General features: G+C 41.0%; 1 protein-coding gene, 1 long non-coding RNA gene and 1 pseudogene across 5 annotated transcripts in view; all 3 read right to left on the reverse strand.

The window, feature by feature from the left end:
• The window catches only part of LOC146680997 (uncharacterized), a 14,672-nt gene extending 11,299 nt beyond the window's left edge, over positions 1-3,373 (reverse strand). The window contains exon 1 of the long non-coding RNA XR_014918133.1: positions 3,097-3,373. This is a non-coding gene — a long non-coding RNA (uncharacterized LOC146680997). The remainder of the gene's footprint in view (positions 1-3,096) is intronic.
• Positions 3,374-16,450: 13,077 nt separating this feature from the next.
• LOC146680999 (leucine-rich repeat-containing protein 3 pseudogene) lies at positions 16,451-20,218 on the reverse strand (annotated as a pseudogene). Its single transcript, XR_014917942.1, has 2 exons — positions 20,144-20,218; positions 16,451-19,133 (listed from the first exon to the last, which is right to left on the reverse strand). The product of XR_014917942.1 is annotated as a leucine-rich repeat-containing protein 3 pseudogene (transcript).
• A 17,854-nt stretch (positions 20,219-38,072) lies between these two features.
• Positions 38,073-54,014, reverse strand: LOC146681000 (poly(rC)-binding protein 3-like). Of its 3 annotated transcripts, none has more exons than XM_085447742.1 (12): positions 53,849-54,014; positions 53,689-53,712; positions 53,556-53,588; positions 53,349-53,465; positions 49,391-49,522; positions 48,951-49,079; positions 45,855-45,929; positions 43,459-43,500; positions 41,445-41,523; positions 40,893-40,945; positions 40,053-40,222; positions 38,073-39,305 (listed from the first exon to the last, which is right to left on the reverse strand). In XM_085447742.1, exons 1-12 carry the CDS (start codon positions 53,921-53,923, stop codon positions 39,251-39,253), a joined length of 984 nt encoding a protein of 327 aa, XP_085303868.1. In that variant the 5' UTR covers positions 53,924-54,014; the 3' UTR covers positions 38,073-39,250. The 3 variants fall into 3 exon arrangements, with proteins under 3 accessions (XP_085303868.1, XP_085303866.1, XP_085303867.1); XM_085447740.1 differs by having other exon boundaries at positions 40,893-40,951; positions 45,786-45,929; XM_085447741.1 differs by having other exon boundaries at positions 53,517-53,588.
• Between the last annotated feature and the right edge of the window lie 18,075 nt (positions 54,015-72,089).

Consider the following 72,089-nt stretch of genomic DNA (forward strand, 5'->3'; position numbering starts at 1 on the left):
CTTCATTTGAAGGAATTTTATCACTTGCTGTTCAAGCGTTTGCAGCTCCTCTACCGGGGCATCTTCACCGTCTTTACCTCCACCAGCTGTTACTCTGGCGTAGGTTCGGTGTTGCGTCTCCAGTCCACTTATGACTAAATCATCCATTCTTGTGTATTGTTCAAGGTCCTCGATTCGCCGTTCCAAGTTGTCTATTTTCTTGTCCTTGTCCTTTATGAGGTTTTTTAGTTGTTTTATTTCATCCATTAGGTCATGTAGCATACCTTGTTGTTTAGGCACTTTCATCAGACATGAAATTAAGCGATTTCCTAATCTCCTCCAACTCCTCTTCAACTCCTGGGTTTGCTTTTTTAGGCGGCATTTTGAAAATGGTGAGATTGGTATTTCCTTGTGATGGCCCGTTGAAGTCACTGTCGATTTACTTGTTGGTGCCTTGCTAGAGGAGCCTGGGCCCAGTGGCTGCTGGAAGAGCCTGGGCCTGGTGGCTGCTGGAGGATCCTGGGCCTGGTGGCTGCTGGAAGAGCCTGGGCCTAGTGGCTGCTGGAAGAGCCTGGGCCTGGTGGCTGCTGGAGGAGGAGGATCCTGGGCCTAGTGGCTGCTGGAAGAGCCTGGGCCTGGTGGCTGCTGGAAGAGCCTGGGCCTGGTGGCTGCTGGAAGAGCCTGGGCCTGGTGGCTGCTGGAGGATCCTGGGCCTGGTGGCTGCTGGAAGAGCCTGGGCCTAGTGGCTGCTGGAAGAGCCTGGGCCTGGTGGCTGCTGGAGGATCCTGGGCCTGGTGGCTGCTGGAGGATCCTGGGCCTGGTGGAGGAGGAGGATCCTGGGCCTAGTGGCTGCTGGAAGAGCCTGGGCCTAGTGGCTGCTGCAGGAGCCTGGGCCTGGTGGCTGCTGGAGGATCCTGGGCCTAGTGGCTGCTGGAAGAGCCTGGGCCTGGTGGCTGCTGGAAGAGCCTGGGCCTGGTGGCTGCTGGAAGAGCCTGGGCCTGGTGGCTGCTGGAAGAGCCTGGGCCTGGTGGAGCAGGAGGGTCCTGGGCCCAGTGGCTGCTGGAAGAGCCTTGGCCTAGTGGCTGCTGGAGGATCCTGGGCCCAGTGGCTGCTGGAAGAGCCTGGGGCCTAGTGGCTGCTGGAGGATCCTGGGCCTGGTGGCTGCTGGAGGATCCTGGGCCTGGTGGCTGCTGGAGGATCCTGGGCCTGGTGGAGCAGGAGGGTCCTGGGCCCAGTGGCTGCTGGAAAAGCCTGGGCCTAGTGGCTGCATAAATGTGATGATTGGAATCAAAGGAATGACTCGGACTGAATCTGTTCCTGCTTTTCTGTCATGTGGATCCGATCCAGACCTCCAGCGTCTTCCCTCTGCCTCACATTAGTCACCCAGCACAGCAGCTTTCCCATTAAAGCTCACACACTCTGAATGTAAGTGGTGTGTAAACAAAGTGTTGCTCTGACCTTTTCGGTTCACACCACACACCACACCACAGCAAGTGTAGCAACTCTGCTCAAAAGTTGCTCAAAAGCAAAGCAAATTTGTTGTGAGATGCTCAGTACAGTCCTTTTTTTCACAGTGCGTTTTTTGAGGACAAATTTTTTGCAAAAAACGCAGGGCTGGTATTGTCATTGTTTCACAACACGCTTTACTGACTTCGGTCTTGTTGATGTGGTCTTAAAGACAGTCTTGTAAGATTTCTGCTTGTATCTGATTAAAAAAATGTTTGTTTTTTGTTACATTACAGACTTTGAAGGGCATCTTCTCATTCAGTTTTGTAATATTTCATTGTTGTAGCTACTTCCTGCGCAAATCTCTTCTGACTTAATAGCGTGTCAAAATATATTGCACATCTTGCAGGATTACTCTGGGGAGTTTGTTGCTCTCTCAGCTTTCGGTCTGTAATCGTGCCAGGTTCAGGGCCGATGCACTTTAGATTGTACTCAGAACTCAGAAATTCTGCCTTCTGAATAGGAAGATGTAGGTAACACCAGGCTGCAGATGAGCTGCACACAGGGCTGGACTGGGACAAAAAATCGGCCCGGGCATTTTGACTAGAGACCGGCCCAACATTATAGGAATAATCATAAAGCCTTTGAATGAAAACAAACACTGTTGTGACTGTGATGTACACTGTTCTGATGGTATATATGCTTCAATCTATCAATCGTTTGTTGTAAGACTCAGATAATTATTATTTTTAACGCTAGACATTTTTAAATGAGAATATGAAAGAAAAGTATTTCCTTGTTCCCCCCTTTCCCTGTTAATGCCCTACCTGGTCCCCTGGCAACACTTTGCTAGACCCGCCCCTGCACAGTTACCAGCTGTCAGCTACATAAAAAAGGATCCTGGGGTTATTTGTCTCTCAGAAACCGTTCATAACTTCCCTTCAACTCATTCATGTCACCTAAAAGGTAAACCTGTTTCTCCATCACCTGTTCAGCTCTGATGATTCAGTAAGGACATCTCCTGGTTTCATCTTCATGTTTCCCTCTCACCAGATAACCAAACCATATCATGACCAGCAGATTTACAGCTGTGGCTCCAGCAAACATCAGCTGATACTAGAAATTAATATTAAATAAATTCTAACAACAGCTGATCAAGCTTAAACGTGCTGCTGTTGTTTAACGCGACATCCGCTGGTTTCTTCTTTCTGGCGCAAAGTGAGCGATAAACAAACAAGAGAGAAAAGCCGATCAGCTGATCATTGATCAGTTTCATGATTGAAGTAGAAACAGGAGAGGGAGGGTGAGAGGATGAGAGAAGAAGAGGCAGCTGTGCAGCGTAAACACAGAATAACTCCAGCTTTGTGTCTTTTTCATTGTAGCTGAAGTCCGGGACAAACTGCGTTCCTCTTCACCTCAATACGAAACGCGAAATATTTTCTCTGAATACAGACGATTCTGTTTTTTACAGGACGGCTGGCAACTCTAATAATTAACCTTATGAACAAAATAAAGTTCAGCATCATTAACTTCATAGCACCCACCCAGCTGTATAGAAACTCCGTCATGCTAGCTAGCACGCAGTACGAAAGAGTCAGCATAACGAAAATAAACTCCACCTAAACTTGGTTTATATCTGACCCAGAGAGACTGCAGGTCATAACTTCTTACCTGAAGTTCAGTTCACCTGACACTCGGACCCGGCGGCCGCTTCGGGTCTCTCCTCCTCCTGCCTCCCTTTTCCTTCGTCCACCTGCTGGCCTCCACCACTTGCTAATGTTATTGAATCTGTGGAAGCTCCGCGATAGCCACCACACGAAGTAACGAATAACGAGCCTATCTAAATCCCAGTAACGAGTAACGCGTTCCTGGTTTTGGCATAATAACTAGTTACTGTGCTCGTTACCACAATAATAACGTAGTTACTGTAACGCGTTACTTAATAACGCGTTAGTCCCAACACTGGTGATACAGCTGTGTTTAATGGTTCCCTTCACAGATATAATCAAGCTCTTTGTTGTGTGCTCCTCTGGTTTGAGAGCTGTAGCAGCTTCTGAAGAATAACCTCCCTGGCCACTGGTGGTAATGGGCTGCTGAGGGCCTGGCTTCTCCTCTGCAGTAGGGTGACTGCTTTGTCTGTTTTGAATCTTAATGAAAACTGAGGGAGAAGAAAACAAGTGTTTTATCTGTGTTTCAACAAGAGTATCTGCAGCATTCAATCATTCTAAGATTTTGTGATCTTTTATGTTATTATATTGTAATAAAATTAAAGTGTTGGCGATTTTTTAAAACTGATTTAGTCAATTTAGAAATATGTTAAATAGAACATTTAATTGAATTCAACGTGCTGTTTACAGCCACTTTGTAGCTTTAGACCCCCCCATTTGCATTTATTTTTTAGCACATTGATCTTCATTTTCACTTTCCTTTATTTAATTACCTGCTTATGTTTATTTACCACACTTTTGTATTTATTTTCAAAGTATATCTATTCACCTGCTAGTTTATTAGGTGCACCTTGTTAGTATAGGTGGACGGATTGATCCAGATAATGATAGTTTTGATACCAATGCTGGTACTGGTGTCGGATCGATACTGTCGTGATAGTTTGTTCCTATCCTCTACGTTCAGTGTGTTAAAAAAAAAACAACAACAAAAAAAACAAAACAGAAACTGACCCAAAGTGCTCTATGAAAAGGCACATTTACATTCCAGGTCTCAAAATCCAGTTTCAAAATACATGAAAAGCTGAAAGGTGTGTTTTGTTGTGTTAACTAATTATTGTGGAAATTAAAAATCACAGTGATTTCGTGGTTGTTAAAATCAGAATTTGCAAATAAATGATCATTGATTTCATAAATGATTACACACTGCTCCTTCCTACATAAGCTGCCTTATTTTTTAATAATTTAAAAGTATCGGTATTGATCAAATGGACCAATACGGCAAGGCCGTGATCCATTTGGCAAAGTAAATCCATTGGGTATCCTTGTTGGTCTTCAGACAGCAATTCTGACGGCTAAAGAACGAAATGGGACAAGCAAAAATAAATAATTAAAATAAAAGTATCGGTATAAGTATTGATATCAGCACTTGTACTTGCACTTTTTTGGTATTGGATCAATACCAAAATTTGGAGTATCACACACCACTACTTGTTAGTACCAGTTTGGACTTCTTTTTGCCTTTAGAGCTGATTTAATTCTTCACGGCACAGATTCATCAATGTGTTGGAAATGTTCCTCAGAGACTTTGGTCCATGTTGACATGACAGCATCACACAGTTGGTGCAGATTTGTCAGCTGCACATCCACAATAAGAATTTCCAGTTTCACCACATCTCAAAGGTGCTCCATTAGACTGAGATCTTGTGACTGTGGAGGCCATCTGAGTACAGAGAACTCATTGTCATGTTCAAGAAACCAATATGAGACGATCTAAGTTTCGTGAAATGGTGTGTTATCCTGCTGGAAGCAGCCATCAGAAGATGGTACACTGTGGTCATAAAGGGATGGACATGGTCAGTAACAATACTCAGGCCGTGGTGTTTAAATGATGCTCAGCTGGGACTAAAGGGCCCAAAATGTGCCAAGAATTTTGGGCCGTTTTGGGAAGCAACTTGACACCTGTACTTAAATGCCTGAAGAAAGTTTTTGCACACACTACAAATTTTTAACCATTTATCGTATTTTTATGTGTCATTAAAGATGCCAGGAGAGTAACGGTCTCCCCTGTGGATGGGACTAGGATCCACATTCCCTGGTTTAGGAGGGCAGCGCCTTAACTATTAGGTCACTGGTAATGTATGAGCATCAGACACCCAGTCACAGATTTAAAAACTTCAGAAGTTCAAATTCATTCATTCAGAGTTTTTTCTTTATCTTACTCTGCCTCATCGCTCTCTCACCTCACAAAGCACATTTCCACTGTTTCATAGCTTTCAGCCTTCACCCCAAACCGAGCATGTTTGTGCAACACAATGAAAATAAATGATTTTTCCTCCCATTCCCCCTCCATTCCAAATCCAAACATCGAAACACTAAATCTTCTTTTTTCACAACTTTCTGTTGCAATGTGAATGTTTTTTTGGATTTTTTTTGGGTCTTCCTTAATTGCTTCCTAACTAATTAAAAACACTGAAATGTGCCCAGGAAATGCAGTCTGAATGGACGGGAAAACAAACATGTCATTAATCTTTGCTTTAACGCTCCTCTCATTAGCATGCGCTTCCTGTGCTCTATGGAAGAACAGACATCACCGTGACACATTATGCACTCCATGAATAGCCTGACAACAGGAGTTTGTATTCACTGAGGCACATTGTTTGTGTCTGTGCATGTGCTGTTGTAGGTCTACTAGTTTGCCCACACCATTTGTCCATCTTCAGAAACAACATGAACAAAAATAAATGCTGCTGGGAGGCCGAGTAGTATCTCTGCATGTGTGTGTTTTTATATATGTGTGACGAGAATTTCAAATGTTCAAAAGGAAAAAGCCAAAGTGCATACATTAAATGTGCATCAAGTGTAGCTGTTAAGCAGCTACACTAATTAAAGGAAACATTTTTTTTAAGGATGCAATTGAATAACGTGTGGGAGCAGAGCACTCTTGTGGGAAGCACTACGTGAACCCTGGTAAATGTCTTCAATGACAAGATAATTAAATGATGTTTCCTGTGGCTGTTTAAAGGTACTTAATGCAATTTTGGCAACCAGAAGGCAACGTATAAGATCCACCTTCTAGTAATTAAGCCCGCCGCCGCCGCCGCCTTCTTCTTCTTCTTCTTCTTCTTCTTCTTCTTCTTCGCCGCATCCAATATATCCATTCTTCTTCTTCTTCTTCTTCGCCGCATCCAATATATCCATTCTTCTTCTTCTTCTTCTTCGCCGCATCCAATATATCCACTCTCCTTCTTCTTCTTCTTCTTCGCCGCATCCAATATATCCACTCTCCTTCTTCTTCTTCTTCTTCGCCGCATCCAATATATCCACTCTCCTTCTTCTTCTTCTTCTTCGCCGCATCCAATATATCCACTCTCCTTCTTCTTCTTCTTCTTCGCCGCATCCAATATATCCACTCTCCTTCTTCTTCTTCTTCTTCGCCGCATCCAATATATCCACTCTCCTTCTTCTTCTTCGCCGCATCCAATATATCCACTCTCCTTCTTCTTCTTCTTCTTCGCCGCATCCAATATATCCACTCTCCTTCTTCTTCTTCTTCTTCGCCGCATCCAATATATCCACTCTCCTTCTTCTTCTTCTTCTTCGCCGCATCCAATATATCCACTCTCCTTCTTCTTCTTCTTCTTCTTCGCCGCATCCAATATATCCACTCTTCTTCTTCTTCTTCTTCTTCGCCGCATCCAATATATCCACTCTTCTTCTTCTTCGCCGCATCCAATATATCCACTCTTCTTCTTCTTCGCCGCATCCAATATATCCACTCTTCTTCTTCGCCGCATCCAATATATCCACTCTCCTTCTTCGCCGCATCCAATATATCCACTCTCCTTCTTCGCCGCATCCAATATATCCACTCTTCTTCTTCGCCGCATCCAATATATCCACTCTTCTTCTTCGCCGCATCCAATATATCCACTCTTCTTCTTCGCCGCATCCAATATATCCACTCTTCTTCTTCGCCGCATCCAATATATCCACTCTCCTTCTTCTTCTTCTTCTTCTTCGCCGCATCCAATATATCCACTCTTCTTCTTCGCCGCATCCAATATATCCACTCTTCTTCTTCGCCGCATCCAATATATCCACTCTCCTTCTTCTTCTTCTTCTTCTTCTTCTTCTTCTTCTTCTTCTTCTTCTTCTTCTTCTTCTTCGCCGCATCCAATATATCCACTCTCCTTCTTCTTCTTCTTCTTCTTCTTCTTCTTCTTCTTCTTCGCCGCATCCAATATATCCACTCTCCCTCTGTGAATCTCCAAATCATCTCAGCCTTGCCTCTCTAACTTTGTCTCCAACCTGCTCAGTGCTCATGTACTTATTTCTAATCTTGTCCACTCAAAAAATCAAATCCAGCTCCTGTTTTTTTTTTTTTTTGTCAGCGCCACCATTTCCAAACCTCACAGCATAGCGTTCCTTTCACTTTCACTTCTTACCTTGTAAGCTTGCCGCTGACTTTTATATAACTGCCTCCAGACTGTTACATTCAAAATGCACATACAGATATTTGTATATATCGTTTTTATTTATTTTATTTACTTATACAGTATAATACAATCTTTGTGCTCTGTGTAAAACACTACAGTCTTTTCTTGTCTGATTTATATACTGAATGAAAGTATAAGAAATCTGATCAGTCAATCTAATAACAATCTTAAACAGCTTGAAGAAATTCCTGAAGGAATTATCTCAGCCTGTGTTCGAGTCTTTGTGTGTGTTCATCTCCTGTGTCATCCCAGTCAGTGTATGATGACACAGTTGTGGACCTCCCACTACAACCTTTTTTAGTGGCATATCATCTCTCAGCATTAGTGACATGCTTCACCTTGTCCCATTAAAACATGCTGTCTTGGTCCCGGTTTTTGTATTGACATTTTTGGATTTTGGTTTCACTTGTTCGATTGGCTATTCCTTTTATTTAAAAAGTCAGCCTTCTTTATTATTCTCACATTCAACCTGTCTGGCTTTAATTTCACTTTAAAGAATCTTAAAAATGAAAGCAACACAAACTTCAGTTCCTCTACTGGTCATTTGAGGCTACTGTCCAACTTTACAGCAGAAATGAACAGCTTTAAAACTTGATGAAAATTGAGATATGACTGTGGAGTTATGGCTGTGGCCATGATTGGCACATGCACAGGCAGCTTGAGCCAATCAAATCAATTTCAATTCAATTTTATTTATGTAGCACTAAATCACAACACCACTCACCTCAAGGCCCTTTATATTGTATGTTAAAGACCCCCTTTCGGCAAGCACTTGGCGACAGTGGGGAGGAAAAACTCCCTTTTTTAAAGGAAGAAACCTCCAGCAGAACCAGGCTCGGGGAGGGGCGCCCATTTCCTGCAACTGGTTGGGCGTGAGGGGAGGAAGACAGAATCAGAAGAGTATGCTCGACCTTATCCACTACTTCAAGTCAAAACTGGACATGAGTTAGATTATGTGGTTATTAATTTTATCACTAATTTATACCTGTGCATTACATTTATACAGTTTATGAGCTCACCAAAATTAGCTGGTCAATTATCCATATAAGGCAAGTCTTGTTGAAAAAACCCCGAGATGGTATGGGTTAAACTTATCCATGGAGGTACTTCGGATGTCACAAAATTACCTGGATAATTCAGTTTCCTCACTTCATCAGCCCTCAGGTTGTTCTGTTGCCATCTGGCTGCAGTTGTGTTATGGGAGCCTGTGCTACTATCACAGTGGTTTCTGAGTGTCTGTCCCTCTTTCACACTGCCATTAAGGAGATACTGTGCAACTCTCCATATATTTAAACATGTTTTTCACACAGATGAAAGTGAGAGTTTCTCTGTTGTCCTTTACAGTAGTTTGAAAAAATGTTTTCTTGATCAAGTTTGACTGTCAATCCATCAAAATCTAAACGCCTCTCGGTCACACTGACTTTTTGAAGTGCTCATTTACACACAGATGCACACACAAACAGATACTCGTTTGCAGGCTTCACCTTTATCGGTCAGAGCTGATGCGTGACGCCGCACTTTCACGGATCACTGTTCAAGGTTTATCTGCAGGGGTTTGTACTGGGGCGCCCTTGGGCTGCCTATCAAAACGTGTTTGAACGATACTCAATGTTTATTTTACTTGTCGTGAATGAACAATATGATGTTGTGCTTTTTTACTAGAAGGTTTTAAAATTTCTGTACTTTTAGGTGACAGGAGACATGTGGCCTGGTCAAAACACAGAGAGCTGCACTCTAAAAGATCTTTAAACATAGTAAACATACCTTGTGTGCCACAGACTGCTCCCAAACACGAGGGGACAAGTAATACCTCTAAAACACTTAAGTTGGCTTTATTAAACATTAGATCTCTAGCTGGGAAAACATTTTTAATTAATGATTTAATCACTGAGCACAGCCTTGATTTTATGTTTTTAACTGAAACTTGGTTGGACCAAAGTAACAGTGGAGCTGTTCTCATCGAGACGACCCCTCCTAACTACAGTTTTATCAGTGAGGTCAGGGCGAGCAGGAGAGGAGGAGGGGTTGCTGTCTTATTTAATGAATCATTTCAATGTAAGCAGCTATCTCCTGGAAGTTTTCAGTCTTTTGAATATGTGGCTTTACAGCTGAAGGCCCCATCCAAAGTTGTGTTTCTTAATGTTTACAGGCCTCCCAAATACTGCACAGACTTTTTTAATGACCTCAGTGAACTGCTGTCTGTGATCTGTGTTGATTTTGACTGTGTAATTATTGCTGGGGATTTTAACATTCATGTGGACAACCCTCAGGACAAAGGGACTAAAGACCTGAGTAACACTCTGGGCAACTTTGGGCTGACTCAGCATGTAACAGAGGCCACACATAATAGAGGACACACTCTTGACCTACTGATCTCCAAAGGCCTGAGCATTTCAAAGGTTACTGTGTCTGATGTGGGCCTGTCTGATCATTACTGTGTTTTCTTTGAAAGTAAAATCTCAGCCCACACAAATATATCAACAACAGTGATCACAAAACGGTGTATAACTGAACACAGTAGTGCAATTTTTAACCAGGTCTTCCCATTAACACCTGACCTGTCCAGAGGGTCAGTCAATGAGCTCGTCAATAGCTTCAATGCTAACATGTTAAATGTAATGGACACTATTGCTCCCATTAAGGTGAAGGTTATCTCTGGAAGGAAAAAGTCTCCATGGAGAAACTCCACACTGGTGAAAAATGAAAAAAGAGAGTGTAGGAAAGCTGAGCGCAGATGGAGAAAAACAAACCTCCAGGTTCATTATGACATTTATAAAGAGAAACTTCACAATTATAATTTACAACTGAGGAATGCAAGGAGGTCCTACTTCTCTGACATCATCACTAAAAACAGCCATAATGCTCGAGTCTTATTTTCTACAGTTGACAGGCTAACAAACCCCCCTGTGTCAGTGGCAGCTGAACTTCATTCGACCATGGCCTGCAATGACTTTGCCAAATTCTTCACTGAAAAAATCCAAAAAATTAGACAAGCAATTGGTACATCAACAGCAGATCCAGGATATGTACTGTGTCCACCAAAAAACTGTTTAAACACCATGAAACAGTTTCAACCTATTAACAGCAAAGACCTGGAGGACATCTTAGGTCAACTGAACTCCTCCTCCTGCTGTTTAGATGTCCTGCCAACAAGTTTTTTCAAAAAGGTCTCAAAGACTTTAGAGTCAGACCTGTTACAGATCGTCAACTTTTCTTTATTATCAGGTGTGTTTCCAGAATCACTAAAAACTGCTGTAATCAAACCTATACTGAAAAAGGACAATCTTGACAAGACACAAATGAACAACTACAGGCCGATCTCAAATCTCCCGTTTTTAAGTAAGATCATTGAAAAAGCAGTTTCTCAACAGCTCAGTTACTTCTTAAAACAGAATAATTGCTACGATGCCTTCCAGTCAGGTTTTAGACAGAACCACAGCACTGAAACCGCTCTGACCAAAGTGTTTAATGACATATGTCTGAATACAGACAGTGGAAAAATGTCAGTCCTAGTTTTACTGGATCTCAGTGCAGCATTTGATACAGTTGACCACAACATATTACTCAAACGACTGGAGAACTGGACAGGTCTTTCAGGAACTGTACTAAACTGGTTCAAAACATACGTAGAAAACAGGAAATACTTTGTATCAATAGGTAACTTCACATCTGAGCAGACAAGTATCACATGTGGAGTTCCCCAAGGTTCCATCTTGGGACCCCTTCTGTTTAACATCTACATGCTCCCACTGGCACAGATTATAAACAACAACAAAATAAACTATCACAGCTATGCAGATGACACACAAATATATATCACAATGTCACCAGGAGACCGAGGCCCTGTACAGGCTCTTGGTAAATGCATTGAGGAAATCAATGACTGGTTGTGCCACAATTTTCTCCAGCTAAACAAAAACAAAACTGAGGTAATAGTCTTTGGCGCCAAAGAAAAACGATTACAGGTCACCAGAGAACTTCAATCTATACATCTAAAAACCACAAACCAGGCGAGAAATTTGGGTGTAGTGATGGATGCAGACCTAAACTTAGAAAAACACATTAAGACAATAACAAAGTCAGCTTACTATCACCTCAAGAATATATCAAGGATAAAAGATCTGATGTCTCAACAGGACCTGGAAAAACTAGTCCATGCATTCATCTTTAGTAGGCTTGATTACTGTAACAGCATCTTTACAGGTCTACCTAAAAAATCAGTCAGACAACTACAGCTCATTCAGAACTCTGCTGCTCGAGTCCTCACTAAGACCAAAAAAGTGGACCACATCAGTCCAGCTCTGAGGTCTTTACACTGGCTGCCTGTCCGTCAGAGGATAGACTTTAAAGTTCTGATGCTGGCCTATAAAGCTCTGAATGGTTTAGGACCAAAATACATCAATGACCTCCTGACCCAGTATGAACCATCCAGATCCCTCAGGTCATCTGGATCCGGTCTTTTATCAGTTCCCAGAGTCAGAACCAGACACGGAGAAGCTTTATTCAGCTTTTATGCTCCTTATATCTGGAACAAACTCCCAGAAAGCCTCAGATCAGCTGAAACACTCAGTTTATTTAAATCCAGGTTGAAGACTCACCTGTTCTCAGCTGCATTTGAATAAAGCACCAAATCCACACTTTAAGCTTAAATTTCAAAACTTACATTTAACTACTGATTTTATCTACTGTTCTGATTTTATCTGTTTTGATTTTATATACCGTTTTGTTTGTTTGTTTGTTTGTTTGTTAATTAGTTAGTTAGTTTATTTGCTTGTTTTAATCAATTTTAAATCATGCTTTTTATTTGTTCTTGTTTCTAATGTCTCTGTAAAGCACTTTGAATCACCTTGTTGTTGAATTGTGCTATACAAATAAACTTGCCTTGCCTTGCCTTGCCTTGCCTTTTGGTGTGAAGCATCGTTGCACTTGTGTCCAGTCAAAGTTTTGTGATACAGTGAAATCACCAGGGAGCTGCTTTGAGTTTCAGAAGAACTTGCTGAATATGTCAACTAAGAACAACTTTGTTGCTGGTGTTATGACTTTCAATGAGTCCGGCTGGCAGCACAACCTAAAGTGCTCTCCAAGGAAGAATTAAATTCTTTTTAATCTTCCACCTTCCAACATATTTCATTGTAATATATATATATATATATATATATATATATATATATATATATATATATATATATATATATATATATATATATATCTCACTCTCACACACACACACACACACACACACACACACACACACACACACACACACACCTGTTTTTGTTTTTTTTTTACATTGACTGCTTTTTCACAAATTTTCAGTCCACTCCTTCCACCTGACCATTCACCACAGCATGTGTGTGTTAGGTTTGTAAGTACAGCAGGTACATTCAAACTCCATTTCATCTCTCAGCATCAGTGAGACGTTTCACCTTGTCTCACAAAAACACGGTTTCTGTTTGCATTGCCCTTTAGTTTTGCAGTGCTTTGAGTTTCTTCTGCATCATTTCTTATCATGTTTTCCTTGTCAAGTTTTCACATTCTGTATAAGTTATTTGTCTTTGGTTACTTCCCATTTTACTCTGAAGGTTAGTAAGTATATGTATAAATATTAATTGTGTTTCATGTAGGCAGGTTTTATCATTAAAAATGTAACTACATAAAACCAAGAGCTCCATCTAAGACTCTAAAGGCCAGGGAAAGCCTCTTCTCTCTAAAAAGCGCATCTGAAGAAACCACAAGACTGGAACAATGTCTTATGGACAGATGAGACCAAAGTGGAGATGTTTGGTATAATGCACAAAACCAAACACCTCATATCAGCTGTCAGCACTCTGGTGGAGGGGTCTTTGAGCTTGTTTTGGAGAAAGAGGCCCTGGACACCTGGCAGTGATGGATTTGACCATGAACTCCTCTGTATACCAAAGTTGTCCATAGTCAAATGTGTGGATATCTGTTTCACAGCTAAAGCTTGTCTGAAACTGACCCCAAGCACAGCAGCAAATGAGTGAAAAGCAATGAATCAGAGCTGTACATAAATGAAAGCCCACAAACCTCAGTGAACTGAAGAATGAGACAAAATTCCTCCACTTATAAAGTTGCATAAAAACTCATAAAAACTTATTTCACAGGACTGTATGTGCAGGGAGTGTTTGATGCTTGTGAGAATAACAAAAGAGTATTGCACTTTGATTTTCAGGTTGTTAACATTTGAAAGTACAATGAGTGTCTTTGATTTTTTGGTTGTTTTGATGCGAACTGTCTAAATGAACCAGAAGGAAAATAGATTCAAAGCTGTCATTTTCCATTTCCCCTCAAAAATCCCCACACACCTAAAAATCATTGGGAAAAAAAAAGGAGTAAAAATCACTTTGCAGGGGCAGTTTAAACTTAAAATGTAAGTTTGCCTCCTTAAATTTTATACGAACTTCTGCAACGGCACAAAAGGCACTCTTTAATCCCTAAATTTTTCCTTCCAAAATTGCTTAAAAACAGCTAAAATTACTTTGTAAGACATAGTGTCAAAGAAATGGAAGTGTGACAGTCAACTGATGAAGACTTCATTATAAGGGGACTTTTTATTTAGTCTTATTTTCTTATTTTGTGGAGAAAAATCTACATATTTCAGTTCACTGGAGGCTTGTTTAGATTCTACTGATAACAGACTTAAACAGCAAAGCAAAGGGAGAAAAGGTCTAAAAATTCATGAGTGCTGGCAAAGAAGAAACAGCAGAGAGAAGACAAACAGATAATTTTATTGACTTTCTCCTGTCTGAGGTGATGTTTTTAGTATTTAACAAACAAAGAAAGCTATTAATCGACACAGTGCGCCTCTCAGATGTCGACAAAAGCTGTTTTCTGCTGCGGTACTGAGCATTTCTCTCCATTTGACTAAAGCGCTTACACAGCTCTAATGAAGTGCCACTCTTAAAGTTAGCGAGACACACTGACCTCAGCTGTATCCAGATAATTAATAATATTCGCTTCAATATGATGTACACTGCAGCCCTCGGGACTTGTAAAGCAAAGTAATGTGGATCGTAATTAAAGTCCTGACTGTGTGACAGAAGGGATAGGTCGAGGTTTAGAGACTACAAGGTCAGCGATAGATATTAAGCAAAAAAAAAGAAAGTTAAATGCACTTTTCTAGGGGCTGGATATGGTACAAAAGTCTTGAGCCACCCTCGTTTCTTTCTATTTCGCTTCCAAGCAGCCAGATTTTCTTCTTGAGCAATAGTTCTCCAGAATTTCTGAAGGTCTTTGAAACTATTTCTTTGGACATTGGCTGTTTTTTCACTCACTTTCAGTCCAGTCCTTGTGCCTGATCATTTTCAAAGGAATGTTAATGTTTGTTAAGGCAATTAACACTGACGTATGAATCATTTAAGCATCAAAAAAGATTTCACCTTAACACTGAAAAATGGTTTCAGTGGAAAGGTGGCTGGCAAGAAACTCTTCTTAAGGAAAGGAAACAGGGAGAAAAGCCTGATGTATGAAAATTACACAAGAACTAGAGTGAAAATCAGTGATAACGGGGCTGATGGACTGATGAATCTAAATCATCGTCAGTATGTACAGAGAAGTCATAACTGGATAGAAAAACACACAGTGGAGCACTATCAGTCATGGATTGGCCTCCCCAGGGCCCGGACCTCAACATTATTGAAGCAATGTAGGATCATGTTGACAGAGAACAGAACAAAAGGCAGAAACATCCAAGAAGAGCTTTAAATGTCCTTCAAGAAGCCTGGAGAACTATTTCTGAAGACTACTGTAATGAACCACGGCAGACCCGATGACATATTTATGCTTTTAAGCATCTCTTTATGAACACAGTTGCTTATAAACACACGAACAGCCACAGCTCTCCCACTGCCAACCGCACACATCACCAACCACAACAACGACATGATAGGACCCCGTTCAGTGTTTTAACCCAGAGAGGCGTGATTGCAGATGCTCCGCAAGTGCATCTGCCTTCCCTGCCCTGGCACCACCGACCACGCCCCGCTACAATTCCTTAAAGAAATTATAAGAAAGCTGCCTAAGACAGATCAGACTGTGCTAAAGAATAAAAGTGGTCACACCAAATTTTGACTTTCAGGCTCATTAGGATAGTTGATACTCTGTTTTTGTTGGCCAATAAACTGTTACACCCATTTTCCATTTTCCTTCCAAAATATGAAGATGTATTAAGAGGGTGGCTCAAGACTTTTGCAGTTTGATAGAAACCACATGAATCGCATAAACGACTATGTAGCGGATAAATGGATCACTACACTGTGGATACTGAAGCACCCTCCACAATGGCTCGTTAGATTTATGAACTTGAGCCGTTAGTAGGATGAAACTATTTCTGGGTTTTAAGACGTATTAATATTCAGCTCCATCTAGATCTATGCAGCTGAAGATATATGACTTCCATATTTGGAGCCAGGGGTATTTTTCATCGTAAAATCTGTACGAACAGATAACAGGATCTCACTGTGAGGAATGTGTTATGCCTGCAGACTGTTTGAGCAGATTGGCGGAGAGCTTTCAACAACTCCCTTGAAACTGAGTAGGGAATACTTTCAGGTGTGACTACCTACAAATTGCTACCCTGTCAGTGCACAGTGTCTCTCAGTTACGATCTACCCTTTGATTATTACTCGTTACTTAAAATAAATGAATAAATGAATAAATGAATAGAACAATACACACATAACGGGTGAGATCACAGCTATGTCCATATTTTCTGGTTGATTTCTGTCCAACTATTTTTAATGAGCATCAACTTGTACACAAAAAAGGTCATATATTGAAAAATATGGTTTTATGTTAAGTCTAAATAAAATAATTATTCCAGTAAAAACCAGTGTGTGTGTCAACAGGCATGAAATTTGTGTGATGCAATCCAAATTAATAGATGAAAACAAACAAAAACACATGTTTTCAGGTTATTGCCTTATTTGTCACCACTTCTTTTTCTGCGAGTGCTACAAGTCAAGCCGCTCCTAATTGGTGTGAATTCCACAGTCAAGTAGTTGGAAGTGTAAAAACCTGTGGGTGGGGTCCACTTTGGTTAAGCTGCTTTCAGATGTCAGGCGCAGCAGGAAGAGACTGAGGAAATTAAAAAACAACAATCATGCACCCACCGTGCAGGGGAAGTGCAGATTCAATGAGCCTACATGTTGACAACAGATTAAATCATGTCGATATCGAGTTTGTTTAAAGGGGACCTGTTATTCTTTCACTTATATCCAGCAATATACACTGTTACACTTGTAAATGCTCATAATAAACATGGTTAAAATTTCAAGTAAATCACTCAGAACACAATTAAGGAATCCTTATGTACAAAATGCTCAGACTTCAGACTGCTCTAAATACTCAATTTTGGACTGTTTTTTCTACTTGTTACTCTGAAAGATGTCATACAAAGCCAATGTCCCTATTATATAGCACCAAATTATGACAACGCTCGCCTCAAGGCGCTTTATATTGTAAGGTTAAGAACCTATAATAATACAGAGAAAGCCACAACAATCCAGTGACCCATGTGAGCAAGCACTTGGCGATAGCGGGGAGGAAAATCTCCCTTTTAGCCGGAAGAATCCTTGAGCCAAATTAGTTGTGGCCGACTAGACTTTCCAGAATCTGAAATTTGATGAAACATTTCGTGTGTGCAGTTTAGTTAAGCAAAAATAGAGAAAGAGACGATCAGTTCAGTTCTCAAACTGAACTTTGTTTTTGTGGCAGGAATTTATCATATTTCTTCTTCCAAAAGTTACAAACTCATCAACATTTGAAGCAAAACGAGGGCTCAAGTGTGAAATGTAATTCTGGGCTGCCAAGCCACCTTAAATTGACAGTGCAGGGGTGTCACAGGGGTTCCTACAGCCATCAAATCCTCTCTACAACACCTATATCCTTTATGCATTGCATCATTAAGCATACGTCATCTTAACATTAGGAGGGAAACATATATCAGTTTTAACAGAGATTAACAGCTACTACAGCTAATTTCTCTGCTGTTGCCCCTAAAGGTCCCCCTGCTTCTTCTTTTTTTTTAAATGCATTAAACAAAATCAAACTTGGATATTTTTCTGTGAAGCCATGGGAATTATTTGTCGAGGAGCTCATTTCTGTTTCACACTCAAGTGGCTCTCAGGTTCTCCTCAGCTGGTAGCTGAACTTCTATAACTTGGTGTGATATGCAAACTTTTGAGGTGTGTTAAATACACTGGAGTGAGAAATAAGGATCTGACATCTTTTGTTATTAAAGAAGTAAAATATCTGAGTCTGAGCTGTGTCTTTCTTTTTGTTTAAAGCCTGCACTTGATGATGACAGCAACATTTTAAAACCTCCTCCTTAAATCTTTGTGCCTTCACGCCTGTCACTTCTCAGTATTGCTCGCTGTAAACATATTCATCGCCTCTCTGTCATTTGTATTCATCGCTGCACTTTGATCCATATTCATCCTAAAACACGCTGCTCACTGTGTCGTAGTCCTTGCTCATGTGAGAAGTGCTGGGCAGTGATTTGAGGTACTCCATGTGCCTTCTGGCGTCCTCCTGATTGTGTTTGATGTAGTAAATGATGTAAGCTGTCACCATGGAGAACCAGCAGAACATGGCCACAAACATGGCTACGTCAGTCGTCTTGTGGTGGAAGTTGCAAAAGTTGATCCCCGAGTCCAGGACCTGGATCACCGGCTGTCCCACGTACTCCTCCTGCTCTGACGTGAAACAGCTGACCTCGTTCACCGTCTCAGGGTCGAGCCTCAGCTCCCTCAGTGTCTCCTGCAGTGAGCACTCGCAGTGCCAGGGGTTCTGGGAGAGGCGGATTCGGGCGCGCAGCTTGGTGAAGGTGTCCCTGGGGAGGCCGCTCAGATGGTTGTTTGAAAGATCCAAGGTCCGCAGGGCTTCGGAAACCCCCTGAAAGGCATCGACCTCCACGCTCTCCAAGACGTTGTGAGATAGATCCAGCTCCCTGAGGCGGTGAAGGTCAGCGAAGGCTCCTTTTGGGACGTGTCGGATCTGGTTCGACGAGAGCAGGAGAACCACAGTGTCCTTGGGTAAGTTCGGCGGGATGCTTTCCAGGTTGCGCGAAGTGCACTGCACCACCATGCCGTTCCTCTCTGTGCAGTGGCAGAGCTTAGGGCAGGCATAGGCGGTCATCATCAAAGAGAAGAGAAGTGTTCCCACAAAGAAAAGAGAACTAAAAGAAGAAGGGTTTATGGATGACCTGCACCTTTGAGAGGCCCCCATTAGCCAGCGTTAGGACTGAAATCAGTGCTGCTGGTATGAGGGTGTGTTGCTTTAGAGGCATGAAATACATTCAAGCAAAGGATGTGGCTACAGTTTCATTCTCAACATTCGCTTGAACATCGTTTATTCTGACAGTTAACTGATCCATCTCAAAAGAAGGCAAACGTTTGAAAGTTTGCATACTTGCTAAATGAAATTTCACAGTGAGGTATGGATGATGTAACCCAGAGACAGTACACGGTGGGAAATGTAGTCCATGGTGGGAGGGACACCTCTTCTCCGCCCGGCTGCAAGAAACCTGTGAGAAAAAAAAGATGACAGTGAAACAAAGGGTGAAAAAGATATCGCGGCCCCTTCATCTCACAGCCTCTTTCCAGGAAAAGTAAATAAATAAATAAAATCCTCCCCCTCTTCTCCGACTCCTTCCTCCTTGGAGGGGGAAGTTGGTAAAGTTCAAGATTATCATAATAATACAAGGTTTTCTATAGCATGGGTCCCTCAACTCAAAATCTGTCCCCGCGAGAAAACGACAAGTCATTAAACAAGGTGTGGGCTCATCAATATGCATCAGATGAACTTTGAAAAACAGTGATTTGTGATTAAATAAGAAGTTGCCTGTAGTCTATAAGGTTAGCAGTGATGTATGTGAGAGCATCGAAGGTCGGGATGCAAATTAAAACCCTCTACAGGATGCACTGTATTCAGGCCGATGACAAGGTGCAGACTGAGTGATAAGCAGCTTTTTGATCAAGACTGTGAGTCTCAAACAAGCTGCTGTGTAATGGCTTCTGAATGATGTTCATACGATAAGCTAATGTTTCAGAAACTGCGGTACCCTTTTGGAAATTACAGGGATATTAACGTGGGTGTAGCAGAGATAAGGATGCAGGAAATAAAAAAGGATATTACAGGTGTAGATGTTATTAAATGGGGGCATAATTCGGAGATAAACTCTCATAAATTTCAGCTAATTGAGTTTAAATTTCCTTTAAAGCATCTACCTTCTATTTTTGTTCTTTATTTGATATTTTACACGATAAAGTAGATTCTAAATGGCAAACTTAATTAATTTGTTAATGTTAATGTTAATGTAAAAAGTATCTGATTAACTGATATATTAATTAACAATTACAACAATAAATGCCCAGCTCCCCTTAGGAATACCATAGAAACACTTTTGCATACATTATTATTCCTATTCATGATAAAGTAATCTTATACTGATCAATACAGGCAGAAATTTTTTTTTTCTATTTTGGTCTCATTTGGCTTAACTATTTTAAACTAAATTTGGAGTTGGTAACTTACCTGACAGCTTCACTCTGTCCTGCTGGATTTTAAACGGACCGGAGAAACATCCAGGAGTAAATCACCGCCTCATCCTCTGCAAACAAACAGACGTCTCCGCTCAGAATCTAGCTGAGAAAAAGCAGCTGCTTAAAGAGTCCAGCTGTTTAGTCAGGATCTCCTGTCTGTGTATTTGCAGCAGCAGCAGCAGCGGTGAGTCTCTCTCTCTCTCTCTCTTGCTCTCTCTCTCTGTCTGTGTGTGTGTGTGTGTGTGTGTGTGTGTGTGTGTGTGTGTGTGCAGAGATGGAGAGGTGAGGTAGCACCGCTGGAGCCCCGGTTCTTCCTTTGTTTGCTTCCGGGAAATACAGCACTTGGAAGACTCCGGGAAAACGTACACAACACAGAAAGTTTTTTGTGTAGTGTACAGTAGCACTGTATATTACCGCTTTGTAGGCTGACACACTAAAGTTGATAATCATTTCATGATAGATTCTAGCATTTTTTAAATATGGAAGAAAAAAATCTGTCTAATCTTTATGTAGAAATTTTGAGGGGTCCCGCCCACAGTGATAGAAAAATGTGTTTTCTTGTTTTCTTCCAACTCAAAGGGATTAGAAAATAAATTAATTCAGAATATATACAGTTGTGGTCAAAAGTTTACATACACTTGTAAAGCATATAATATAATGGCTCTACCGAGTGTCCCGTTATTTCTAAAACTCTGATTTTTCTCTAATAGAGTGATTGGAACAAATACTTCTTTGTCACAAAAAACATTCATGAAGTTTGGTTCTTTAATGACTTTATTATGGGTTAACAGAAAAAAGTGATCACATCTGCTGGGTCAGAAATATACATACAGCAGTGCTAATATTTGGTTACATGTCCCTTAGCCATTTTCACTTCAATTAGGCGCGTTTGGTAGCCATCCACAAGCTTCTGGCAAGCTTCTGGTTGAATCTTTGACCACTCCTCTTGACAGAATTGTTGCAGTTCAGTTAAATTTGATGGCTTTCTGACATGGACTTGTTTCTTCAGCATTGTCCACATGTTTTCAATGGGGTTTAAGTCAGGACTTTGGGAAGGCCATTCTAAAACCTTTATTCTAGCCTGATTTAGCCATTCCTTTACCACTTTTGATGTGTGTTTGGGGTCATTGTCCTGTTGGAACACCCAACTGCGCCCAAGACCCAACCTGTGTGCTGATGACTTTAGGTTATGTTGAAGAATGTGAAGGTAATCCTCCTTCTTCATTATCCCATTTACTCTCTGTAAAGCACCAGTTCCATTGGCAGCAAAACAGCCCCACAGCATAATACTCCCACCACCATGCTTGATTGTAGGCATGGTGTTCTTGGGGTTAAAGGCCTCACCTTTTCTCCTCCAAACATATTGCTGGGCATTGTGGCCAAAAAGCTCGATTTTTGTTTCGTCTGACCACAGAATTTTCCTCCAGAAGGTCTTATCTTTGTCCATGTGATCAGCAGCAAACTTCAGTCGAGCCTTAAGGTGCCGCTTTTGGAGCAAGGGCTTCCTTCTTGCACGGCAGCCTCTCAGTCCATGGAGATGCAAAACACGTTTAACTGTGGACAATGACACCTGTGTTCCAGCAGCTTCAAATTCTTGGCAGATCTGCTTTTTGGTGATTCTTGGTTGACTCTTCACCCTCCTGACCAATTTTCTCTCAGCAGCAGGTGATAGCTTGCATTTTCTTCCTGATCTTGGCAGTGACGAAACAGTGCCATGCACTTTATACTTACAAACAAATGTTTGCACTGTTGCTCTTGGGACATGCAGCTGCTTTGAAATGGCTCCAAGTGACTTTCCTGACTTGTTCAAGTCAATAATTCGCTTTTTCAGATCCATCCTTTGACTTTCCCATTGTAGCGTTTGTGGGCGTTTGTATCCAATGAGCCCTATTTAACTGGCCTAAGAGAAGTCACCAGCTGTCGTCACTCATAATCGCTCACAAGCAGTTAAGAGGCCATGCTATGAAGCTCAGTTCACTGACAACTTTCTAAGTCACCAAAATTGCTAATTCATGTTGCTGTATGATTATTTTTGACCCAGAAAATGTGATCACCTTTTTCTGTTAACCCATAATAAAGTCATTAAAGAACCAAACTTCATGAATGTTTTTTGTGACAAAGAAGTATTTGTTCCAATCACTCTATCAGAGAAAAATCTGACTTTTAGAAATAACGGGACGCTCGGTAGAGCCATTATATTATATTCTTTACAAGTGTATGTAAACTTTTGACCACAACTGTATATATATATATATATATATATATATATATATATATATATATATATATATATATATATATATATATATATATATATATATATTAGGGGTGCAACGATACACAAAATTCACGGTTCGGTTCGGTTCGATACTTTGGTGTTACGGTTCGATATTTTTTCGATACAAAAAAAATGTTCATGCCTTTTTAATTTGTCATTTATTAAAAATTATAAATATATATTTTAACTCAAAAGTACAGTTTTTAAATTTAACCCTAACCCTTGTGCGTGTTTTTTATTTTGACAGCGAATGCGCACCTGCGGACCACTTATGTGCAGCCCTGGTTATTTAGCTCATCATATTGCAGCCACAGAAATTATTTTGTCCATGAAACCATAAAGCTGCACTTTCTTTTTGCCTTATAGTCTGATTTGTCATAACTTCTCCGTTTTGTGGTAAGCTTTTCTTTGGCTGTCACTTCTTCACCCTGACCTGTCTTATTTGGCTCAGCAAAACTGAAATGCTTTTACACACGCACTCACATAAGCTCAGCGATTCTCTGCGCGATCAACCTCTCACATGTTTAAGCTTGCTGCGGGAGATTTCACTTGTCATGTTTGCATAGTAAGCTAATGATTAATAAGACAATGTCAGAGGAACTGGTGCACAAATTATCATCACTCGCAGATCAGTGCTGTCGCTCTCTATACACAGTTCGCATGATTGCAAAGTGAAAGCAAAAAAACAAGCGCAAATTCAAACGCGATTTCAATATGTCACATATTGACAGTGGCTCACCGATGCCAATGACATAATTACCCAGCTACATTTCTGAAAGAATGCAAAAGCATTGACATATATTTTTCCTACAATAGCCCGACGGGCAGGGAAGAGGTAGATTTTGGTAGCCCGACTGAAAAAAATCGCTAGCCCCAGGACGTCGGGCTAGCGATATTGCAAGCCCTGTATCTGATTGAGGAATCACTCATCTTTGGAAAAGAGAGTTTATTACAGAGAAATGTCTCTTTCCAAAATAAAAGCTATACTATCCGCTTCTTCTGGGCTATATTCTCAGCAGCATAAGGAGAATCATGTGCTAACAGCTGTCTAAATGACTCGGCTAAAGTTAGTAGCATGCTTGTTGTTTTTGTCTTTGCACTAGGATGATGTCGGCGTAAATGTGCAGTCATATTTGTTGTGTTCCCACTAGTGCTTTCAGGTTAATCTCGTTGAAATGACCTTAACGCCACAACACGGCAAATCTCTGTTAACGAGCTACCGCCGATCGCCCCGTGCATGGGACTAGACGGCCAACACGTTAACGAGCTAACTGCGCTAACACACTAGTTCCCACCCATGTAATTGAGCATTGCACGGCACATCCAACATACTGTTTTACTTTAGTCCATGACTCGCTTACCTTCATGTCACATGAAAACCAAAATAATTCCAAACGCCAGATCTGAATGAGGGTGGGGGAGGTCCATGTTACAAGGAGAGCTTAACTTCTGTCTTGCTAGCTTGCCCTGCGCTCTTCCTTCTGACTATGCTGTCTGTGTTGAGCGCTCAGTGGATCTGCGCTCGACAGTGCAGCCTAGGCGGAGCAGTCGAACGCAGATTCACTGAGCGCTCAACACAGACAGCATCGTCAGAAGGAAAGTTGATAAAATAAATTACAAATGTTGTATTGTTCGATACATATGCGTACCGAACCGAAAGCACTGTATCGAACGGTTCAATATCGATACGAATATCGTTGCACCCCTAATATATATATATATATATATATATATATATTGCTAGGGCAATGCTTCATGGGCCACATGCCGAGCCCCCAACCGCGAGCAGTTATGCCTACCACGCCAGTTAAGGTACCGAAATACAACGGGCTAACCCCGTTAGAGCCCTACCTCTCACAAGTGCGACTAGCCGCCAGACATAGTGGCTGGAGCGAAGAGGAGACTGCTACACACCTAGCGCTAGCATTAGAGGGAGATGCACTGCAGATACTCCTTGACCTAGCCCCGGCAGAGCAGCATGAGCTCCAGGCCCTCACCGCGGCACTCGAGAGGCGATTCGGGCAGCGGCACTCCACTGATCAGAGCAGAGAGCAGCTAACCAACCGGAGCCGTCGACCAGGCGAGAGCCTGGGCACCTTTGCAGCAGACGTGTTGCTGTATGCTCGTCATGGCTACCCGGAGTTTCCAGCAGCAGCCCGTGAGGAGCTAAGCCTGTATGCTTTTCTGCGAGGACTTTTCCCAGAGCGACTACGCCAACATGTCCGCCTGGCCATGCCTCAGACCCTCCGTGAGGCGCTCCTTGAGGTTGAAAGGGCCGAGCCGGTGCTCACCTCGCGACCTAACCAGGAGGTGCCCCCCCCCCAAATTACCCCCAAATCAGAGCCGCAGACTGCGACGGGGAGGGGGAGGTCGCCGAGATGTCCCAGCTGCAACCCTCGGTGCCCCGGAGGCATCCTCGTCGACCGCTGCTACCGGTGCGATGAGCCTGGCCACGTGGCGCGTGACTGCCCAGCACCAGCCCCGAAGACCGGAACTACGCAGCCTCAGGGAAATGAGGAGGGAGCAGTGTAGCGAGGAGACCACCGCTCCAGCTTCCTGCCCCCCTCCAAGGACGATGCACAGTGGTGGGCCGAGTTGGGCACCTCAAGGGACTCTACCTGAGCTGCTGTGTTGAGGACCTGCCATGCCAGGCCCTGGTGGACATGGGGTCTACCATTTCCCTGATACGACCTGGCGTGCTCCCTGAAACATCCGGGCCACTGGTGAAGCGTTGGTTGCCCACAGACACCCAGCTGATGACAGTGACGGGGGAGAAAACCGTTATGCGGGGGAAGAAACCGTTGCGGATCCTAGTGAAGGATCTAGAGCTGGTGCACGACTTCTGGCTCGCCGACATTCAAGACCAGTGCATCATTGGCCTGGATCTGCTGAGCCACTGGGGGGCCTGCGTCGACACCGCGAAGCTGGCTATCACTCTTGGCGCAGAGACTTTTGCCCTCCAGCAGGGCCAAAAGCAGGGAGCGGGGACCAGACGAGACAGGCGTCAGGCAGCTGCCGCTCAGCAGATTTCGGATGCAGGTGGCTCCGGGTCATCTCCACTTGCCTCAGCCTCAACCTCCCTCGACCGAGACTATCGAGGCTGTTGATGACCTTTGGCAGTGCAGCAGCGTAGGCCTCAACGTTGACCAGCGCCAGCGGTTGAGGTGCCTCCTGGACGAGAATGTGGACATCTTTGCCGCCAGTGACAAAGACTGTAGGCAGACGAGTCTGGTCCAGCACACCATCGACACCGGCTCTGCTCAGCCCATCCGTCTGCGCCCACACCGGCTGCCCCTCTCAAAACGGCAGGTAGCGGAAGAGTAGATCCGTGTGATGGCTGCGGCTGGGGTGATCGAGCCGTCCAATAGCCCATGGGTGTCACCCGTGGTTCTGGTGGGGAAGAAGGATGGCAGCCCGAGGTTCTGCGTGGACTTTCGCCGTCTCAATGCAGTCACCAAGAAGGACTCGTACCCGCTGCCGCGGATCGACGAGGCCCTAGATTACGTTACCGGCTCCAATTGGTTCAGCTCCCTCGACCTACGCAGCGGTTACTGGTAGGTGGAGCTAGCCCCCGATGCAAGGCCTAAGACTGCATTCACCATTGGACAGGGGCTGTGGCAGTTCAGGGTCATGCCATTTTGGCTCTGCAATGCGCCAGCGACGTTTGAGAGGCTGATGGAGAGGGTGCTCGTGGATATCCCTCGTAGCCGCTGCGTTGTGTACCTGGATGACCTGTTGGTGCACGGTGGCGACTTCGACAGGGCACTGTCTCACCTGAGTGAGGTCTTGAGTGCCATCCGACGAGCTGGGCTGCGGCTCAACCCCGCGACATGCCGGCTGTTGGCGAGAGAGACCACGTTCTTGGGCCATGTGATCAGCGCTCGAGGTGTCGCCACTGACCCCGCAAAAGTGGCTGCGGTCCGGGACTGGCCGACTCCCTCAAATGTCCAAGAACTGCGGAGCTTCCTGGGCCTAGCCTCCTACTATCGTCGGTTCATCAAGGGGTTGGCGACGATGGCCAGCCCCCTCCACCGCCTGACTGATAAGGGACAGCTGTTTGGCTGGGGGGAGGCCTGTGCTGCGGCTTTTGCACAGCTGAAGGAGGCCCTCACCAGAGCCCCAGTCCTGGCCTACCCCGACGCCCGGCAACCTTTCATTGTGGACACTGATGCTAGCAATGTAGGAGTCGGGGCGGTCCTTTCCCAGCAGGACGAGGCTGGAGAACGGGTGGTGGCATACTTCAGTCGTGCCTTGGGGCGAGCCGAGAGGAACTACTGCGTGACCCGGCGGGAGCTGCTCGCCATAGTGCTAGCGGTGCGGCACTTCCAGCCATATCTGCACGGCTGCCGGTTCCTCCTGCGCACTGACCATGCATCTCTGACTTGGCTCCTGAACTTCAAACACCCAGAAGGGCAGGTGGCCCGCTGGCTGGAGGTCCTTCAGGGCTATGACTTCGAGATCCAGCATCGGGCAGGTCGACAGCATGGCAACGCTGATGCCCTCTCCAGATAGCCCTGCATAGCCGCCGAGTGCCGCTACTGCCTGCGACAGGAGGAGCGGGCCCAGGAGGTGCTGGGGGTGGCTACTGCTCAGGCCACAACCGGCGGAGGGGGGTGGCTCCCATTGACAACGCAGCAGCTGAAGCGTGAGCAGGAGGCCGACGCGACGTTGGTTTAGGTGGGGGCCTGGCTAGAGGCGGCGCAACGCCCCGCCTGGACGGGGGTGTCGGGACAGGAGCCCGAGGTGAAGGCCTACTACTCCCAGCACAACAATCTGGAGACCCACGACGGCCTCCTGTACCGGAGATGGCGGGCCCCCGGTCAGTGCAGAGATCTCCTGCAGCTGTTGGTGCCTTGGTCGCTGCGGTCGCAGATGCTTGAGCTGGTCCACGGTTCGGTGGGGGCAGGACACTATGGGAACGCCAAAACTCTCCGCCGCCTCAGGGGACGGTTCTACTGGCCTGGCTGTCGACGGGATGTGGAACTTCATGTGCACTGCTGTGACGCCTGCACGGCACAGAAGAGCCCAACTCAACGCTCCACTGCCCCCCTTCAGCAGTACCTGGTGGGGGCCCCAATGGAAAGAGTGGGAGTGGACGTCCTAGGGCCTTTCCCCGTCAAAGAGTCAGGGAACCGGTATGTGTTGGTGGCTATGGACTGTCGCAATGACGACGGCCGAGAAGCTGGTGGAGGAGATTTTCACCCGTTTTGGGGTCCCGTCTGAGCTCCACAGTGACCAGGGGCGTAACTTCGAATCGAAGGTCTTCGGGGAGATCTGCCGGCGACTGGGGGTGGAGAAGACGAGAACCACACCGCTCCACCCACAAAGCAATGGCTTGGTTGAGCGCTTCAACCGCAATTTGCAGGATTTTGTGTGGGGTAATGGGGTCGTCGGGGACGACTGACCCCTTAGGTGGGGGCTATGTAGCGGGTCAGGGCTGTTCGGGGTTCTGTTTGTACAGTTATGTTTTGTCTATGTTGCCATTGTGACGGGTGACGCCCTCTCACTGCGACGGTGTGTCCTTCCGGTGTCAGAGGACACCCTGTGTGTTGTTGTTGCCGCGCTGAGCAGTTAGCTAGCGGCAGTGTTCTTCTGCAAATGTTAATAAACAGCTGTGCTCCCTGGCTAGCTCATGGGAAGCAAGACCAAACGATACCTCCGTCTCCTCCTTGTCTGAGCTCGCCACAATATATATATATATATATCCCAAAATTGCTCAAATGTAGTTACTCATCTAAACAAGGAACAGAGGAAGGAAAACTATTGTAGTAGCTGCCCACTTTATTAGGGAAATTTGCTCATGTGTAGTTTATGATGTAAAGCTGTAAGTTTGTAAGTTAACACTCAATGATCACTTTAGTAAATACAGCTATTTGTGTTTAGCTGAAGGGTTAGCTCTGATTATTAAATACAGGGTTCAATCCACACGCTGGTCAAAAAGTTGCAGTGAAAGACTTGTTTGCTCTTCTCTTTTCTTTGGTTAAATATTTGCAATTAGTGAATCACACTCACTGGCCACTTTATTAGGTACACCACGGCCCATGAAGCTAGCCAGTTAGCTCTGATGGCTAGAGCCTGATGCCAGAGCCAACACTGAGGGGGTTCATGGGTTCAAGCTCAGGAACAGCCAACAATGTCATTAGGTACACTGGGGGCATGAAGCTAGCTGGTTAGCTCAGATGGTTAGATCGTGGTGCTTCAATGTCTGCAGTTTGTAAGTTACAGGCACTGGCCACTTTATTAGGTATACCTGCTGATTTATAGCTAACTGGTTAGCTTAAATGGTTAGAGCGTATTGCTAATAAAAAACAATACACACACTGGCCATAAGTTTATATAGAATGACATTTAGGCACTCGCAATCACAATGAAACAACTCCGTGCATTTAGAAGTTGTCAAGACAACCTGCATGAATCACTCAATCTCAGCAGGAGCAGAACCAGTGCTGTCAGCTTAGAACAGGAAACTCAGATCACCAGCTCACCAAAAATGAAGAATGGAAGATTGGAAAACATGAATGCATGCATCCGTGTTGTAAATTCTGAATTCATTTTGGGGGGTTTTATGCAGAGAAAGCTTCTGACAAACTGCATATCTACAAACGTTCTGCTTATCATATGTGGCATTCACTCCACTAAATGATTGGCTGAGCTCCTAAAAATGAGTTTTTGCAACTCCCCTATTGTGTAAATCAGTCCACGTGCATTATCTCTTTATTTCCCGGCACCTACTGATGTATCAAATTCAAATTTCAAGCTTGCTTGCACTTTTGAATGACAGCTAAACCTTTTCTTTGGGACATCTTCTCTCCCTCTCTGATGTATATTTTAACCCCATTCTGTATTTGTTTGATTATTAAAAAGAAACAACACTGCAATGAGCACTTTTGCAGCCCCAAAAGGCACGACAAACTAAATTAATGAGTGTTTTGTACTCTGCCATTGAAGTTGCCCACTTATTAGCCCACTTAGAGTATACTGAGCATCCATTTTAATGAAAAGGAACAATAAACTTTTTATTCTCTTCATGAACATCCCATTTAAAAAAGTCTGGAGGTCCCTGTGCCTTGTTTTGTTAACCTACTGCCACCCTATTGTCCCCGTGCTCTGTGTGTGACTGATTGCTTGCCCTGCATGCTGCTCTCTGTCATTCTTCATAAACATTGATTACAATTGTCCTGCCCCGATGGAGGACTTCAATGCTGTCACACTGGCTGTGACAAAAGACCTTTTCGAAGGTATGGTGGACATGCAAAGACTGCCTGAATGCAGGCAGCGCTTTGCAAAGCATCTGTATGATTAAATGGCAGCCATGTGCAGAGTTCAGCCCCGTCAATTTTGCTGAAAGGCAGAATCATTGATTGTATTGACCAGTGAAGCATTTCAGTGTGCATGAGTTTGCTTTTACTGTGGCTGCATCCACAGCCCGTCCTAGGCACGCTGATAAATGCTGTAACAGCTCAATGGCGGCTTTTTGTTTATTTTTTTTCTTTGCCTCTTAGGTGATAGATTTACTTCACATCCGCCGCCATTTAAGCTTAGTGAAACTTGCCAAGGCATTTGTTTAACATCCTTACTCATCTTGTCAGGCTCCTGGCAAAATTCCTGCATGGTATCCTGTCTTAAATAAATTCAGTCCTCCTCAGGATCACAATGATATGGAGCCGGGCAAGTGTCGGATAAGCATTAGAGACAGAGTACTTCTGTCATGTTTCACATTTGCTGTATCAGTGCTGAATTGCAAAAGATGACATTACTTCCTGTGAACAAAGATACTGTTTTTGACACCTCTTGCCTGGCTTGTTATAGATGACATTGTAAAGTCACTCTCTGAAAGCAGCACCGCACTGCCCTACAGTATATATTGACCTCTCCAAAGCCACACTCGGTACATTTGATAATGATTTCAGGCTGCAGAGGGTACATTGGATTTTGCTCACTCTGCTTCCAGTTGCTTTCAGTCACAGCATGTTTTAGCTCTGTGACCCTGTGACAGAGGACCAGGACAGGCGAGATCCTGGCTCACAAAAGATTTGGAGCATCTTTGAGATCTGTATGTCATTGCTGTCCTCATTGCTTTGATAAAAAGTCGTTTGCATTAGAGAGAAGGTTGTCTATAAGCAGCTTACAGCATTGCTAAGTGAGAGCATGGACAGGCTCCAACATTCATACCCTGAGCCAACACTGGGGCAGAGAACTTTAGGACGAGGCCAGTCGGACAAACCTTTATTGAATCTTTATTAAGGGTAAATTAAGTGAGAAGAGCACAGAGAGACAGACTGATGAAAGCAGGATTAAAGTCCAGCTCTCAGAGGGTTTGGGGCTACTTTTGAGAAAAGAAACAAACTCATCTCAAGGTTTGCATTTATCATACTAAAGAAATGAGACATCTCTCTGAATTCGTCCATCTATCTGTTCTTTTCTTGCTGAAAAACATTTTATCTGATCCATTTCAAACTTGGCAAGTGTAAAGCTGGGGACACGAGAAAGTAAAGTGCTGAGTTTGAGGTCATTTGGCTGATATTTTCAATAAAAGTTTTCCATTAAAGTGACCGCTGACTGCTCCACTCTGTGTTTAGGGGGAAGCACAGACATACAGGCATGCTTATTTGGCTGTCTTTGTGATTCATTGACATTATTGCACTTTCAAGCCTCTTAAAACATTTGGATTTATTTTTAATTTTCCGTAATCCACACAGGATCTATATATATATATATATATATATATATATATATATATATATATATATATATATATATATAGATCCTTGTCTTCTCTTTTTTTCAATAATTTTCAATCAGGTTGAAGTCCGGGGTTTGTGAAGTCCATTTCAGACGTTTTGTTGGCCCGCTTTGTCTGTTCCAAAATCAGTTTTGATGTGTTTGGGATCATTGTCCTGTTAGAACACCCAAGTGTGTCCAAGTTTCAACCATCTAGCTGTTTGATTGATTTGAGGTGAAGTTGAAGAATTTGGAGGTAGTCCTCCTTCTTCATTAGTCTATCTGCTTTGTCCTGTGTACCATATCCCTGGCAGCAAAACAGCCCGAGCATGATGCTACCAACACCATGCACAACAGCTGATACAGTGTTCTTAGGTTTGAAAGTCTCACCTTTACTCATACTTCTTGTCATTGTGACTCAAGACCTCAATCTGACCATAAAAATTTCTCCAGAAGACATTTGGCTTGTTCTTGTGACTTCCCACTTGGTCGACACCCTCTCTGGATAGTGATGCTGGTGTTCCACAAGTTTCAAGGAGACTTGAGCCTTGGTGGTTCCTGGGTTGTTCCTGAATCTCCTAAACAGTTTCCTCTCATCTGAGGGTGACAGCTCTTCCTCTAGACCTTGCACAAATGGCGATACTTCCAAATAAATTGTAATTAAGTATAATTGTTTGAAGTGATGATCTTGGAATCTGCAGCAGTTTAGGAATGACTCCAAGAGACCTTCCCGACTTCTGTAACTCTAATAATTCTCCTTATTAGATATTCACCTTCCCGTTGTTCTGAGTATTGGTCAATCCAATGAGCGCTGTCAAATAAATCCTTTTTATGCTGCAAATACAAACTACCAGTTAGCTAATAAAGATTGCTAACAAGAAATTAACAGGCCATGTCAAGTTAAAAGTAAATGTAGAACCTTCAGAACCACCTTTTAATAGCTCTAGGTGAATATATGCTTTTGACCCTTTGTAGATTAGAGAAAACCAAAGATAATGTATGCAAACCCAATTCTTGTTTTTTAAAGTCATTAAAGATGTATGATGCACAATCATTCCATGCTGGAAAAGAACAATTTAAAGAAATCATTAAAAGTCCAAAAATACCATCACATTCATGCCCAAGATGAGTGCATGTAAACTTCTGATTAGAACTGCAAAGTTAACTATCAAAACTAAAAGCAGAACTCATATCCTGATCAAAATCCAACTTTAATCAAAAGGCCAACCCTTAACCTTGAAACAAAACAATTTGAAGGGTTTGAAACGTGTGGAAAAAATGAAATCCAGCCGCAAAGTTATAACTTTTAAAACATGACTCGACTGTGGTGGTCTGAGACTCAGATCTGTTCAAAGATAGCTGGACATTTAATTTCGTTTATCTTTTTCTCTCCGGTTTATTGAGATAAATGAGATAAACTCACTTGTTTTTTCTGGATGACCGGTTCTGGAGAAAATTGCAGCCTGCAATCTTCCTGGTCTGCACAACCACGACTTGAACAGGAACAATCTCACACATGCACACATTCACTGAGTTCATCTGCTGTTAAACTGTTTGTACACTGCATGTGGCACACTCAGAAGAAACCTGTGAACTGTGAAGGACATTTAGTGTGCTGGTGTTACATGTAATTTTGTACACTTAATTAGATTCTGTGATTAGACTCGAGAAACATGATCAAGTCCAAATAACTGGGTCCAGCTCTCACCTGTGCATTAAATCTGGTCATCTATATAATATATGAAATGAATATATAGAAGGGAAGTGCAGCCTGCAGCGTACTTCTGCATGTTTAGAGCAAAGAGACAAAAAAAGGGAGCTATTCAAAACGAATGCATGGCCGTGTGGCACTGGTATTTTGCGACCATGTTATAAAGCTAAACCTGGTGGATATACTGTCCTCTATACCATTTTCAGGTAAAACATCTAGGAAACCTCTGTGTTTCTAAGTTGAGGAGGACTGAAAATAAAATAAAAAAGATGAGGAACAATTACCATATTTTAAAAAGTGTCACCTTCCAACTGCTTTGTAGGCAACTTCTTCACTTCTTTTTGTTTCACTTTGGTTTCATCGCTTCGGCGCTGACATATATAAATCACTATCCTTTCTCTCAGAAGTGCTTAGGTCTCCCTGAAGACTTTCCTGATGGTACAGTGTGATTGTCGTGTGTCAGGAGGTCCTAAGTCAGGCACACTGTCAGCAGCACAATAAAATCTGCAACACACTGCAAAGCTCTCCACTGGATCCCTGCCTGTGATTATAGCCTGCCCACTTCTAAATTTCTCAGGCAGCTTCTTGGCGATCACCCAAAAAATCTCAATTGGGCCTTAGTCCAGCCGAGAGCCCAGGAGCTATTATATTTTTCTCTAAAGCTGTGGCATCAAAAGCATTAAACTTATATTTTCCAGCATTGTCCTGTGCTTAGTTTTAAGCCTTTAGTGTTCCCACTCTCCCATGCAACATAAAATAGGACCAATTTTCTGTCATTTCAGATCTCTTCAGCCTTAAATCTTGGAACAACGTTTTATAGAAGAGTCATACAAGAAATTAAAACTGACATCCTGATTTTATGTGCTTCCTGCATACAAGCTTCCTACATAATTTAGTTTCAGTGGAGATCGCTGTATGATTTACTCCAATGGGGTGAAAAACTCAGTTGTTTGGGAGCTGCCTGTGAACTGTCTGCAGGTTTGGATGTTCAGCTTGCACTCTGAAAAAGCAATTTGCAGGTTCAAAGACAGCTAGCTCATATCAAGATGTTACATTGAAGGGAGTCTTTCACTGCAGTGAGGAAGGAATCTTTGGATCTCAATCTGCTGCTGTCTAGAACAAATGCTGTCCATACATATGATATATTAATGAAAGAGGAGAAGCTGTACATTAAAAGAGGTACTGTACTAATCAGATGCAGGTATGCCAATACCCTTAGAAAAAAAGGAAATGAATTGACTGTCAGTAAACTGTGAGAACAAATGTGAAGTACACGACTTTAGTTGAAGCCACGTAGAAATTCAGATGTATGTTTAGCCAGATCCATCACTTTTTAGTGCACTGGGTACCCCTTTAGCAGTGAAGCTGCAGATGAGAGAAGATTTCCATCTAACATGTAATTGTTGGTGTTAAAGAGTATTTTAGGAGTGTTCTGGACATTACTCTGTGTGTCTGCTGATTAAATTTAAAGGCGTACACAGCAAAGATTCCTGACAAAGGAGTGGTATCGGACCCGTTTTCTTACTAGGGGTGGAGGGAAACACTTTGCAGAGGAAAACAAAGGCTTCATAGGAGATGCATGAGCCTCATTTCAACATTTCAGAAAGAGATATGTCTGCTGCAGCATGAAATGTGAAATTACAGAAAGCACTGATGTAGAAATCATCCAGTTCCCAGGGAAAAAAGCGATGGCTTTAAAAGCCTTGATGTGTCCTGTCTTCAGAGATGTTCTTCTGCATACCTGGGTTGTAACAAGTGTTTATTTACCACCTTACCAGCTTGAAGCAGTCTGGCCAGTCTGCTCTGACCTCTGACATCAACATGGTATTTTCACACAGAGAACTGCTGCTCACTGCTCACTTTTTTCAGATCATTCTCTGTAAACTCTAGAGATGGTAGTGTGCGAAAATCCCAGAAGATCAGCAGTTAGTTCATCTTGACTGTGTCTACGTGACTAAATGCACTGAGTTACTGCTATGTGATTGGCTGATTACACATTCGCCTTTTTTAAGCAGATGAACACCTATTAAGTGGCCAGTGAGTCTATATTAGCATTTTGTTGAGCAGATAACCAGAAAACATTGTTAAAATTTGCATAAAATTTTAATGGGAATCTGGTTAATGTTATGAAGTGTGTAACTAAGGTACTGGACTTGCACCAGATCTTCCACATTAACTTTATACCTCATCATACTTCTTTGTTTTTGCCTATACATGAACTCTTAAAGACATTTGATGACCTCCCCTGTACCTTCAATAATCTCTAATAATTAATTATGGTTTTGACACCTAGGTCTATGTCAATAAAGTCATATTTCAGCAACCATGAGAACAGTTTACTGATTTTTCCAAGGGTAGCTACATAGGCTGAAACCACTGTCCCAACTTGTAATGCACATCCAGTCATTTTGTTCTATTAGCAGGACTGAAATATGATAAAAACTTAGTTTAGGAAAGAGCTTCAATGGTTACTGCAAGTAAGCTTTCAATGGGCAAAGAGTGAAAACCTGAACTCACTGTAGAAGCTTTACTGGCATTAAACTTTAAACACAGGTTCGTTTGTTTTGTTTGTTGTTGTTGTTTTGGAGAGAGCTCATTGCGGTCCAGCCAAGCATACATTAAACTTCATACATCCACACAGGTTTTTAATACACCCCTCGTTGATCGTAATTTATCCCAAGAGATCTCTCATCCCGTTGAGTTATGATTTTATCTTACCGTCTTTGTAGGTGGAACAAAAGGAGACTGTGATTAAGATAATATTTTAATTCATTCTTTAATTAGGATGAATTAAAATCAAATTATAGTCAATGGTTATTAAGAAATTACAGTTATCCCTCATTTGGCTGCAGAACTGTAAGAAGACCTCACAGGGTCCCTCTAACCTTACTTTAGAACCATTTCTCTAAACAATAAGCATGCTGCAGCTTTGGTAATAATTAGGTGACTTTCTTTAATCTGATTTATGCAAAACCTAACCTTCAAAAAAGGACAGATGAGCTTCCCATTAAGATCTCATCATCTAATTATCGTAATTTCATTGTGGCACAATAATTAGCTTCATTCAAGAACTTTCAAAATGTCTCTATGGGATTTTTATCAGCTGTTGTAGAAAAAAATAATTGAGAAAGACGTCAAAAGGCAAGTCACAGAAAGAAAAAAATGAAACTTTATTTGTTTGTATACTTACCAACACTGTAAAATTAAAACCTATGTAATTACTCACAACTAATATAGATCTGCACATAGCAAATAAATCAATTGAAAATAGTTACAAAGTTCTATCATTTTGTTCCCCCCCAAACTGCAATACACACAAAGAAAAGCTGAAAAACGAACAAACCCCCCAAAAAACATGTCTAGCCATTCTTTTTTCCCCGCTGTTGCCACCAAACGAAAAGTGGATAAAACTCAAAAAAACATTTTTTTAAACAAGCTACACCGCTCTTCTGTATCTATACTAATAATAAACTGAATAAATAATTGCACATTGCACCCTATTATTGCATTAGTTGCAGTTTGTTTCAAAGTCGCAGTATACTCAGGCATATACACAAATGTAAATACAGTTTTCAAACACTGAGTAACACATGAAAATTGATGTTATTGAAGTCACACTGCCATCACTTACAAGTCAATATTCCTGCTTATTAATCAAATTCATAAAACACAACAAGATTAAATTTGTAAAATGCACACTCCGGCTGTCTAGTCATTGATTATTCACGTTTTAAGCAAACATTTCAGCATGCACTGATAACTGTTTTATAAGAGCCACAATACCCTTGAGGATATTTTTTCACCATTACAGTGTTGTGGACAATTTTAGAAAGAATATCCTCTTAACAGGTATTAGCTAACAGTTCTAAAAAAAAAACCCCAAAAAAACCAAGTTTTCCAAAAAACAAAATTTCTTGTAATTTGACAAACATTCCCATTAGAATACAAGCTATGACAAGTGAAAACAAAAAGAAACACGAATCCCAAATGTCATTTCTATCACTACTACTTGAGTTCACATCAAAATGTAAGAATTATTGCAGAATTATCACTGACTATGCCTCCTTCAGTATATTGATACAGCATTTGGTCCATTTATGTCATCAACACACCTAAAAGTCTTAGGAATAGACACTTCTGGTAAATATGCTTATTTGTGTACTTATAGCTAGGCTAAGTTAGCAGTAAGCTTACTTAACCTAGCATGAAAAACAGAGACAACTAGATTGTCTATGGTTTCTTGTGGGATGAACTACAGGAACCACTGGTACATAAAAAAAAGAAAAGGGGATCTGAAACTTTAGCTTGGAGCCAGTTAGCTTAGCTTAGCAAAAAGATTTGACCATTTCTAATAGTATAAATAAGGTGCTGCATACAATTTAAAAGTCTTTATGTGCTTATAAGCTTCATAGACTTGTGCTAGTCAGTGTTTAGCATGCAAACATCAATTGTTCAATGTAAAAAGGCAGAAATAAGCATATTTCCCTAAAAGCTTTCCCCCAAACTGTTAAACTTCTCCTTTAAGCTCAGTGTAGGCTACTGGCAATAAAACAAACGTTCTGTGAATGCAGAAAGTTTCTGTGTTGGATGGCAGATAATGTGAGTCGACAATAACATTCAACAGCTGTTTGTTAGCGTCAACGCTGAAAAGAGCTTAGCTGAAACTCAGAAGTAAAGATGACCCAAAGCTGTCTATTATCTTTAGCGCATCTTCAGCAGAAGATGGTGGGAGAAGTTGAATTACTGAATCATACCAAATATCACCCACACCTCCCTCTCATATTAAATACAATACAACAAAACTAACTTAGCTTAATGTTCATGATCAATGAATGAAAATTCATAAGTGCATCAACACACCATAAATAAATACATGCTGGCTTTACTAGAAAACAGCAAAGCAGGAATTGTCATCCAACCTGTCCTCTTTTTACTTTTAAAATAAAAACAATTATGTTGCTGACACAGTCGCGACAATAAAATGACATTCAAACCTAAAGCGTTAAAATCAACCGCATGACAATGAAAAGAACATGACGAGATGAACAATCGTGAAAAAGAGACTGAGTGGTCACGTCCGCCCAGGCCCCACGGGTTCCCCCCAATGAACCCCTGAACATTCCTTGGCCCAAAAAATACCATCTGGCTTCGTCCAAACGTCTAGGCCTCTGTGCCATTAAAATTTGGCTTCTTTCCCTCCAATTTCTTAGTTTAAATTTTTTAGAAACCTCTCTCAGCCTAGCAAGTTTTTTCCAAAACAAGGGAAAGAAGCCGAAAGGTTTGGACGCAACGCTTGGCTTTTAAGTCCAACTAATCCTCCCTACATCAGAGGCAGTCCAGAGTAAAGTGTTGAGTGGTCTATTGCATGAGCGCCGCGTAGTCGACTAATGTGCTAAGTCACAAGAGTCCTCATACAAAAACAAATACAGTAGAATAATAAGTTAGTAAACAATCATTTTAAATTTCAGTCAGTGTTTTAGCCACTGGTTATTCACTAATTCCCATTCATGCATCTATATACTAATATTCGGTGTTGATAGAAGGAGGCTGTGTCGGAAGGTTTTTTGTCTGGACAGGGAGTAGAACTAGACGTGAGTGGCCAAAAATGCTGAAAACAGTTTGCGGAAAAGAACAGGAAAACAAAGATATAATAATAACATCTGAAGTACACGGAACAGGCTTACTGAAATACGCGACAATACAACACTGAAAACATGCAATATAATGCAAACCTAGGAAATTAACATGAGAAGGGAGGCTCTAGGAGTGATACCATTGGCTTGAAAGGGTCATGTGATGCAGCAAAGAGTCATGGGTAGTGATTCGACAGAGATGCAAATTAGGACAAAAGCAGAACAGTCCAATTTTTTTGTCTTTTCAGAAATACATTATCAAAATTTGATAATTTGGCTACATCCCACCACGCACTCTACCGATAGCATCACTGAGCAGCTGTTATATGCAAATAACTATGTCCTACAAAAAACGTTCAGTCTTTTACTAGTACTTTTTTTTTACTTTTAAATGATGTTCTATGACGCAGCACTGACAGAGAGAAAGCAAAAGCAAGAGATAGAGAGAAAAAGAAGAAAGAGTAACACAAGTTGTTCCTAATAAACATTCAACATGCTTCAACAGTTCTCTAAAAAATCTAAGCAACAGAGAATTTCTTTTTTGTTATCCATTTTCTTTTTTTCTTTTTTTGTTAATTTAATGTGGCTCTCTGAAACAAAAGTGAGCACCCAATCCTCCCTGAGGTGCTTTGAACCAGGGTGGGGAGGTGGTCAGGGTTTTCGGAGAGCCAGAGCCAGAGTCCGAAGGGCTTCATCAGGGTTGTCTGCAGTAGTCAGTCATTGGAAAGGGCCAAACGGAGGAGCCAGTCAGGGATCTCAGGATGTGGTCATGGAAGTTGGGTCAGTCCACATAGCCGCCACGTCTCTGAACCTAAAGGAGAATGATTGGAAATGATTTTCAGTCCAGTTCTTGTGTAATTCAGCACACCTCACCCCATTTCCCCGTTTCCTTTCCTTAAAAATGGCTTATTGACTGCCACCCTTCAACTGAGACCATTTCTAAAGGTCCAAATGTATCGCTCAGGTCCTGTATCAGGTGTTTACTGGATTTTTTACAGTTTCTTAAGGACATGATTTTCAGATATTGTTCATCTGCTGTAGATAGTTTTTAAAATTTTTACAGATGTATTTGAAGTTCGGTAACTCAAAAGTACTATTTTATGCATTTTTATGTTTTAAAATACCATTTTATATTTATCTTTGGTATTTTTCATAGATTGAGTTATAGAAATATTTGCCTTTGTGATAGGCTGCTAGAAACAAAGAGCCTAAATATACAATTTAAAATATAAAGAAATGGGGGATGGCTCAAAACTCTTGCACATTACTATTTATTTATGATGTAATTTTAAACAGTTATGGTAGTAAAACATGTGATGTTACAAAGCAAAACATTGATGGAAAAGCAATTAAAAACAAAGAATAAAATAAACAAACAACACTCACTGAGAGCTCATTAAGAGAAGAAAAAAGTGCTTTTGCAAAATCTTGACAAAGTGAGAGCAGCTAATTAGGCACTAATTCAAAAGATATCATCCATGTTCACAAGGAGGAAGTTTTTCACATTTTTCTCTTTGTTTGGACTATTTTTGCAGTCAAACAGTCACTGATCTCTGACCTTGCATTGATGAGATACTGGGCCAGGCTGATGTTGGCGGGAGTCCCTGTGATGGTAATCTGGCGTTCCGATGACCCTTCCATGGCGTTAGCTATTTTGATCTGCGCCCCAGACATCTGACGGATCTCGTTGATTTTGGTTCCCTGGCGTCCGATTATGCAGCCTATTAGCTGGGAAGAAAAGAGGATGGGACATAAAAGAGACATTTGATTGATTCTCAGTGGAGCGTGTGAGTACTGGCCAGTCTTTGACAGCTTTTCAACTATAACTTAGATGCTCCTTATTTAGGTCCAACAAGTCTTTTCCATTAAGGACATTCACTTTGCAAAGCTAACTGCCTTTGGCTGCACTTTGTCTATAATTGTTGCAGTTGAATTGCTGTCACATTGCATAGCTGGAAACTTCAGCAGGAAGCCATGTGAAAAGATGATAAAACAGAGCATGTCTGGGAGTTTGTGCTTTGATAACCAGTTTTACCAGTTTAATGCAGACTTTCTGTTGTTTTATTTATTCCTTTGTAGCAGTTTTGAGCATTCACCCCGATTATAGCTTTAGGGAGTGACAAAACAGCAGAAAGTGGGCCCAAATTACCCAAACTGCTGAATAAGTGTGAATGAAGAAGACAACAGTATTTCTGCAACAGCATTCACAATATTGACTTGCCTGAAGCCTGATAATGGATAACCTGATTCTCTGTCAGATTTCGTGAAAAATGTCTCATTTTAAACCACTGCTGTTTGCAAGTTTCGTTAAACCTTTTCGTCAGGAAAAAATGAAAGTGACGAATGGTGAGTGAAAGTGCATTGTTGGGTGTCTGCATATCATGACAAATGTACTCACATCATTGGGAATGGTGAGTTCATGAGTACTGGCCTGGTTACTGGCATCCAGACCTGCTGCTGAACACAGGAAGCAGACAGAAAGAGTGGAGGAAAGGGAAAGGACATAAAGTACAGTTTGGCACGTTAAGGAGGCAAACTGCGATTATCTACTATAAAATACTATGTTATCTATAAACCAGCAGCAAACGCATGTCACTGGGAATGTGGCTCAGCCCTATGCAGAGCCTATGCAATACACAAATTTGAGTTCTAACTTTTGAAGAAGAAAAATCCAAGACAACTGCAATTCTATACAATAAGGAAACTAAGGGAAAAACAAAAAACAAAAGAAGCCTCAACATCAACAAGAGCAGACCACCAGCAGGCCATGTCAATGGCAGTGAACCACAGAGACCATTAGGAGGAGAACAACGAGAAGAAGAAAGAAAGGACAGAGACAGGAAAAGAAGAGAAAGAGAAAAAAAGGAGGAAGAGAATGTGTTCGTCTCTACAGGTAAAAACGAGAGAAGGATCTTTGGTGAAGAGGGTCATTGTGTAGGTGGGTACGTACCGGGGAAGGCAGGGGTGGTCTGTCCGAGGGGGGTAAAGGGGGTTTGCTGCATAGCCAACTGGTGGAGCTTGCTCAACTGCTGAGGGGGGGAGGAGGAGGACAGCAGAGCTATGAGGTCATCGTTAAAAACGCACTCTGACACGCACACGCTCACCAGACACATACACGCACGCACAAAGGTCAGTCCGAAATGCTACAAGAGTAAAGTAAGGATCTGAGGAGAAGTAACAACACTGACAGGTGAAGGACAAAGACAGAAAGAAAAGAGAGAGACCATGAAAGAAAGACAGAAGAAGAAGAGGAGAACCTCATGAAGGACTTGGCCTGAGATTGGAGCATTTGGGAGGATTTCATAAGCCCCGCCCCTCATTGTTACTGTTGCTACACATGGAACAGTCTATGTTGAAACTGCAGTTTAGGGAATAAAATGTCACTGTGCTGTTCTGGCCTGGAATCCTGCACTTGCTAAAATAATTGCTGCAGTTCTGAAATAGACCTTTGCAGTTGTTAAACTAAACTCTTGAAACTCTGCATTTCTAGAATAGAACTCTGCAATCAATCAATCAATCACTCTGCACAGGTTCACATTCAGAATCTGGTGACCACAGATGAGAGTTTTAGTAGCAGAAGCATTCTGGTTGCCATATGTAATGTGCTTCTTGTCTGATTTTTATTTGCCTTTTTTTTTAAAGCAGGTGTTGTTTGAATGCAGATAAACAGTCTGTGTGGAGAGCAAAAGAGGGTATGAAATTATGAAACTAGTGACTATCACTTAAAGCCATACAAACTGAAAGTGATTTGCAGCAACTTGCTGAGCAGAAACTGCAGAATTTGAATGACATTCCACGACTTCAAGCACCTGCCAACGACACTACTGGTGACGCGAAGTGGACAGGACCTGGGATAAGCTTTTCTCAACTTCCAATTGAGTGATTAAAGCTACAAGCAATGAGAGAGAAAAATACCTTTGAGATATGACCTGGTGGTAACAACATTAGAGGATTATCTAGGCAACTGAAGCCTTGAATGTCCACAAGCGAACAACCAACCAGCTGAGTTGGGGATCTTGTTAGGATGACTCCTGGATACCTCCTGTAATGCGTTGCCAGTAAATGGATATCTGGAATAGGCTGCATAGGTAACTGTGATCCAACTTTAGATAGTCGAGGATAGTGGATGGATGGGTGGATGTTTGCCAATGTAATCCCCTGATGTCACCTTCCCCTAATGCCTAATATCACCTTTTCATATGTCAGTCAATGATATTGTTCACGCTCACTGACTGTCAGTAAATCAATCATGCTCATGAGTTTACATTTTCTAACAGCTGTAACTTTACATTTTGAATGTTTACCACCAACTGGTCATGACAGATGGCTGCTGCTCCTTGAACCTGAATCTGCTGGAGGTTTCTTCCTTTTAAAAGGGAGCTTTTTCCTCCCACTCTCACCAAGTGCTTGCCCACAGGGGATTATCTTTAAGATAAATAACTCAAATTGGAGGTGAGTTGAACACTGAGAGTTTCAAAACCTTCTTGTATTCAAAGTCATCTTTACCATCAAAGCAGCCGTTTTAATCAATGAAAATTCCTCATTTTGGGATTCCATACAGTTTCCTTTCTACTTGCAAAAACAGCATTTTTCCTCTTCTTCGTCTTGAGCTTGTTTGAAGATGCCAACAAATGGAAAGTTTAATTAAAGTTAGTTAGTTTAATTAAAATTAAATTGTAAAAAGAAATGGAGTGGAGGTCAGGAGCCGATCTGAAGTCCATCAAGAACTTCAAGACTAATCTGATAACTTCTTCAGGCCAAGCCCCATGAGGTTTAATGCCAATCAGAGGGCACAGAGGCAAGAATAAGAAAAGTTAGAAACATAGGAAATAACATATCAGAATAAAAGCTGTATTAATATTAACAATTAATATTAATAAGGGTGGAAAGAAAGTAAGAAAATCTGGATGCAGCGAGACAGAGTTATAGAGGGTGCAAGGTTGACTGCCTCGTGGGGCACTCACATCTGGATGTGGGATGGCATACTGTCCTTGAATGGTATACGCCTGCAAACATGAGGAGAAGAGCTCACTGTTATGATCCCACAAGACACATTATTCAATAAGTTCTGAAAAGCTAAATAAACAAAAGTGGACTGAAACAAAATATAAATCAAGAAAAAAATGAACTGTCGACATTTCTACAGCTCAAGGACAACATAGACTTAAATGTTTTTTTATATCTCATGAGTCATATTACATGTAAGACATGCATTACAGATTTCCTGTCAAGTTCTCCTACAATTCATCAATCAAATCCAGTTGAACTAAATAAAAAAGGGACAAATCAGACAGCAGGAAGGTGATTGGGAGGGTGTGGAGTAAACCAGAGGAGCGACCCTGAGGGGAGTAAGGTGTCGTGTCCTATTGGACATGTGGTTTATAAGAGCCACAGAGGTCAGAACTGAGCAAAATTGAATTTTATCCCACAAGATACAAACCTGATTTTTAATATAAGAATAAAAACACACCAAGTCTGTGGCTTCTGCTTTAGATATTTTACTGCCTTTCTCAATAGTCTGACATCAACCACTAAAATCTAAAAACAAACAAACAAATTATAGATGCTATACAGGAATGTAGTTAAAGTGATTAATCAGTTAGTCAATCCACAAGAACTTTGCCTGCAACTATTTGAATAACTGAATATTTTAATTAAAAATCTGCCTCCGGACTCCTGTTATGGGTTCCTGTATTAAGTTTTTCCACTCTTAAAGGTAATTAAAGGGAAGTATTGAATCTTTTGACTCAAACCTGACCTGAATAACATAGAGCTGAAGCAGTTTTTTTATTCATAGACTTGTCAACCAGCAGTAATTTGCACAGCTGAATATAAATATAGCCAAGTTTCCACAAATTCAAGCTTTTTGGATGTGAATATTTATTAATTTAGATGACTCTGAAGATTTTTCCTTCACAATTTTGCCCTGTTTTATAATTGATGTAACCACCAAGCAGGGGTGCCAGTTTAACTCACAGTGTTTCTCAAGTGATTCATATACCTAAGGCTGTTGCAGAGGCACAGGTGTGAATCTGCCCCAGGCCATTTGCTGGGTGTTTTCACCATTGTCCTGTTATAGCAGAGGATAGAAAGCCTCCAACCTACTGATCAGCAAAGCTGAGGGGAACATAGCCTATAGTAAAAAATAAGCTCTAGTTAATTGGAGCTAAAGTAAAGAAAAGCAAGACCTGTGTTTGTGCGCGTGTGTCTTAATAATAATAATACTATTAACAAATATCAATATAAATTTTTTTTGCTTTAAACAGACAGATTTCTAAATTATTGGTGTTTTCTTCCTTTTGTTATAGATGATCTAAAAATGTGTTTAGCACTCTACAAGTGAGCCAGACACACCTCACTTGTAGCCAAAACCTACAGCTCAAAAGCAGTTTTTGGATTACTCTAAAAACAAATAAACTTGCTTTCCATTAGCCGCCTCTGAGCAGAGAAGCCCCACCCTACTGTTTTTTAATGAGGAGTGGCCAATCACAAGATAGCTTGCTTGACCAATGGATTTCCATAAAAGGAAAGGAGCTGCACGTGTCTCAGTATAAGATAAACTGGGATTATTTTTAACTGTGAATCATACAAAGCTGCTCTATTAGAGTCCAAAAATAAAAAATTGTACTTTGAAATGAATAAAATATAATTAATATAAGCTGCTGCTTCATTTGTTGTCCTGCCATACTACTCCTATCCACTAGCTGCTGCCACTGAGTTTCCCTTCCCCTGCAGACCACCTTATATAGCAACACACCTTGCTCCTGTGAGCCTCCCCATTGTGGCTGGCTCTGTTGCTATGAGCTCCTTTACTCCCTATGTCTGTTTATGGCTGAAGTAGAATTACAGTAGTATATTTGTGTATTTTTACTGCTGTTGGTTCCAAACTAAGAAAAAGCTGTGTTTCCAAGAGTATCTACTCTAGAGGATTTTTCCTGTCTTGGTCACTTGGTTACTGTTTTAGGCTTTAGAGTAAAGTTTAATTTCCCCAAGCTTCATCAAGCTTAACATTTGTTTTTCCTGATTTTCTTTTAGACTTTTAAGCAGAGTATTTTCATCTAGAAGCACCAGCATCCATTTTCACTAAATAAAAGGTAAGTCACCTGATGGATCCTCTGACTCAGATGAGCTGAACGCAATTGATCTCAGTTCTGGTTCGAGTGGCTGGGGGTGATGGATGACAGTTTTAAAACAAATAAAAGCAGTGAGGGTTTCATGCTAGTTGGGATTTGGGTGGGTGAGGGGAGTGAGGAAGGGAGGAAAAGTGAGTAAAACCTGGTGCGACACTAACAGGCAGTGGCTGGTGCTGCAGTAAGAGGCTGAGGTTGGCTGTGGACGCCCCCAGTGGGTCTGCTCTTACCTGGCCACCTGAAAAAATGACAGGGGTGGAGGCAGGCTTGGGGCGGTAGGGGATGGTGGCACCTTTCGGTGGGGACTGAGGAGAGCAAAGGAGGAGAGAGTGGGGGGAAGAAGAAGAAGGGGCGGGATGTGGAGAGAGTGTTAGAACGGGAAGACAGAAAATAATAGAGAGAGAGAAAGAAAGAAGTTGCATAAAGTGAGACCAGAAGGGAGAGTGCCTTAGGGAAGACAACCTGTGGACACCCACACAAAAAGTGCTCTTCACTGTGCGTTCATGCTGACATTACATGTCCAAATCGTGGTTCAGTGCACAACTAAACTTGGATTTACCTGGAACACCACTTTCAACTGGATAATGATGACTCAACATATTGTTATTTAACTTTTGTTTTTCTTAAGTCTAGAGACTTACAGTCATGTCACAAATGTCCTAGTATCCATGGCTGGTGCCATCATGAAGGCCCAATGGAGAACTGGCTGTGCAGATAGTTCAAATTAATGGTGCAAGAAAAAGAGAGACACCTAAATACCGTGTAGCCCTTTGATCCAAAGCATTTTTTTTTCCATTTTCGACACAGAATTACAAGAAGGTAACAATACTTTTGTCAAAAACATCAAATATATGCCTCCTGCTTTGATCTTTTGGGTGAATTTTTCTTACTGATACATCAGGCTTTAACCCTGTCATGCATGAATTATGACAACCTCAATCAGGATGACACATCAGTGTCCAGTGTAGTGGTTAATGTATAAGTACACACTGACACAAATACAAGAAAACAGTCTTTGAATAGCTGTCCACTGTAGTGACCACTGTGCGTGAAAGGGTTAATGCTATTTATGCTGTTCACAGGTAAGTCCAACACTTAATTATCTCAGCAACTATGAGACAGATTGCTGTGAAAGTTTGCACCAACATCCACCTTCATTAGAAGATGATATAAATATCACAAGTTAAAGCTTTCAGTGATCCAAACTAGCTTAAACACAATCCTGAGTTTAATCTTGGATTTAATAAACTACACTTCATGGCTATAAAAATTAAATCTGTAATTGTAATATCTTTAGGCTGACTCTAAAACTGAGGTTGGGTGGGATTTTAACACTTGACTTGTAATAAGGGGTAAATGTGAGATAGTGATCGATTGAGCTCAGCAGTGACTGCCCACTTTTTTAAGAAGTCCGGTTCCAGGAGTGAACTTTCTCTGTTAATGTTTCATAAGATCCTTACATAAAGAGTTTTAAGCCTTGATCTAAGCCATGACCACTGTAAAGCCATGCTGACCATTAGAAAATTAGATTTGGATAAAAAAAAAAAAAAACCAGGAAAATAATAATAATAAAAATAGACAGAGGTACAAGACTATGTACATAATTACTTTTTAGGGTTAGGAAACAACTTATCCCATAATGCACTAGAAATGGGATTGGCTTCCAGCCTGTCTAAATCTCCTCCTTTTCATTGTCACAGCTTTCAGAGTTTGTAAGGTTGTAGTATTGTTTTTGATGGTGCTTAGTTCTTGGCTGCAGTCACCGCAAGTTTTACACTCACTAACCAACCTGATGTTCGTAGGTTTAAACAGTGACTTTCACAAAACAGAGAAATTGCTGTTTCAGTTCAGGAAAGTGGAAGAGTATTCTTTCCCCCCAAAGTTACGACTAAACTGTGTTTTTGCCTAAACAAAGTTGATCTCATATGTCAGTACTGGCATTTCTAAAGGCCTATACAGAACAGATGGGAGAAACACCCTTCAGCTCTGTTATGAGTGTTGCTGTTGCATAGTTTGTCCACCAGAGGGCACTCCACAACTTCCCTCTTGGCAACACATGTTTGGAACACCACAAAGAGATCAACCAGCTGACGAGCAGAATCAGACCAAGCATAATAATTCATGACTTGTTGTGACAATGACGCATAGTAACTTTTGAACTATACTGTCATATTATCTCAGTAAGGATTCATAAATAACGACACATAACTTCGTAACTCTGTTTGAGTTTCATATCTGTGAAAGAAAATTTATTGTCCAATATACTGGGTTTCTACCAAATACAGTATCGGCATTGGTACTGGTATCAATATCACTACTGGTATTGGCCTTAAAAATCCTGTATTTATGGACTATAGGTGTAATGCCGAGTTATGGTTTCTAAAGGAGAGATTATCATCGTTTCACAGTGTCGCAGGTTGTAGTAAGTTGACTCACAGCATTATGGTAATAATCGAAATCCCTATGAACAATATGAATGGGAATGGGATTTTTGGAAGCTCACTGTTGAGCTCTATAAGGTTTCTTCACTGTCGGCTTTACCATACAATTCAAGTGAAGTAAACCTTTCCATTGTGACTGTGGTATTACTAGATTGCTGTGTGGTTTATTTTCTGGTTTGGAGGAAGTCTGTACTTCAGTTTTTCCTGAGTGAAATTTTAGTGTTTTATCCTCAAGTTAGCATTTATTTAAAGCTATCCATATTTAAGTCCCCGGTCTTTGTATGAATTGTAATAACCCAGCTAATTAGCATTAGTTCACAAATTGGCACTACACCCCAAATTTGAGGCTTCAGAATAGGAGTTCACAAAAACAAAGAGTTTCTTTATGATGACTGTGTACATCTTTTATGTACAGCTTATGGCCTGAACCTATTTACAGATGTGTCAGTTCGTTATCTGTAAACAAAAATCACCCAAAAGTCCACACACGAGGTCTTAAGGCTGCTGTTTTCGACCTATGGAAACCTGCTTTCCTCCCGACTGTGCAAACATTAAGTCAGTGCAGGACATTTGCACGTCTCTGGCGTCATGTACTGAGTACTTGGTGTCGCATTTGCCATCTAAAAGGCAAAGAAATGTGTCTGCAGCAGTGCAGTAATGTTAATAATCCAGACTTGCAAACATAAACAATATAAAAACATGCGGATACATTAAATGTGAACAATTACATTTAGAAACAAATCTTTGGATACAGCAGAAACTCTAGGAGTAAATTACTTTAAAAAGTGTAGTCAAGCCTCTGAATTCTCCGTATCAAACTAATTTTCAGCTACATAACATTTCTTTCATGTCCCCTGTGTGGCCACCCCACCCCCCTCACCGTACCTCGAGCAACACCACACATATCTGTTTGACACACTGGATGATGGCCTCGGGGGCCCCTGAGATTGTCACCGCTCTCTCAGTGGAGTTGGGGAGCATGTCTCCTGCCACCTGGACCTGAGCTCCTGTGGACTGGAGGCAAGAAAGAAACATTTTTTTAAAAATTAATATCATCTCATTACATGAGCCTGCATCCCTTCAAACTGAGCAGAAACCGATATGGGAGAGCAAAATGAACTCTTGGAGCAGTGCACACCGGGTATTTTGCAAGACTGAACACTTAAATGGAAACTACATGAACCAGAAATGTGGGATTTGGGAAGCTTACATGGGAGCTATATGAGGGATAAATATAAGCATATCCTCTGGCAGTGTCATTATTTTAAAAAACATGATTGATTTTATGTTTATGGACATCGTTAGGATGAAAAATGTGCTGCCACCTCTCTCATTTCTTTGATTTTGGAGCCTCCTTTGCCGATGAGGGATCCACACTGGCTGGCTGGGACGACGAGCCTCAGGGTTACGGGGGGTTTGCTGGTGGCTGGGCTGTTGCTCATGGAGTTGATAATATCCTGCGGGCGAGGAAAGGCCACATTTTGTCAGATGCGATGACTTTCATAGTGTTTTTCTGTCTGTGAAGTGGAGGCTTTGTAATAAATCTACCTTCATGGTTCTTAACTCACCATCAGCGCTTTGAGAAAACTCTTTGCTTCGGCACAAAATGACCTTTAAAAAGCTAGAATGATGTTTACTTTTTGGCAATAACATCTCTTCATACTTTTAAGTTGCTGCTTTTATTAATATTGTTCTAATAAACAGGGTTAAAGCCTCTGTATTTCAGTATGATGCTACTTTAAAATTGACCATTTTATCTGTTGGCTATAATTATAATATTTTCCACCTAATCTATTTTATAAGGTACTGTACAGCCAGTGTACAGCAGTAGAAACTGACCAAAGCAGTATTATTAATATGATCCTATTTAATAATGAAGCACTAACAGAAGGTATCCTGTTGAGATGACAGTGCAAAAAGGCAAATTTGGCTGCCAGAGCCGTAAGAGAGTTTACTTAAATAAATCAGTGCCACTGAAGCATAAAATCCTGATACACTGTCCAAAAATCCTATTTCAAGAAATATAATTAAGTCTAGTTATTGCAAGAGAAAGCTCGTCCTTTGCATTTAGCTAAAATTAACTCCAAGTTGTTTATCAAGTAAAGGAAACTGAAAAAGAGTTTATCATAGAACCATGTAAATGTATGATTGCCACACATGGAAGTCTCGATTGTTTTATTTCTGCCGTCATGATCTCGTGTATTACCCCGGTTTATTATGTAATAGCATAATTAACATGCACCATTATGCCCTTGTGGCAGAGACAGCTGTGGTTGCTGTCACAGGCTGGGTCTCCGACCCAGCACTCTGAGTTTTCTTTGTATTTTTTGATATGTTATTAGTTTGTGTCATTTCCTATTTGCCTTTAGTTTAGGCAGTTATTGTTCCTGGGTTTTCTATGTTTTGGGGTTTTCTATTTATTTCATCACGTATTAGGTCTGTTAAGTTGTGTTGTCATTTCCTGTTTTATTCTGACAATGTCATGTGTTCTTTGTTCATTGTATTTAGCTTTCCTCTCCTGGTCCTGTCATTAGGTTTATGTCTGTCAGCTGTTTTCCCCCATGTGTCGCCACTTCCCCTGATCACCTCATGTCTGTATTTAAGCCTTTTGTTTTTTTCATGCCATTGTCAGTTCGTCTGTTTATTTCACCAGAGTTACAGTCATAGTCATAGTCTTAGCCTGTTTATTTTCCACCTCAATCATAGTTATAGTTTTTGGTCTTAGTACCTTTAGTGTTTTGTTTCTTAGTGTTTTGCCAGCTTAGTGTTTTGTTTCTTAGTGTTTTGCCTGTTTGCTTTGGTCTCTTGGTTCATTTCCTGTCGTCATCGCAATAAAGGTTCACTTTTCTGTTAATCATTACTATTCCTCGTCATCATCTGCTTTTGGGTCCTGTTTCCGCACACATCGGCGCACCCCGCCGTGACAGATGCAGGATTTTTACAAGTTTAATGGGCAAATGCATGTCCAAATCATGTGCATATGACTTCTTTTGAGGAGAAAAAAAGGTGAAAGGGTGAAGGTAGGGGCTTTTAATGATACAGTGGTCCCTTGTTTATTGCGGGAGTTACGTTCCAAAAATAACCTGCGATAGGTGAAATACGCGAAGTCGCCAACTTTATTTCTTACAATTATTATAGACGTTTTAAGGCTGTAAAACCCCTCACTACAAGCTTTATACACTTTTCTCAGACAGGCATGAACATTTTCACACTTTTCTCTTTTGTTTACACACTCTCAAAGTTCAAACCTTCGTAGAAAAATAAGTCCAGTATTATAGAATGAAACCAAAGCACCCGTGGCTTCCTTTGACGGTGCAAAACGTTTCGTCGACATTGTTGTGTTTGTTGGGGAGAAAACTTACAAACATACAGTACAGCACTTCAGAGTCACACTGCTAGCGATAGAAGATTTATGTAAATTTGACAAGCCGAACGCATTCTGTACTGTACAGGAGACACTGCACAATGGTCTACAGCCAATCAGGACGCAGAACACAATGTGCCGTAAAAAAACAAAAACAAAAACAAAACATGGAAAATTGCACAAAAAAATCCACGAAACAGCAAGACCACGAAAAGTGAACCGGGTTATAGCGAGGGACCACTGTACCAGACTTCAAGTGTTTTGGCATTGAGAAGTCAAATTTCTGCAACTTTGAAAAGTTCTATGAAGATCTGCTGCTGGGATATGCGATTGTTGTTTTGCATATTCTTGCTGAAATAAGCAACAACGTCGGTGAAAAACACTTTGTCTGGCTGGCAGCGTTGCTCTAAAACCTGTGTGCTTTGTTTAGCATTAATGGGGCCTTCACAGATGTGCTGCATGCTAATACCACGTCCGCTGGCAGCAGTTTCAAGCCTCACCTGGCTGGAGCCTTTCTGTGTGGAGTAGATGATCTTCCTGTGCCTACATGTATTTCCCACAAGCTAGCTGTGAACAAAGTTCTGCATAATAGTGCTTTGAGTAAAGCCCTGTATAAATGCATATAAATTGCATTGTTGCAGGCACAACACTCAATTAGCATCACAGATTCTGGCTTTTAAACTTATCATTGATAACAATACAGATCTTCTTATCTAGAGAGCGTGACATCCATGATTCCTAAAAAATAAAAAATAAAAAGCTTCTCAGTTTGCCAATTTAATATGCAGTCCGTGAAATATTTTCACTTAAATAGAGCATTTAAATGATTAACATTCTGTAGTCCCTGTTCACCTATAGTACACAGAGCAAACACAACATTTATTTTAATGGGGGTTGTAAAAGTACAAAGTACAGTGATTACTACCACCTGTCATTAAAGGAGGAAAAGAGAAATATTTCAGAAATCTGTCAAAAACGCGTTTAAAACTAAACGTATCATTATTGAGCAAAGACTGTAATATTTTTTTTAAAAATGTGCTTTGCCTTTTTTCACCTTTTTTTGTAAATGGACTCCATTCATGGATAATTGATTAAGAGTGATGAAAATTCTTATTTTTAGCATTAAAACTATAATTTAAATTAAAGAGCCTGCACATGCTGGTGAATTAACCCTTACAGGGACATAAACCTTACATGGGGTGGGGTTCTAATAATTTGGTAAGCGTTGCATGTGCGTACCTTCACACTTACTATACAGTGAATTCAGGCATAATCGATAACACCTTGACTACACTAATATGTGAGTGTAGCTGAGTTGCAGAGTTAAACAAAATCAAGTGACTTGTGTTTGCGTCGTAGTACGACAACTGACCCTGAAATCTCCACACTTACTTAAAGCTGCACTTGTGTGCAGCGCCTGAATAATAAGTGGTTGAGTCTATCTATTGTATTATGGAGACACTTGGCTCGGTCGGGCTGAAAGTATGCTGATATGGCACCCAAATCAAAACACAGCACTGGCCCATTTTCAGAGGGTGTTGCAAGGTTAGATCAGCACATTTCTGTCCTACATATCAGGGCCAAAGCTGCTTTGTATTCCACCTGGAAATGAGTCAGTGCAGGTGCTAAAGCCGGCCTGTGGTGCTGGATTCTCTCATAAGTACGGTCGCACTCAGATGCACATAAAGCCTTTACGCCATTACTTTACATACAGTTGTAAGATTCTTGAATGCAACCACTAAGATGTTAAAGTAAAAATGTTGCTACATTTGCTAATTTTTCTTTTAAAATGTGCCATTTTAAAAAAATCTTATAGAGGAAAATGGTTCAAATTTGATTTGAAATCAGTGCTTAAATAATACCAAGTTTATTGTTGTTTTAAAAACAGATTCTTTGTGGTGTAAAATAATGAACGGTACCTCTTCAAACTTGTAGGCTATCATGGCAAAGGCCTTGAAAATGGCATCTGTTGGCCCGGTGATGGTGACTATCCGTTCAGGGCAGTTCCCCTCTGAGATGTTGATACGGGCGCCGCTCTTTAGAGCGAAAGAGAGAGCAAAAAAGCATTAAATACGTGATTATAGGACAAAAATAATTAACAAGAGTTTGAGAAAAATTCTTCTTACGTCTTCACGCATTTTCTTGACTGTCTCTCCTTTCTGAAAGCAAAGGGGAGAAAGAGCAGTGAGATGTTTTGTGCATTTCCCACCGGCGTTATCATGCTTTACATGCTCTGCTTGTTGTGCTTGTGATAAATACCTTTCCTATGATGCTTCCAACCTCCTGCAGAAACAACAGAAAGAAATGTTAGATGCCATGGGCTCCTTGAAATTAGTCTTTGTTTTCTTTGCTCTTTTTACAGATAATTGGAAGCAGAAGCAGAACAAGAAAAGACAAGTTTGAATTCGTGTGTTTGTACCTTGCCGTGCATCAGCAGCCTGATGGTGAGGGTCACATTCAGTCCACCTTCTGATTGGACCTTAATGGGCTCCATGTTGGGATTGGATGTGAAGGAAGGGGCGTGCTCACGTGACAGAGGAAGTCGAGGGCCAATGCGAGTGTGATGGTAGAGTCAGCCAACCGGTCACCTGCCAGGTAAAAGAAACGCAGACATGCAAAAATGCTTGATGCTTTCATTTTAATTTATTCTGCTTCACTTAGTGTAGGGCAGCCATTCCCTAATTTAAATTTGACCTATCAGAGCACTTTCTACAACCCACACTGTAAAAGAAACAGAAAATGCCAGTAAATTCTACTTTTTTGTGTTAAAATTTGATGTGTGTTTAAAAAGTACGTAAAATCTGTAAAAATTTATTTTTTATTTGTATTTATTTATTTAAACGGGGCAATTCATGTTTAACGTGGTTTTAATACTGATGTGCTGCACGTAGAGTTTATAGCTGTAAACATGTATCCTTTGTTGGGCTCTTACATCCACAGTGAACAAACAAGATTTACAGCAGTCAGTTATTTAAAACCACAATACTCCATAAATACAAACTGTGGTTGATACACTACATTATTCTAATATTTGTAAGATGGAAATGATGTTTTTTTAGTTGTGGAGGTAACTTTTATCCAGCCTTTGACCTTTACTGTGAAAAATTTAACATCTGTAATGAATTTGATATGTGAAATTCCTTTAAATTAAACATTACATTGTACTATATTTTTGTACTTATCATCCTTTTACGGTCCTCTGAGGAGTTTTAACTCTTTCTGTGCCAATAACAGGTCAGAGAAATTAAAAATAATCCTCAGAATTATATATCTCTATCTATCTATCTATCTATCTATATATATATATATATATATATATATATATATATATATATATATATATATATATATATATATATATATATATATATACATACATATACATATATATATATATATATATATATATATATATATATATATATATATATGTATATATATATATATAATAAGAAACTAAATATGTAGTAATAAATATGTAGTAATAATATAACGAAACGACATGGCTTAGTTTTTGTGGTTTTACACTTTTTTAAAAATATTAACTCATAATTTAAAACAAGCCTAACTGCAGTGCCTTCTTGGCCCACTGGGGGCCGCTGTCGGACAGAGATTCAGTGCAGCACTTTTTTTTTTTTTTAATGGATCCAAACCATGCAAGTCTAAAGCTGTAAACATTTGCAGTCTTTGCCTTATGCTTTTATAAAAATGTAGGCCTGCATGAGAGCTTCTCTTTGGGACCCAGCTCATTATGCAGACTGTGTAAAATCACCTGGAAATGTACATTTAAAAATACTACAAACATGGTTACATTCAGTATTTTTCTTGACTGTGTGCCTAATTTGTTCTTACTAAATTTGGGAATGTCGTAAAAGAAAAAGAAAGATGTAATTTAACAAAATGGATGTGAACTACAGTTTATAGCAACCATCACTCAAACAGCAGCAAAACAAAACTGGATTTGTTGTTGACTATTTTTAGCTGTGGATTAATCCACTCTCAGTCTCTGTGGGACTGAGTGAAAATAAACAACAGTGTATTTGCTCATAATAATGAAGAAACAGGTCAGTGCAACGGTGTGGCTCAATCCTGTGTTTTTAATAGTCTTAGAGGTGTTATAGGAAGATTATCAGGGTTTTAATGTCGCTGCTTTGTCTTTTTTTTTTTTTTAAGAAAAACTGGATTTTGCAACTTTTTTGTGCAGGTTTTGTGACACATACCTCAACTGTATTTAAAAATGACCAGTAACCACTGCACACACAGAAGCAAAGATGGGAGAAGGGGTTAAATAATAGAGGAGCATCTTGTTATTCTCCCCTTAGGTATTAAATATATCGGTAATACCACAAATATTACAGAAGACATGGAAGTGGATGGATAAGTGGTCTCCTGATCCAATGCAATAAAAGCAGTTGAAATGTAGGTCAGCATATGTCTCCGCAGTCATGAGATGAGCCATCAAACGGCGAGCGCCATATTTATTTTTATCAAGCCCATTTCAGCCAGATCGCCTCTAATTCTGCCTGACAAGTGATGTAATGACTCAGGGAGGACTCGCAGTGATGAGAGCACGCACAAGATGGCGCTATGTACCTGAACGTGGCTCTGCAGGATTTCTTTCTTCTTTTTTTTTCTTCTTTTTTTAAAATCCACAACTGGAAACTGTGCCTGCTAATAAATAAATCAGGAATATCTTGACGGGGAGAATTGTCTGATATAACAAGATTTAAATGATGATAATCCAATTTTTTTTCCAGAAGGGAAAGCCATTTTTGTGAGCCTGAATTATTAGGAAATCTATTAAAATAAATCAGAGGAATAGAAGTGTTACGCACTGCAGATGGAGAGAGAAAAAAAAGGGGGGGGGGGGGGGAGAAGAGAGATGTCCCTTTTTTCAGATCAAATTCAGAGACAGGAAGTACAAGACGAGTTAACCTTCCCAAGTACGCTTTAGAAACCTCTGCTTTAGTCAGTATGAATATTTATTCTGGTGATTGACAATGCAGTCAAGAAAAAGACAGAAATATGGATGGGAGAGATCCTGAAGTGGCTGACCTTGAATACAGAGACAGTTAATGTCACAGTCATTATTGCTGTGTTTTATATCTCTCTCTCTCTCTCTCTCTCTCTCTCTCTCTCTCTCTCTCTCTCTCTCTATATATATATATATATATATATATATATATATATATATATATATATATATATATATATATATATATATATATGTAATGTGTTCTCTGGCTCCCTTCCTGTCTGATTTCTAATCACTTGATGTCATTTGTAGCTGTGAATCATTCAAATGAGTGTTGCTTGAAATGGTGACCCGACCAGCTGTGCCTGCTGGTGAGATGTTTGTCGAGGCCTTCAGTCGACCGAGTCGCAGTTGTTACGTGGCAAAAAAATCTGCTTTTATGATGCCTCGCATTTCAGATGAGGCGGCTTTATTCGGTGCTCTGAGCTAAAGGACGGTATGTGACTCCCTTTTTAAAAATGTATGTAAAAATGTGCACGATTTGTGTAGTTTCTTCAGGGTTTTAGCTGTTAGAGGTTGTACATTTTTCCTTTTTGGCATCACTTTATGTGGAAGATGTTATGTTGAAAAGTTTTTGTCTTTTTGTTGGCTGTGAATATGTGAAATAAAAGTCCAAGTGAGGGAGTCAGGGTGCTAGAGATTAGAGAGGTACAAAAACCAGAAGATTTTTTAGGTGATTTTCATATAAAAATTGACAAAAGCAGGAAATATTCACATTAAAGAAATGAATTAACTCCAAACCCTAAACCTTAACAACATGAAGTGCAGAACATGGCTTCACGTCTCTCATTTTGTTTGACCAGCAGTCCAGAAACTGAAATATACTGAGTTTATGATAATAAAATTAACCAAAGTATCATTTCATTTAGCATTTCATGCCTGTAAAAGCATTTATTTATTCCATTATTTATTTATTTTTTACTGTCTTAAACTGAAATTTCAGGCTTGGACCTAAGACTCATGGTTTGTGCTGGGGAAAAGAAACATGCCATGAACTGTGACCCCACAGGGTTTAATAATTGAATATATCAAAATTGATTAGTAGACTAAATGCCTCATCTTTCTTTTTGTAATGTACAGTTCTTATATCCTCTAACCTAGACAGACATATGTTGAAAATAATGCTTTTTTGTGAAACGGTAGCCGTAGATTCATCCTTTAATCTACGCTGGGATGCTGGTCGGAGGCCAGAGGAGGGTCGAGAGATAAGGACGGGGATTCTGCTGCCAGCTGTCTCTCCAATCTCCCAGAGGAGACCAGATTACATAAAAAGCTTTAATCCGGGTTTAAGACCCAAGCCAGCGGTGCAGGTCCTCTCCAGGGGCTTGGAGAGAGAGAGAAGGGAATAAAAAAAAGCAAAAACATTTAAGATTGACAACGGGATTGAAGATGAGCGAGGGAAGATCCTCATCCCTTTCTAAACTTCACATCAGGGGCAGGAAGGTGCTTAAAGAAGGGTCTTTGCTGGGAAGATTGATCTTTCAGATTAAATATCATTTTACATCCTTTCTTCTTTTTTAAATATTTCGGACAATACAGCTCCCCTCCCAGCAACAAAAAAAACCCCTCCTCGATGGAGGAGCCTCCTTCCCTGTGATTAAGACCGTGAAACCTCTCTGTAGATTTAGGTCAACAAAAATCGAGGCTGCCTGAACCTCAGAGTCGAATGGGGTCACAGCGCTAAGAGCTGCATTTCAGTAGTGGCTTTCTCAGACTGTATTCTACTCATGTTTCCTGTATAATAATAGAATTGGGTCAAGGCCTTGTGAATCATTGGTGCCAATGGGCAAAAACCTTGCAGCTTTTTAAAAAAAAAATTCCAAGCCTGATAAAAACTCTAATTTAAAGATATCCTGATAAAAGCTAAAGAAGGATTGGTCTCTGATAGGAGTCCCTCCTCCTGTGTCCATCATTTCTGCTGTTGCACTGATTTATATACTTTTATTTTTTATATATAATTCTGTTCTCCTTGTCTCCGTTGCTCAGGCAGGAAGTTGGAGAAGGGGAATGCAGAGAGGGAATTTTTCATGACATCTGATGGGGAAAGTGGGTCATGCTCGGTGTTGCAGCACTGCTAGCCTCCTCCTCTATGGCGGCTATTGAATTAATCACGCTTTACGCTCGGCTGGACAACGCAGTGCACAAAAATGCCCCCCACACACACACCTCCGCAAACACACTCTTCCCAACTCCCCTCTCCTCCCATCATCTCACGCTGCGACTGCTCGGCACTCGCCGCAGAAAAGGCTCGAGAGCTGCTCTAGAAGAACTCGAACTCCTCCTCTTTTATCTCCCGCCAACAATGAGGAGACGCTGTTGTTGTGCAGAGCCGGTGTTGCGTGAATGATGGAAAAACACTCGCAGAAGTGAAGTTAAGGGGCTCTTTTTGAAAATTGTTTTAGTAAGGAGGGAAGCTAACTAACATTAACTGTATTATCTATTCTTAATTGGAAATTATTTGGCAGAGGTGGTTGCAGATCAAAGTGGACTTGGTGTGAGGGGTCAGAATATCAGATTTCTGCATAAAATGTTCAGCTTTAGGCCATTTTTTATAGATTAAAGATGCAATGTGAAACTTTATCTGGCCAGGAAACTAATGTAGTGCCTCACATACTGATTTAAAATGTAGGTTATTGAATTCAGAAGCTGTCGGTGCTTTGCATTTCAAGGGCTACATTATGGATGAAGTCACTCTCTGCGACTTTCTCTCATTCCACCCTCGGCCTCGACTGTGAGCTGTTTTTATTTTGCGGGGCTAAACTGACAGTGCAAACCGTCACCGTGACATCCGCCATAATGTGAAAGTCGAAGACAAAGAGGATAATTAATCAAACTCCTCCCTGTGGAATAGAAAAACAAGGCACTAACTGCTGCTGTTTCGTGTCACGAGAATAACAGAGGAGCAGAAAAAGAAAAATCATTAAATGGGCGGCCGGTAGTCTAATCTAGGCCAAAGCCTCTGTCATCTGTTCCATCCTAATCCACATATCTACAGATATGTCATTATGACGTTTCGACATCAAACAGAGCCTGAGCCAAAGCTGCACGGCCGAGGTTTGTGAAATTGAATCTGCAGCTTGAGACGGCAAGATTTTTACTGATTAGGTGGCAAGTTTCAAGCGAGTTGTGTGCAGTCTTCTGTCATTAAAAAGTGTTCATGGGATAGTTAATTAATTACCTTTAATATAATAATGCAAATATCTGGACATCTTTGTTCTGATTACCATCCAATTTCTTGTTTTGTGTTCATTTATGAGGTCTCCCCGAACTCTTTGGACAGCTGCACTCCCAACACTCCCAGCACTCCCATCTCTGCAACAGGTCTGATAAAGGTTAATTAATAGGGCCCGTTATTTTTACTGTACTTGTTGTAAACAGTGGCATCAGCACAGACCTGTCACCAGCTGCAGCGTTATTTTCATTGTTAGGTGTTGCCACAAATTCAAATTTTTATTTTTAACCAACATATTTTTACTATTGAATTTTACCATTTACAAAAGCTGCCGTAAAAAAGATAATGCACTTTTACAGTCTGCTGTCACTCTCGCTCTTGCCAAGGGCAACAACAACATATGCAATTGGTCCTTTAGTCGCCAGTCCTAGTTTCTCAAGCACTTGGTGGGTGGAGCTTATGTGGGTCGACCACCATATTGATAACCAAGAGAATATGACTAAAGCAGATTCTCTTTCCATTAAAATTTAGGGGTATTTTTTTTTTTGTATTTTATGTCATAAAAATTAAACTGCATTTGGCTCTAAGAAATTTTGACAAGATTTGTTTAAAATTTTCTGACTTCTGTTAGCTCCACCTCCAGCACCAACCATGCTAACGTTGAGCCTGCAGCCCCATTCGTATCGTATTTGATGCATGAGTCTTTGAGACCTCTACATCAGTGTGATCTTTTCTTCCTTCTGAAAAAACAAAATTAATTTCACAACAATGCCAAACTGAACAAATATGATGCAAATTAAAATGTACATATGCTATTTAATGTTTATTGTATTAATTCATTTATATTTAATTTTTCAGAAGGTTCAGTAAACACTTGCGTTTCAGTTATGGGGTTAATTAATGCAGTGGTGCAGTATTTAATGATGCTGCAAACACCTTGACAGATGTGTGCAGGTGCATGTCAAGCAACCAAGAGAAAACGTGTATCCGTAATGTTGCCAATATGTTTGCCCAAAACCGGGTTGTTGGGCAGAGGGTGACCTCATTGATCCATATGTTTCCTGTGGATCCGCTCAAATCGCTGTTTGGCAATTCTCTTCTACATTTACACCCACAAATCTCTTCTCAGTTGCAGTTTGTGATAGTTGAAGTAACAGGAAAATGGTGGTGTATAATTGCTAGCTGCTGTCAGAAATAGTAACTGTAGCAAGATCAAGTAGAAGAAATGGAGAAGAGTTGCTCTAAGTCCTGAGGTTTTCGCCCTGCGTTTCCTGGTATATGAGCAGCTCTCGTCTCGTCTGGCACAGGCTTTTGTTGTACGCGGCTGAGTGGGGGGGCGTCCGCCCAGTTAGCCTTCCTGTACGCCACTATGACAGTGCTCTCAAGAGCTGTCAGCCCACATCAGCAGCCCAGCATCCTGATACCTCAGCCCAAATCACAATCAAAACTCTGGCCACCACATCTTCACCGCGACCAGTCAAATCAGAGAACAAATTGAGCGAGGAAGACGTGAAGACCAAGTATCGCCAAGTGGCTTTAAAAATACCTCACCGCCTACTCTGCGTTCCCTTAAAATAGCCCAAGTGTCCTGGGGTGGATGGGGAGGGCGAGGAGTAAGCTTTACAATGCAGGCGCACCATGTTGTGATGTGAATGCGGTGCTAAGAGCCCAGCGTTAAGTCGGCCATTTTAGATTTGCCACAATTTGTAATGTGAGATCACTGCTTGTCACAAAGTCATGGCTTCCATACGTGGGGGCTTTCGCCGAGTGGTCGAGCAGAACGGCTTGAAATCGCATCCTCATCCAGGTCCTCATCCTCTTTTCTTTTTCGGCCTCTGTCACCTCCCAACAGAAAATTTCTGAGTGTATCAGACCTTATTAATCTGAGTGCCAAACAGAAGCTTTTCACCCAAACAAAGGAGTTATTCATCGCCGGTTTCCAAGTGCAACACAGAGAGCCGCTTCTGAAGTAATGGCAAATGACATTTTTGGTCTATGACTAGCTGCAAATAAGGCCATCAGCAGTGCTAATATCTATGTGACGATAATTGGAATAATGATCTTTTGTTGGGGGGTGGCACGGGGGCTGATGTATCAATTCCACTGAGCATCATTTCTACTATAAATTCGGGCGGTCCGGCTTCATCGTTAGCAGAATTTAAGCAGGTTTTCTTCCACTTACTATTGTTTTCGTGCTCACTGCTAATTCTCGAAACAATAAAATCGCTCATGCTTGAATCTAAACCAAGACAACGAACACCTAAACAATGTGAATCAAGAGACGCCTGAAAGCAAAATCGACTGACCATAAAATTCCCCAGGGAGAACCAAAATATTTCCTCCCGCATGGGTCATCTTATTGGCACTCACTGAGGCTAACTTACAAAAAACGTAAACTTGAAAGCATCAAATTAGGTAACAATAGGTCGATAAGTTGCACCATGTCACAGCTCATTATGTGCGTAATGATTTAATCCTGGCTGTGGGTAAGTTATGAAGTTAATTAATTATTGATGGCGATACCCAACTCGGCGAGGAGCGGCATTTTTTAAAGTTTCAACTGTTTAATGTGCCTGGAAGTCAAGCAATCAACTCAAGTATGTATTTAACTAAAGTAGAGAACAAATCATTTTTATAAGAATGCAAATTATTCATTATTATTATTGTAAAGGAAAAGGCTCACTCTGGAGCTTTAACAAGTTTTTCCTGAATAGAAGCAACAAGAAGAGGGTTTACCTTTATGCAGTGCAGGAGACAGTCGCTGACGACCACTTTCGGCGTTGGACGATTAAAAATTGCAAAGGGAAAATTATTTTTTTTGCCTTTTGCTCTGCCCAGAACAAACTCTTACACCCTATTGGTCCTTGCCGACAGGTCACATGAGCAACCAGAGGAACACGTGACGGACCTCGAAATTATATGATGAAACAAAACCGACTCCCCCGATGAGCTCAGTTTGCGTTTCTGCGCCGCTGTTTGCCGCACTGTTTGGTGTCAATTGTAAATAGGCCGTATGATGAGGCATAATCTGGGTGACCATCACCCACCACCCCATCAACCCCCAACACCCCCCACCCCCCTCTTTCCGTCAGCTGCAACAAAATAGGGACGTGCCCAGTGAGGCACACGGGCATCACCGGGGCATGTCTGGGGATGAGGCTGGTCTGAATCAGAACTGTAGCCTCCGGGGTGTTCATCTGTGCCAGGGGAGGGTCGAGCACCCACCAACCCCCCAAATCTCTGAAATCCACAAAGCCGGCGTCCTTGTCGTTGCCGATAACAATCGACACATGAATAACCCAGCTACATGTTCAAATAATCCCAACCTCAGATTAAAACAATGCTGCGGCACTGCTGCCAAAGTGCTTGTTTATGAGGGACTCAGCTCAGGACAGTTGAGGAACTTTGTCGGGGCTTGACGCAACCAGACACCTCAAAGCGATCGAGGGCAAAGCAAAATGCACCCGTGCCAAACTGTGCACGGCAGCGTGGCGGACCGACAGACTTCGTGGACTTGCGCATCCTCTGCTTTTTAATCTGCTTCTGTGAGTGTGTGTGTGCTGAATTACAGAGCTTTTGGATGGAGGCATCCCGTCCAGATTTTCAAATCCAGCACAAATCCAGCCCTCATGTCAGATGGACAGTTGTGCAGAGCTTAATCTGACATTATTAGGGTGGGACGGCAGCAGCGGCAGAACATTTAAGGGAGCTGCCAGGAGAAAGCAAAACAGTGGGGTTATACTGTCTGGATTAGGGGCAAGTGCAGACAATGAAGAACATGATTCACCTCTTTGTCTGTGTTTTTTATTTGACACTGAAGCGCTCCATTGGAAAAACTGATTATGTATCAAATTACAAAAAGCGGGTTTTTGTGATGAGGCTTTTAATTTTTCTTCCTATAGACCACTAAATGGTAAACATGCCTACCCACCTACCCACCCGACTGTAAAATGGCCCATGGGATAAACTACAAATAGAGCATTAAATTTGCTCCACATTGAATCATACGAGGCAAAGAAGGAGAAAGAGTGTGGGGTAAAATGGAGCACCACGTCAGAGGAAATCTGCTCATTATTTGACACCCCCCCTCCCCCCCAAAAAATGTCTTGGCTCATCTTCAAAACTCCAAAAAGATCCAAGAGTAGTGGTAACCATCAAAAAAAGCTAGTTTATGTAACACCCTTGTATAATTAAGTCTAATCTTTGCTGGTTCTAAGTACGACAGTCCTTTGAGAATCTGTGGAATGTTTTGAGATGGAGTGTTAATGGCCACAAGGACCAAAAGGTCAAAGGTTAAACTGCTTACCGGTTAAGATGTAGGGATGCTCCTGATCAGGGCAGAGCAGGTTGGGTGCAGTCTGGGAGTTTAGGACCAAGATGGCAGATTTTGGGCACACTGAGAGTTGGGACAGCTCCCAAGGCCCTATAAGTAGAGTCAACCCCCCCGCCGCCTATGGCCTCCAGCAAGGTGATGAACCCAGGCTGATCCAGTAAATGTACCCCCACCCCTACCCCCAACACTCCTGCCAAACAGAGCCTGTCCTCATATCCACCCACATCCCCTATCAGGGTACCAGGGTCCTAATGGAGGCAGAGAGGCGTGAAGGAGAGAGTGAGAGAAGATCGCACTGACAGTCAATCCCACTGATTGTTGATGAGAGGATGAAAGTGGTCACACATGTGGGGAAAGAGATGGAAGAGCTGGCAGCATAATTCAACTTTTCCATGTTAGTTGTGAAACTCGGACTCATAAAGGGTTGTCCTGGTGGCTCAGCAGTACCAGTGTCTACCATCACTGCAATTATTAAGTCACAAAATACAGGAAATTCCAAAATGAATAGTGTTCTTTTGCTGTTTCAGTGTAAATTGCTACACCTGTTTTTCTTTTTTGGGGGGAAGAATATAAAGAAATAACAAGTGACTCGAGACTTTTGCACAACACTAAGTTGCAATATGCAGCTTATTGCCTCTCATGTTCCTTGAGTTTCCAATTCACAGACTTCAGTCTAGGCCATCTTGAGCTAAAGTAGAAAATCAGCATAAAAGACTAGAATAAAAGTGCTAAAATGACTCCGAGAAACACCACAACTTAGAAATGTAAGAATCTCTTTCATGCGGACAATAAAGAGGCAAAGTAGGAGAGTGACGATTCATATTGACTTTGAGCTACGCCTGTTATCCCTTCCTCTGCAATCAGTATTGATTTTCCGTGAGTAACAGCAACAACATGTAACCACTGACTGTCATAGACTTGGGCTACAGCCATTCAACTTTCAAAATATCCTCAAAATCTACACCGTCTGCTGATTATTGGAAATGAAACAAGTAAAGAATAAATAAATTATATCAAAATATTCTAATAAAACTTGTATGTGTCATAAAGCAATATTCTGGGCCTCCTGCATCTGTCAGTATGTGTTGTCACTTATATGCTGATAATAATCCTTATATGATATTTTTAAAAAGCCATATGGCTGTTTAAAGATGACTGCAGGCATGGTTTAGTCATGTTTATGAGAAATTACACAGCTGACACATCCATAGATGACCAGAATTTATTTTTTAATAAAGCTTTGGTGTAGCACGAGGAAGTATTCATGCCCCCCTGTAATTTTAGATTTTCACCTGTCTGTTATATTATATATTATTATTATTCTAATACTAGATTCTAGTGAGTTTTCAGATAAGTGTTCAAGGACACAATGTTGGTTTTACCATTAGCTAGATACAGATCTCAGTTTTTCTGCATCCCACATCAGATAATCTATATTAAGGTTAGCCTTTACCTTCTTTTTGAACTTTATGTAGGTTCTGTATCTACATTTATATCTTTTCTTGTTTCAGCTGAAGGCTGTTGTATATTGATGTTTTTATTGGACTTATTTCGAAATCAAACTGAGGTAAATTCCTCTGAGGCTTTAAATGTGATCAAGAGCTTTTTAAAAAAATACACTCAGCTTCTAATCAAAACTTTTTTACTTAAATCATTCTAGATCCAGGTTAGACTCCCTGTTGCCTTCAAACCTGTCTTGATTCTTCATGGCATAGATTCATCAATGCCACGAAGATATAGATTCATCTATGGTCTGTATTAACATGACAGCATTACACAGTTCCTGCAGATTTGTCAGTTACAGATCAAAAACCACCACATCCCAGCCCTGTTAGATTTAGATCTGGTGATTGTGGAAGCCATGTGAGTACAGTGAACTCATTGTCATGTTCAAGAAACCAGTCTGAGATGATCTGAGCTTTGTGACACCCTGCTGGAAGCAGCCATTAGAAGATGGTACACTGTGGTCGTAAAAGGGTGGTCAGCAACGACACTCAGGTAGGCTGTGGTACTTAAATGATGCTCAGTTGGTACTAAGGGACCAAAAGTGTGCATAGACCCATGCTGACCTACTATTCGAGCGTCACAGCAGAAATTAAGACTCATTAAACCAGGCAAAGTTTTCTTCTGCCTATTCTTCTCTAACCTCTGACATCATCATTTTCTCCCAGAGAACTGTTACTCACTGGATATATTTTGTTTTGCAGACTGTTTTGTGTAAACTCTACAGATGGCTGTGTGGGAAAATGCCAGAAGATCATCACTTTCTAAAATATTCAGACTAAATGCCATGCCACGTTCAGAGTCACTTTAATGACTTTTCTTCCCCATTGTGATGCTCATTTTGAACTTCAACTGGTTGTTAATACAGATATCTAATCAGACAGTCATATGGCAGCAACTCGTTGAACATGTATCTATAATGAGGTGGCTGGTGAGTGTAATTTTTAATTTGATGTTGTTGCTTTCATGAGCCCCTTTCCAAGAACTCAAATACATAAACATCAAAGCATTTTCCCCCCTGAAGTGTTAAGTTTGTCCTGCTATTGTTACCATGTGAGATTTGATACTTCTTTTTTAACCGGTGCACTTAGTGTTGGCTTTTTGTATTTCAAGCTTCTGTTGTCAGTGCTGTTAGTGCTGCTTATCAGATTCAACAGATAAACTCCATGATGAGAAGACGCAGTAATGCAGAGAAACCAGGCAGGTATCTCCAAAATAATTTCTCAATGCTGTCTGGCTGCTTGAATCTGTAAAATTATCACTGGTCTCCTATATTGGCTCTCTGATATGGATTGAATCATTTTAGATTGCAGCCTAATGGAAGTTCTAATAAAATCGACCAACAAGCCAAACTAGGGACCAGGTCACACTACAAAAATCACAAGGCACAGTATTTACAGTTGCAAACCCAAAAGTGAAATCAACACATAACCATCACAAATATAATTAAGACACAATATTCATTCGAACATGTGAAAATCTTAGCAGGAATTGGTAATAAGCCAGTGTTGGCCAACTTTAGACTTCTCTAATCACCCTTATTGGGTGGATTGCCAGTTGGACCATCAGCACTGTAATCCATGAAACAGATTAAGATGTTGACTCAGAATCACAAATGTCAAGCTCCTCTCAATCAATCCACCCATCCACCCATCCATCCATCCATCCACATATCTGTCCTTTGGCTACACATTTCAGGGTTCCTTTCAGTCACACCAAAATCAAATTACTCTGATGGTTAATCAAACATTTAATTCTGATGAAGGTGGTGTATTAATGCTGGGGATCTTTTTTTCCTCTTATAAATAGTGATTAAAGTAAATATTTGTTACAGGAACAGTTGATACACCCTCTCCGCTCTTTCTTGAAATATTTTAAATCTGGCTGAGGACATAAAAACCTCTAATAATTTCCTATTTTATTGGTATTAAAACATTATTTTTCTAAGCCTGTAGTGGGAAAAAAAAAGAAGTAGATATACGGTTTGGTGATAAAGATGAAGCTTTGCTTAAACATAAATGATGACAAAAATGAAGAGCAACATATAAGCCCTTTTGAACCAATTTCCTTTTTATAACGTGCTCCTATCCTCTTTTATGTTGAGAATTTATCCCCGATAGCTCAAACCGGAGCACTCCTATGTCTTGGGAACAATAAAGCACTCATAAGTGTTCAGCATGCTCTAAAAGCCTTTGCCCTCAACTCTAAAGCTCCACGCTCCTAATGGAAAATACTGTCTGACCCTTTCTGTTCATGTGGTCAATGCGGCCCATAATGGGTACACATTGCCTCCTGGCAAAAACCAATGATGAATAGACTTTTGTTTGGTGAGGAGCTTTGAGTGTGTGCGACTCCTCTAGCCTCCAATGCTGTGGTCGTACTTTACTAGTGTTCAAAAACAACACAAATGCGAGATATGTTGGGCATTTATCTGTAAGGAAGTTTAGTTTATTTGATGGCACACAGGAGGAAAAAGAAAACATATTACACATTGATGACCAGAGTCAGGAGGGAGGCTTTGTTTCCCATCTCATTGTCCTCTGAAGGGGGATGCAATGAAATATTAACCTTGATCTCCTGGAGCGATTTTAACAATGAACACAAGTTTGTATGGAAAACAGGTCTCATAAGTTTCCGAAGTTGCACATTTCTCAACACTTGAACGTGGCCTTATCTTGACTCCAAAGCTGCAGATTACTTCAAATCTCTTATCAAAGTATATCCTCTTTAGAAAAACCAAAACGCCCTTAGGAAATGCAGATGTTGTCTACCTTGAAAGAAGAAGAGAAAAGCATGAATAAAAATAGACTTCAACATCTTAGGGGCTCGTTTCTTTCTGCTTCACAGTTGTCAGGGTCTAACTCGCTTAGAAGATAAACATTAGGATAAATTCTTGCCTCTTTTTTGAAAGAGGCAAGAATTTTTAAACTGACTGTTTAAAAAATGAAACATGAAACATCAGAACAAACATGACAGTTTGGAGGTTTTATATGAAAGAGAGTACTGTCGCCTCAGTTTTTAAGGACTTTAAAAGAAGTTGCTGTAGTTTTTCTTTGGCCTTTAAATGCTACAGAATTTATTATCAACACTGAATTAAATTTCTGGAAGAAGAAATAGTCTTTTATTTATAAAACACTTTATGTAAAAATCAAGTCGGTGCAACGGAGCTTTACATACATTGACTGACCACTTCATTAAATACACCAGTATCTAATTGGTCAATCACATGGCAGCAGCTCTGTGCATTTTGGTATGTAGCCAAACCTAAGTTCAAAGTGAGCATCAGAAGGAGGCAAAAAAGTGATTTAAGAGACTTTCAGGAAATGTCAATCTTCTGGTATTTTCCCACACAACCATCTACAGAGTGTACAGTGAAGGATCTGGAAAAGAGAAAATATCAAGTTCTCCAGGAGAAAATTATTATTATTTTTTTTTATCTCAGAGGTCACAGAGTTCAGAGTTCTTCAACAGTAACTCAAATAACCACTTGTTACACCCAAGGTATGCAGAAGAGCATCTCTGAACACACAAGATATTTAGACTTGAAGAGGAAGCAGAAGACCACATGCCACTCCTGTGAGCAACAAACTTAGGATGTTTTCACTCCTATAGTTTGTGTATTCTGGTCAAGATCAGTTGATTAGTTTGTAAACTTGTAGCATTTTTGCGTAGTTTGGTCTGTTTTTACACAGAGAAAAACCCAAGTGAACTCCAAGCAGACCAAAATGCATCCCTACAAACCATGTGACAATATTCACTCTTCTCAGTGACCAGATGTGTTTGAGGTGGGGGCAACAGCAGTAAGTACAGTAAGATGGTGTTGTGTTCTGGGCTATCGGAAAACACTGATAATTTACGTTCATTTCGCAGCTAGTTGCTAGCCTATGCAGACCATTGCACCATCCTGTATTGAGAATACAAAGCATACGTGGCTACGGGAAATCTTTTAGCTCAAACTTCTAACATACACCTGGTAGCTGGTTCAGAGTGGTGTTGGGCCACATTCACATCGTAAACGAGTCACTCTGAAGTTTGTTGGGACCGGTGTTGGTCAAGTTACTTGAAAAAAGTAATCAGTAACTAATTACTGATTACTTCCACAAAAAAGTAATCCCGTTACTTTACTGATTACTTATTTTCAAAAGTAATTAATTACTTAGTTACTTAATTACTTTTTAAAAACACGATTTACAACCTGAATAGGTGATAAAGCGATAGATCTTTCAGCCCAATTCTACTTTTTCAGCATAATCCATCATACAAAATGTAATCAAATGGAAAAGTCTCTTTTTAAAACTTGTTTTATTAGTTTTGATCTTTTAACTTTATGCATCAAGCAAAAATTAAATTATATGCACCATTCTCTGACTGGAAGAAATTTGTTAAATATTTAAACCTATTTTCTGCACATTCCAGCACATAATTTTTTTTGTGTGTGTTTACACTCAGTCTTTCAAATAGATGCAAGTAAAACACAGCAGAAAATAAATAACATCAAAGACTAGCGGTCCTTTTGCTTTATTTTCACCTGTAAAGCAGGAGTGGGGGTAGGCGGAGGTTTACCCTGGTGCAGGTGTGCCGCGGCGGTCAGCGGAAGAATCCGCGAGTTTCTCTGTGAATTTCCCATTACGTCGTTGCGCACTCGGTGCTTGCTTGGAAGTTTAGGGGTTTTTTCACTGTAAAAAGAAGTTTTCTTCCCACGCACAACGGACACTAATGTTTTTGTCACTTTTTATGGAATCAAACTCAAAGTAAGGTCAGTACTTCCACGCTTTAAACGCTGCACACTCATACTCTCTCCTGCATTCGATATATGATCCATTGTTGATCTGCACACAGCTGTTGTCACAAACGTCGCACTTGCTTACGTCACTGTCATGAGACATTCTCGCAAAAAAAATCACGGTTTTAGTAACGCAGTAACGCAGCGTTCCTACGGGAAAGTAACGGTAATCTAATTACGTTTTTACAATAGTAATCCCTTACTTTACTCGTTACTTGAAAAAAGTAATCGGATTACAGTAACGCGTAACAAGTAACGCGTTACTGCCCATCTCTGGTTGGGACCATACAGAAAGCACCTCACCCAAAGGGGTCTCGGTGCAGTTATTTTGGTGCACACGCAAGTGCGATTACTATGTTCACGCCTGCACACAAAAAAACGCACCAATGGTAAAAAAAAAAACAAGAGCTCAATTTAATAAGACCATGCTAGATTAGGATTAGGCTAAAATTCACACAAGCTCACCAAAATTGGTCAGTTGAAGATTAGAAAAACATTGCCTGCTCTGATTTGGTGTGACCATCTTTATTCTTCAGCAGTCTTCAGCACAGTCTGAACTCTCAGCCTTCTTTTCATTTCTTTAAGTCGTCTTCAGGAATAGTTCTCCAGGCTTCTTGAAGGACATTCAAAGCTCTTCTTTGGATGTTTCTGCCTTTTGTTCTGTTCTCTGTCAAGATGATCGCACACTGCTTCAATAATGTTGAGGTCCAGACTCTGGGGAGGCAATTCGTTTAGATGTCGTTTTTATGTTTTGGCCTTACTGGGGATTTACACTTCAGCATGAAATTGGTGACGTTGTTATATTGTAACCGCAAACTACTCAGAAACTCTACGTCATAACTTGACACGCACCTCCTGAGAAATGTAACCACACGTCGGGTCGATGCAGTGCTGTCAATTCATCTTGAGTATTTTTAGGTACTTTTCCACTACAGCTGTTAAATTTAGCAGTAAGAGTAATAGCATCAACTCACGAACATCAGCAATTGCTTGGAGGGAGACATCTGGGAAGTGACCTGAGGGAAATGCACAAATAAGTGGAAAAACTTCAGGGACAAATATGTTTGCCTTTGAAAAACACTGTCCCCAATAAATAGTTGTGAACCAGGAGGGGAAAAAGTCACAGTACTTTATTTGTCTCAATCGGCTGGTACCGCATATAAAACTCTGGGGCATGTCCACATGGTAATTGCTGATAATGACATCTGCCACATACATAGGTTAGAAGTCTAAATCAGACCTTATATACTTTATTTCCATGTATGTTTGCACAGGTTTGTTTAAATTGTTGCACCTTTTTCCCATTTGCCTAGCAAAACATGAAGAAATGAAGGGTGGCCCCATGATACTGGATATGACATTTCCCTCCTTTTTTAAAAAAATTTACATCAACAACATTTTGCATCAGTATATCTGCTGACTCCGTGAAATGGCGAAACAAAAGTCCTCACGCTCATTCCAAGAAAAACAAAAGGGCACAGTTTTTCTTGATGAACACTATTTTATATTTTGCTGTGTGAACAGGTTAAAATGAGCAGCAGGCTGTAGCTTTTCCTGAGACTTAAAGGAAGAAAAACATCCTTTTTTTCTCAAGCATAAGATTATACATGAAATTCCTGCTTTAATTTATCACCTGTTATAACATTTATACCTTCTCGGAAATGCTAGTATCATAACATTAAACACATTTTTGCAGAGCATCAGACTTCATCAAATACCTCAAAGTCACTGTTTTAAGCTGCAAACCAGCCTTGATGGTGTTCAACTGATATTTGTCATTTCTTGAGGGCAGATTCATGAATCGTTTGCCTGTGCTGATAAAATTGTAGTATCT

Source organism: Copadichromis virginalis, linkage group LG23 (assembly GCF_057382275.1).
Source record: "Copadichromis virginalis isolate Kocher_CV1m ecotype Utaka linkage group LG23, C_Virginalis_male_GT1.1, whole genome shotgun sequence".
NCBI classification, from domain to species: Eukaryota; Metazoa; Chordata; class Actinopteri; order Cichliformes; family Cichlidae; genus Copadichromis; species Copadichromis virginalis.

Excerpts from the sequence above, each read along its gene's own strand:
- LOC146681000 (XM_085447740.1), bottom strand. The coding sequence starts at position 53,923 with ATGGAGCCCATTAAGGTCCAATCAGAAGGTGGACTGAATGTGACCCTC. Across the intron at positions 41,524-43,458 it reads ATGCCATCCCACATCCAGAT|CAGTTGAGCAAGCTCCACCA; the intron begins GTGAGTGCCCCA and ends TCCCCCCCTCAG. Across the intron at positions 40,223-40,892 it reads AACTCACCATTCCCAATGAT|CTAATAGGCTGCATAATCGG; the intron begins GTGAGTACATTT and ends TTTTCTTCCCAG.